At 45.4% G+C, this 61,184-nt stretch overlaps 4 protein-coding genes and 2 non-coding genes across 6 annotated transcripts; 3 read left to right on the top strand and 3 right to left on the bottom strand.

Moving 5' to 3' along the window:
* The first annotated feature begins 7,584 nt into the window (after positions 1–7,584).
* Positions 7,585–11,316, top strand: POLR1H (RNA polymerase I subunit H). The gene is made up of 5 exons (XM_020877449.2): positions 7,585–7,701; positions 7,881–8,035; positions 8,284–8,384; positions 8,793–8,902; positions 10,730–11,316. The coding sequence occupies exons 2-5, from the start codon at positions 7,900–7,902 to the stop codon at positions 10,752–10,754; spliced, it is 372 nt and encodes a 123-aa protein (XP_020733108.1). The 5' UTR covers positions 7,585–7,701; positions 7,881–7,899; the 3' UTR covers positions 10,755–11,316.
* Positions 11,317–13,292: 1,976 nt separating this feature from the next.
* On the top strand, positions 13,293–16,418 carry PPP1R11 (protein phosphatase 1 regulatory inhibitor subunit 11). The gene is made up of 3 exons (XM_020877422.2): positions 13,293–13,553; positions 14,613–14,721; positions 15,158–16,418. The coding sequence occupies exons 1-3, from the start codon at positions 13,485–13,487 to the stop codon at positions 15,358–15,360; spliced, it is 381 nt and encodes a 126-aa protein (XP_020733081.1). The 5' UTR covers positions 13,293–13,484; the 3' UTR covers positions 15,361–16,418.
* RNF39 (ring finger protein 39) lies at positions 16,348–21,900 on the bottom strand. The gene is made up of 4 exons (XM_020877421.2): positions 21,238–21,900; positions 19,536–19,558; positions 19,229–19,320; positions 16,348–17,808 (listed from the first exon to the last, which is right to left on the bottom strand). The coding sequence occupies exons 1-4, from the start codon at positions 21,601–21,603 to the stop codon at positions 17,228–17,230; spliced, it is 1,062 nt and encodes a 353-aa protein (XP_020733080.2). The 5' UTR covers positions 21,604–21,900; the 3' UTR covers positions 16,348–17,227.
* Positions 21,901–36,939: 15,039 nt separating this feature from the next.
* Positions 36,940–37,012, top strand: TRNAM-CAU (transfer RNA methionine (anticodon CAU)). The gene has a single exon. It is a non-coding gene; the product is annotated as a tRNA-Met (tRNA).
* Positions 37,013–42,247: 5,235 nt separating this feature from the next.
* Positions 42,248–42,329, bottom strand: TRNAS-GGA (transfer RNA serine (anticodon GGA)). The gene has a single exon. It is a non-coding gene; the product is annotated as a tRNA-Ser (tRNA).
* Positions 42,330–43,350: 1,021 nt separating this feature from the next.
* Positions 43,351–55,142, bottom strand: TRIM31 (tripartite motif containing 31). The gene is made up of 9 exons (XM_070456866.1): positions 54,290–55,142; positions 53,553–53,648; positions 52,527–52,757; positions 51,434–51,456; positions 50,790–50,905; positions 47,901–47,975; positions 46,687–46,752; positions 45,915–46,088; positions 43,351–44,644 (listed from the first exon to the last, which is right to left on the bottom strand). The coding sequence occupies exons 1-9, from the start codon at positions 54,704–54,706 to the stop codon at positions 44,118–44,120; spliced, it is 1,725 nt and encodes a 574-aa protein (XP_070312967.1). The 5' UTR covers positions 54,707–55,142; the 3' UTR covers positions 43,351–44,117.
* Positions 55,143–61,184: the final 6,042 nt, after the last annotated feature.

Here is a 61,184-nt window from a genome sequence, read left to right as displayed (position 1 = left end):
TTTTTAATTAAAAAAATTTTTTTGGTCATGCCACTCAACTTTTGGGATTTTAGTTCCCTGATCAGGACCTCAGCAGTGAGAGCACGGAGTCTTAACTACTGAACTGCCAGAGAATTTCTGCACATAGAATCTTATTTAGATGGAAGAGATTTGAGTACATTTACAGGTCAAAAGGATGGTCCAACAGTGAATATCTGCATGGTAAACAATTACCAACAGCTATGTATCAGGTTACTTTTCTACCCCACTCAAATGGTTTATCATTACCCAAGTGATTTGGATTTCTAAGTCTTTTGCTTCTTGCATGCTGATGATCCACATTTTTGCAAGGTATATAATCTAAAACTGTGACATGAAGATGGAAGATTAGAGAACAACAGGACAAAAAAGTCTGCATAAGGCAAATCAGGTGGGTAGGAATAAGATTTTGGTAGGTGTCCTGGTCACATTCCAAAAGGAGCAAGGGGAGGGCGAGTTCCTGAACCCAATTTAAGCAACTTCAATCACCTCATGTCCACATAGAAGTTGCCTACAGTAATTTTTTAATCTCTTTGTGGGATTAAGGAGCATCTCAAATATAAAGGAAACTAAACTGATACTAAGGTAAGTGATCTATTATACCTGCAAATATTGTTAAAGGCAAAAAACAGACTGTGGGATTGAGGTCTAACACAAGAGTTATATTTATATAGCACCATGCTGTACAACATGGTGGTCACTTGCCACATGTAGCAATTTTAAATCAATGCAAATGAAATAAAATGAAAAATTCAGTCCCTCAGTTGCACTAGCCACATTTCAAATGCTCAGTAGCCACATGTGGGAAAACACTACTGTATTGACGAGCAAAGCTATAGAAGAGTTACATCACCACAGAAAGATCTATTGACAGTGCTGATCTAGCAATATCTGCATCTTTGTAAAGGGTGTCCTGCTGATATAAAAGGGTAGGCATCAGGACGATCACAACTGAAGTATAATATTCCTTAGGCCATCCAGTTTCCATTTTTCGGCTTCTCTATTCACCAATTCTGAACCCCAAATTTACCAACTTTTGGAAGGATCTCTATTTGAGAGAAGGTGAGTTGGGTTACCTCTAAGTGAATCCAGACATTGGGAAGGTCTTGTTTAAGTGGGTGATAGAAACTGACAAAATATGGAGCTGGCAGAAATATGAGAGATTACTACAACTTTATACTCTGGCCTTCTTCCTCACTCTGCTCACCTAGGTTAGATGTCCCTCCTCTGTACACACCTAGACATACCTCTGTCATAACCCTATTTTATTATCTGTTCATAGAGTAATCTATGCCATTAGCTGTAAACCGGCCAAGAGCAAGGATTTCTCTTAATTCATCTCAGTAACTAACAATGCCTGGCACATAGAAGGTTCTCAAAATTAAGTTTCTCATACAAATAAATTACATGGTATAAGTTAGACTTTTACAGCCTGGTTTGTACTTCCCTGATAAAGATATGAATAGAAAACACAAAACTGCATGGTGACCTACAGCAATCTCAAGATAACCTTTGAGGCTGAGGGTAGGAGGAATGGAAGAGGCAGATTAGAACAATTCCTTATTCACCATCTTTGCCCAACCCAGATCTTTCCAAATGGAAAACCCAATATTTATGAAATATCTGATAACATGCTAATGTTTCACAAAAATGAAATTCTCTTATAAATGCTAGGAACTATTATTTTCCAACTTTACAGATTAGTAATGAACATCAAAAGGATAAGCAACTTGAACAAACACAAGGCAATGAAAAATAGCCAAGCTGGTTTTAAACTCCAGAACTATCTGACACTTCTGTATAAATGAGAAACGTCACTGAACCCTGTGGAACAGAACCAGCATTAAAAAAAAAAAAGTGTGGGGGGGGGGGGACTCAGACTCAGTTTTCCTGAGTCTCTCTTATGTATATAAATTATTAAACTTTTGTTTGAATTCTCCTATTTAAAAAATAAAGGTTCATTTAAGAGACATGATCTCATCATGAAAGCACTGAATCTTTTATTTTTCCTATTTGACTTCTCAAAAAGGGTGGCATAGTTAAGAATCTTCTTTGAAGTGGCTTGATCATTGTGTTGTTTTCTTCTCTATTCCGAGACTTTTCCATCAGAACATTCACTTTAATCCGACTGCTACCGCATGGCTGGAAAAGTGGGTATGCAATAACACTTTCATACTCTTTTATCTCTTTCTTTATGCTCTTTATGCTCTCACACTTCTCAGGAACAGGAGGCTGACTCTGGTCTTTTCTCAAGATTCTTTCCTTGAGTTTTTGCTCTACAAGTTCTCTCCCTCGAATCATGCGTTCCCGGTGATCTTTAATCTGTATCTGTTCTCTCTCATTTACCTGCTTTCTTCTCTGTGTGTTCTGAATGCCATGTTCTTCCGGCACAATTCTGGGAAATTTTATTTCACTAGAGTGTGGTGTTGATTTTTTAAATGTTTTACTCTTAAACTCTCTGACCTGTCCACCTCGATGTATGTGCCTTTCTATGTGTTTCATTTCTCTCTCGGGTAGCAAATAAAACCGTTTTTGTCTCTCTATGCTTTGGGTTGTTTTTCCCTCCAATCTCTTCTTGATTTCACTGCCTTTCTCTTGTTCTTTCACCATTTCCATTATTCTTTTATTATAATAAGACTCTGCTTTGGCAAGCCAGTAGTCAAGGGAAAGCCCTTGCTCCCTACAGCGTATTTCATACTCCTCTTGATATTTTTGAATTATCAGTTGTTTTGCTTCTGATGTATGTACGCCACCTAGATTCTGTCAAGGTGAGGTGCAGAATTTTGTAATATGACCATCTTCTTACTTTGAACATATTTAAACAGGAGCCTATTCTCATTATTGACACCAAGAAAGGACCATGGTGGGGGTGGAGGTGGGGGAAGAAAGGTCCATGGTCTGTCATTAACTTTGGAGTAACAGGGATTTTACTTCCATCACTCCTAGGTGAGCCTGCAAGCTCTCAAAGTTGGTGTTCTTACCACCAAAATCAAAAACTAATTGTTTTGTTTTTTTAAAATAGTATTGGGAGTTTTGAAAATAATACTTTGTTTTGCAAGTAAAGATTTAGCTGGAAAATATTTGCCAGTGTGGACACATTACCGCAAAGTGTCACTTGGGTGCCAGTAGGATTTTAAACCTAACTTTCCTTCTTCTAGTCTTTTCAAACAGTATGATGTTAGGACGATTTATTTACCAATATTTTTTTCTCCAGTGGAGACTGTTGACCTCCTGCAATCCTAGGATCTTTTGATACTTTAGCCCAGGCCAATCTGTAAGATAAAAAAGCAAAGGTAAAACAGAAGGTGGGAGATGTCAGAACAAATTTGCTCTCATATCAACTGAATCAAAAGAATCCAATTATTTTGGCCAAGGCCAAGGGTATTTCCCTCAGAAAGAAAACACCTGGGAATAGGTAGGACTACAACAGGGCCATTTTCTGATGAGAAACCATGACATTCCTATGGTAACAAATAATGAAAACTCTTTTAAAAATAAGGACATATAAATAAGAGCATACAGTCATCCCTCAGTATTTGTGGACCACTCTCCCCACCAATGTCCCTTGGTTCCAGGACCTGCTTCCTCCAGATACCAAAATCCATGTGCTAATCCCTTATATAAAATGATATCATACCTGCATATAACCTTGGCACATCCTCCCATATACCTTAAATTATCTCTCAATTACTTATAATACCTACTACAATGTAAATAGTTGTAAATACAATGTAAATACTATGTAACAGTTGTCACTAAGTGGCAAGTTCAAGTTTGGCTTTTGAGAACTTTCCATAATTTTGTTTTTCCTGAGTATTTTCCATCCACAATTGAATCTGTGGATAGGGGAACCTCCAATATAGAGGGCCAAGTGTAATCCTCTCATATAAACTTAAAAGCATACTTCTCCTGTGGACTCAACATGAACCATTCTGAATCTTGCACCAAGGACTGGGCGTGGGAAGAGATGGGCTCCTTGGTGAAGTGTTGCCCAAGCCCATTTACGACATGCTGCTCAGTCCGGCTTCCTCCTTTGTCTTCTGGGATAAGTTTAGACTTCAGTGTTATCGGTTCATTCTCTTTGTACAGTTTCTTGAGCCGGGCCCTCTCTGCCTCTATCACCACATACAGCATCTCTGCCCTATAATCTTTTGTTGTGAAATTCTATTCTTTTTTGTTCACTCTCTGCTTGCCTGCCTTATTCTGCCAGTCATTCTTCAACCTAAATCCATTGAGACTATTCCCTGTTGATTCACTAGGGATGAGAATCTAGGGTCACTCTGGGTTTATTTACAGGACAAGCTGATGGCACACAAAGACTACCAACTTTCTGTGTGTCGTCTCTGGTCTAATCTGAGTTTACTGTGAGGTCATATTTAAGCCACTAAGGATGCTTGGCATCTCATCTCTGTGCTTTTATTTATACCATTTATGGTTTACACAGCATGGACTTTGAAGCCTTATAGGGCTATGCCTGAATCCTAATTCCACCATTTCCCAGGTGTGTGACTCAGGGCAGGTAACTCAGTCTCTCTCTAAATCAGTTTCCTCATCTATAAAATGGAACTATAAGACAGAAATTTGCCTCTTGGAGTTATAAAGAACAAATGAGAATTAAAGATCCTGGCACAATGCTTTATATATGGTAAGTCTCAATAAATGGCAGTTGTCCATCCTCCTCAGGTCAAGACTTGAACATAAAATCTTCCCAGTCTTCTCTATGTAACAGTAATTTTTGCCTCCCTATAAACATAATATTTTTACTTCTACAACTCATTTGAAAATCAATCCTGGTTTCCACTGTGATATCTGTATCCATATACACTTTTAACTTTTTGATGCTGAAATTCAGACTCAGAGTAGGAGCTATAATTTTTTTATCTATAAATACAGAAATCTATCTATCATATTAGAAAGGATCTGATATCAAATATTGGATCTCATTAACTTCTTGGGCATTAACCTCTTGCCTGACTACATATACTTATTTTGAGATTTTAAAAATATGACCACCTTACTTTTATTTCTGTGTACACAGTACCCAGCACAGTACCTAACATTAGAGTCTGTAATTCCAAGTTCTCAAAGTTAATGATTTGTTGATTGGTGATTATCCTCACCACAGAATATGAGCATCTTCTTCTCTTACATTTCAATTTTTTATTGAAACATTTAATAAATAGTCCTCCTTGAAGTATACAGGCATATCTGTTGTATATGCCTTTCCTAGGCTCTGATTTTGTCCTGTAAGTGTACTTTCATTGCATTCTAATTATTCATTTGTATTCCTTAAGGTCAGAGACACAGTTTTTAGGTTGACAGCCACAACTTCAGCTCAAAGACTGGCATGTGTGCTTAATAAATACTAACGGAACAGACTGTTGAGCTTGTGTTGGGAAAGAGTCATGCCTTATAATGCTTAGTTACTTTGCTGCATTAGGACAGTATTCAACTCATTGTGGATCGTCACTGTGTTTTGTCAATGCAGCCATGAAATTAAAAGACACTTACTCCTTGGAAGGAAAGTTATGACCAACCTAGACCGCATATTAAAAAGCAGAGACATTACTTTGCCAACAAAGGTCCGTCTAGTCAAGGCTATGGTTTTTCCAGTAGTCATGTATGGATGTGAGAGTTGGACTATAAAGAAAGCTGAACGCCAAAGAATTGATGCTCTTGAACTGTGGTGTTGGAGAAGACTCTTGAGACTCCCTTTGACTGCAAGGAGATCCAACCAGACCATCCTAAAGGAGATCAGTCCTGGGTGTTCATTGGAAGGAAGGACTGATGTTGAAGCTGAGACTCCAATATTTTGGCCACCTGATGTGAAGAGCTGACTCATTTGAAAAGACCCTGATGTTGGGAAAGATTGAAGGCAGGAGAAGGGGACGACAGAGGATGAGATGGTTGGATGGCATCACTGACTCAATGGATATGAGTTTGGGTAAACTCTGGGAGTTGGTGTTGGACAGGGAGGCCTGGCGTGCTGCAGTTCATGGGGTCGCAGAGAGTCGGACACGACTGAGCAGCTGAACTGATACTGAAAGGGAAAGTTGGACTAATTTCAATTTCTATTTCAAAGGAGACAGACACACAGAGAAGAGAGAATAAAAACTTGCCAACCATCATGGGCTCAGCAGATCTCTCCTTGTAAGACAAATTATTATGGGGCTTGTCACTTTCTAGTAGATTGCTCAGTTTTAACCCTCTCACTAGTTTGTGTGTTTCCATTATTGCAGAGAGTAGCGCATCAAAACCTCTCTAGGAGAGACCACAGCTGGTTGTCTTTCAAACAGGAGAAAATAGTGATGGCTCCAGACCTTTCACACGTAAGCAGCTTAGCACAGCAATGAGGTTGAGGGGGGGTGGGTGGGCTGGGAGAGAACTAAGAAACTTATCTAGAAGCTGTCCCTTCAGGACGACAAGATTCTACACTTTAGATTTTAGGTTCCAGATGAATTAAAATAGCAAGACTTTTAAGACACTTGTCCTCATGTTTTATAAAAGATCAGGGATATGTCAACTCTCCATCTAATGGATGCAATGATGATGTAGAGCTGGCTGGATGGGAGGCAGGGGACAAGGTGGAAGGGGTCTGCAACTGAAAGCAAACCTCGACAGTCGTCGTCGCAAGGCTGCTCCCTTGACTAATGCTAACCTCCCTCATCTGACAGGCATCTACAGAGGAAGGAGTCCCAGTCTCTTCTGTTTCACTACCTCCAAAGTCTTGAGCCCCTTCCTAAGTGTCCTACTTCATCCCTGCTTCCTTTCTTTCCTAGTGACTAGGCATTCCTCCTCCGCCTTCACTCTTTCCACTTCATGCCCCATAAGAGGTCGACTCACCCCTTCCAAAGGCCCAGTTCAGTTCAGTCGCTCAGTCGTATCGGACTTTTTGCAACCCATGGACTGCAGCACGCCAGGCTTCCCTGTCCATCACCAACTCCAGCAGCTTGCTCAAACTCACGTCCATCGAGTCGGTGATGCCATCTAACCACCTCCTCCTCTGTCCTCTCCTTCTCCTCCTGCTTTTAATCTTTCCCAGCATGAGGATCTTTTCAAATGAGTCAGTTCTTCGCATCAGGTGGCCAGAGTATTGGAGTTTCAGCTTCAGCATCAGTACTTCCAGTGAATATTCAGGACTGATTTCCTTTAGGCTTACCTGGTTTGATCTCCTTGCAGTCCAAGGGACTCTCAAGTCTTCTCCAACACCACGGTTCAAAAGCCTCAATTCTTCGTCGCCAAGGGCCCAGCACTCGAGCCAGGCGGTGCTCTGCAGAGCGCTCTTGCTTGCATCGCGAGGTCCGAGGAGCGCTAGAACTGTAACTCCCACAATGTTTCACTTTGTTTTTGTTTTTTTTAAACAACAACAACAACAACTCAGGAACAGAGGAAGTTGTAGTTCCTAGAACTGAGCACTGAGGGGAAAAACAACCGGAGGCTCAGCTTCAGTCACCTGTTTTCTCATCCAGCGCCACAAAACCAGCCTGAAGGTAGCGCTACAACCTTCCTTCAGAGAGGTTCCTCTCCCTCCGGGGACCAAGATTGCGATTAATTATGACGTCACAGCCAATCGACAGGCCGGACGACGGGGCGCTCTAGCCTGCCCTGCTCTCGCTACTCCGCTGCAGCGTAGAGCCGGCGTTCTAGCTCGTGGAGTTGGCTTCTTCTTCTCGCCTGTCCTAGGTAAGCCCCCAAGTCGAAGTACCGGACCCCGGCTTGAAATTCTGGATATATGGGCTTCTTGGTCTTAGAGGCACAGGCGTACGTGGGAGAAGGACTCGAGTTCTCCATGAGTAGGTCCAAGGACAGAATAGGGGAGGGGAGGGAGCGACTCTTTTTTGTTAGCAATCTCTCCTTCCCAGCCCTCGACCACCCTCCGTCATGGACCTCGCCGGCATCTGCTCCAGCTTTCAGTCGGACTTGGATTTCTGCCCAGATTGCGGTTCGGTCCTGCCTCTGCCCGGGGCTCAGGATGCGGTCGCCTGTACCCGCTGTGGCTTCTCCATCAACGTGCGAGGTAAGGGGCTTGTGCACATCGACCCCGGCCGGGGGCCCAGCGTGAAAGGGTCAGTGGCTTGAGGACCATAATATCGCTTGGATTGAAGAGGGGGACCCTGAAGCAGAGAATCAGGCACTTTCGGCCTTGGGTCGAAACCTGAAGGGAAGAAGGGCCTTATATTTAAGGCCCCCTGTCCTAACCGAGAGGGAGTTATGGGTGTCAGCCCTCCTGACTGTCTCCACAACCAGTTCTTACTGCTTGCGCAGACTTTGAGGGAAAGATTGTGAAGACCTCAGTTGTGTTTAACAAACTGGGGACAGCCATGCCTTTGTCGATGGAGGAAGGACCTGAGTTCCAGGGACCCGTGGTGAGTGAATGACATCGAGAACTGGCCCCATCAAAGGAGGGTGGGAAAGAAATGGAGGGGCGATTGCTCAAATCTGGAGAGTTTTGTACCCAATTCCAAGAGGGAAGGGTGTGTGCTATGCTGAGTCGTGTCTGACTCTTTGCGACCTCGAGGACTGTAGCCTGCCAGGCTCCTCTGTCCATGAAATTTTCCAGGTAAGAATACTGGAGCAGATTGCCATTTCCTCCTCCAGGGGATCTTCCCGAGCCAGGGATGGAACCCGCATCTCCAGCATTGGCAAGCGGATTCTTTACCACTGCGCCTCTAAGAGGGAAGAGGGGTCTTTAAAACATCAGAGTCTAGAGGGTGTGACAGCCCGATGTCTGTGAGCGGAAAGGGGAATTATTAATCCCACCAGTTGCTTCCCAGGTTGACAGGCGCTGCTCTCGATGTGGGCACGAGGGAATGGCGTACCACACCAGGCAGATGCGATCAGCGGATGAAGGGCAGACCGTCTTCTACACCTGTACCAACTGCAAGTGCGTATCCTTTCCCTCCTATCTGCCCTTTCTCAGTCTGTTTGCGACCTAAATAAATCCAGTGATTTGCTTTTTGTACTGAATAAACAGTTGTGTTCTTTGGTCCCATCCCTCTCTTCTGTACAGTTGAAATAATAGGGAAACTTGTAGTCGTTTTTTATTTTAGAAAATTACACTTTTCTTATCCTTTTTATACTTGGTGAATTAAACCTTTTGAGATATTTAAAAGGAAAGAAGGCCAATGTTGCTTGATGATCTGGGTATTACTTACTGTTGCATCTTCCACTGTACTCAAGGTAGTTTTACTTTGGTGAGAATTAGTCATGGGTGATTTAAAGAACATGATTTTCTGAATAGTTTTGAGAACTCCCCTTTGTCTTTGGTGTTCTGTGGTTTCACTACAGTATATCTGGATGTGGCTTTCTTTTGTTTATCATGTTTAGGATTTGTTGGGCTTTCTGAAAGTAAAGATTGATTTTTTTTTTCTTTTCCATCAACCTTGGAAAATTATCTGCCATGTCTCATTGAATATTGCCTTTACCTATGTTCTCACATTTTGGAGTTCTAATTAATTAATTGCTTATTAGACTTTACCCACTACTCCATTTCTCTCACCCTTTCATAATTTTCCTTCTATTTTCTCTTTATATTGCTTCTGGGTAAATTCTTCTGGTCTTTCTTCCACTTCACTAATTCTGTCTTCAGTTCATGAGTTATTGTTACTTAAAAAAAATTTTTTTTGAGTTCTGCTTATTTTTCAAGTCTCCTCAATCATTTTTAATAATTCATGATTCTTTAATCCTAAAATTATTTTTAATTCTTACATATATTTAAATATATTAAGCATGATATTTATATTCTGTGTCTCCTAATTCTCATACCCATAGTTTTTATGGGTCTGATGCTGCCATTATTCCTACAGACTTCCTCATGGTGCTTTTATTTGTTTTGTAATTTTTTAATATAAGCTCAGATTTTTTAGAATTTGGACTGTGGAATTCTTTGAGACCTGGAGTGAAAACTATATTCTTAGCATGTGTGTTCCTCTTCAGGTGCCTTGAAGCACTACCAAGCTGGAATGGCTTTAAATAAATTCTCAGCTTCATGTGTTTGGGCTGCAAATCCAATGTAAGGTCAGCTTTTGATTAGAAATTCTAGAAGGAAATTTTTAATTTTTTCTCCCTCTACCTAGTGAGACAGTCAAATTCCTCTTCTGCAGAGTTGGATTTTTTTTTTTTCTTATTCACTTTTATACACAGGTGTAACCCTTTGGGGGTTTCAAACTTATTCAAAGTATCTCCTATCAGATATTGTAGGCTTGTCTCTGGTTCACTCACGTGGCTATCAAAACAGCAAGGGCACCAGCTTACCAGGGGCTTCAGTTTTAATGTACCTGTCTAGATTCCTGGTTTTATATAGTTTCACTCAGTGTGAAGATTGCCTTTACTTTCTTGCCTTTTCATCAATGGATTAAAAATATTTATAGTTATAAATGCCTTTGGGGAGTATTTCTCAGCCTGGCCTATTTATTTTCTTAACATTTTTTTTTAAGTGACCAGTTTTTCATTTTTATGAGGTCTAGTTTATCTGTTCTTCTTTTATGGCTAGTGCTTTTTGTTTTCCTAAGAAATCTTGACTTAATTCACAATTTACAAGATACATTTTTAATCCCAGCATTTTTAATTGTCTTGAATTTGTGGACGGTTTTTAGGGGAGCTAGTCCTCTATGGTCATAAATGAAAGTCCTTCCTTGATTATTTCTTTCATCTTACACTGCTAGTACCTCTTCCTTTGGTCAAATATAACAAGTCATTTCTTTCTCTATAGGTTCCAAGAGAAGGAAGATTCTTGATTTTTTTCCTGAGCGACTCAACAATCCTCTTCTTACTTGGAAGCTGAAGGATATTGGGTTCTTAGGTCCTTTGTCCATCTCCCAATTGCAGTGTTCTGCTCTCAGAGGAAAAGCAGATCGTCATGTGTGGATTATCATTGTCCCCAGAGTACTCCTACCCTAATTGAGTGTCCTTATTAAAGTTATATTTTTCTATAAGAGCCAGACATATGTATGTTATTTATAATCTATCTTGTTCCAAAAGAAATTTATATTAGCTTAGAGAGATATATTCATTCTCTCAACAAATGTATCAGTGACAAAAAAGGAATATAAATTAGTACAGCAGAAAGAAAAAGGGGGAAAAAAATAAAAAACTAGGATAAAAAAATGGAGCCAGGAATGAGGCTAATAACATAAAAAGGCAATTATAAGTATTCCCTCGTTAGCTAAATCTTATTTGGTTCCTGAGTTTAGGGAAACAAAAAGTGGGAGTTTGGATAGTGAGCTTCAACAGAAAGCTCTGAATCAGATTCATTTGATATGTAAGTTTGAACAATAAAATCTATACTCAAAGACACAAGTGGACATTCTGGAAATTTTTTTATTGCTCTTGAGATAATGTTATATATATATATATATATGTATACACACATTTTTTTACACTGTAACAGATTTATGTAGAGAAAAGTAGAAAGAAAAAAAAAAATCAACAGGAATCCCACTCCACAATGATTTTTTATTTTAATGGGCTTTATTCTACATGCTGAGTCGTAGCTTATTTTTTTCAGTTTGAGCCAAAAACTTTAAACGCAAACAAATATTTAGTCCAGGCACAATCAGCATATTCAAATTTCAGCCTGGGAATTAGTATTCCTGCATTCTTTGGTTTCAGTAGTGACTAGAAGATGGCACTCATGATTATCTTACAGTTGTGTGGCCCTTTCTATTTTGGGAGTTCTCATGAGTTTGAGCAAGCTCCAGGAGTTGATGGACATGGAAGCCTGGCTTGCTGCAGTCCATGGGATTGCAAAGAGTTGGACACGACTGAGTGACTGAACTGAACTGATGACCATTTCTGTGTTTAAGCTTTCTCATCTCCACTCCAGAGCATGTGTAGGCAGTATGTGACTAAATTCAGTTTCACAGATGAGTCTTAACATCTATGTTAATATTCTAATGTCTTATATTTTTGCTAATATTTTTGCCAGTCTTCCCCATTAGTTGTTGTAGACTTGGAGCTAAAATGCAGACTCTAGAGTGTTTCATGTGCCAGTGACAGGAAAGAATCCATGTTGAAGGCGCATTAAGTGCCCTGCTCCAACCTCTATGGGCACAGAAGGAGGATTAAAACTCTGAATCAAGTGTGTTTTCAGCTGCTCCCAGGTCCCAAATGCCTAATTCCCAGACAAAGGAAATGAAGTTAGGCTGTGGTAGGATCATTGCTATTGCCCCTTAGTTTTTTACACACACACAAAGGGATGGCAATGGGATGGACTCAGCTACACACACACACACACACACACACACACACAAAGGGATGGCAATGGGATGGACTCAGCTACACACACACACACACAAACACACACACAAGGGATGGCAATGGGATGCTCAGCTACACATACACACACACACACACACACACAAAGGGATGGCAATGGCAATGGGATGGACTCAGCTACACACACACACACACAAACACACACACAAGGGATGGCAATGGGATGGACTCAGCTACACACACACACACACACACACACAAAAGGATGGCAATGGCAATGGGATGGACTCAGCTACACACACACACACACAACACACACACAAGGGATGGCAATGGGATGGACTCAGCTACACACACACACACACACACACACACACACACACAAGGGATGGCAATGGGATGGACTCAGCTACACACACACACACACACACACACACACACACGGGATGGCAATGGGATGGACTCAGCTACACACACACACACACAAACACACACACAAGGGATGGCAATGGCAATGGGATGAACTCAGCTACACACACACACACACACACACACACAAAAGGATGGCAATGGCAATGGGATGGACTCAGCTACACACACACACAAACACACACACAAGGGATGGCAACGGGATGGACTCAGCTACACACCACACACACACACACACACAAAAGGATGGCAATGGCAATGGGATGGACTCAGCTACACACACACACACACACACACACACACACACAGGGATGGCAATGGGATGGACTCAGCTACGGGACGTCTGAACCGGGTGCGGTACCCAGTCTTCAGGAACAGGCCCAACTCTAACCTCCACGGCGGATTCCTGCTCAACCTCTGCGTTTGCAGGATCAGGCAGTCATTGCTCGCCCCGCCTCCGGCTCCCGCACCGAAGTGACGCCTGTTCCGCCGAAGTTGTGTCGCCTCCTTGCGGCGCCTGCGCACTGTCACATTACGGCGGAACTAATCCGGCGACCCGGAGCTTTGACGCATTTAGTGCCAGGAAGGGAAAAGGGGGACCACAGAACGCGTCACACCCGGAAGTAGGGAGCCGGAAGTGGGGTTGGACAGGTTATCCCCAGGGGTGGGGCAGCGGAGGCCCAGGAGGAGGGGGAAAAAAGAAGGTGGAGGATCCTGGCTGCTAATCTGAATCGATACCGATTCTCTTAGACCTCAGAGACACAGAAAAGACAGAAGGGTGCCCCATCCCCTTTCTTCCGCTTCTCTCCTCAGCCTTAGCCATGGCGGAGGCAGGGGCCGGGCTGAGTGAGACCGTCACTGAGACAACGGTTACCGTGACAACCGAGCCCGTGAGAAAGGCGGGGGGCGGTGCTGTTTAGGGGTCTGGGAGATACCGGGAGGGAAGGGATAGGGTTTTGGAGAGTTGTTGGATGGGCTGGGCCTGGGGATATGGGAGAAAGTGGGTTTGGGAGAATCGCAGGGTATTAGGGATTTTTTGGTGTGTCAGAGTTGGTGCAGAAGGCTGGTCGAGTGACATGCAATAGAGTTAAGATGTAGGTGATGCTGCTTGGGATGGTGGTGTGTGTAAGTACTGAAAGCCCGCGAACTTGGCGATTAATGAGCAAGGGATGTGCTGGGGGAAATGAAGGGTTGTGTAAGAACGCATGGTTGGAAACTCATTGTAGGGAAATTTAACACGAAGCATGCTTATCAATAAATATTTCTTGAAGGGATTATTGCAAACGGAAGCAGAGGGAATGAGGGAACAAGAAAAGGGAGATGATGAGAATATTTTGAAAAATCAGACATGTAGAGAAAAACAGCATTTTTGCAAAAACATTTCTTTCAAAGGGAGAAGTTCCTTTCGGACTTAATAACCCTTGGATTAAGGGAGTTTAGAGTAATAGTTACTAGAGATGCCAGGATGCTGGAGAATAGGTGGAAAACAGGTTGGGAGGGCTGGGCTTGAGGATGAGAGATGTGAGAACAGAGTTATTTCTTTAATGGGAAAAAGAATAGGAGTTCTGGGAAAAGAAAGGGAGATCAAAGTTTAGGTGTTGGTGACTGAGAAAATAATTTCCATGTATTAATACCACCAAGGATGTTTTGGGGAGGAAGATGGAGGAACAGCAAGGATTATATTTTCCTTTGAAGATTTGCTGGGACTCTCCCTAGGTTAGGAATTGTATCTTCTCTGCATACTAGTAGTTACTAACAGAATTCCTCAAGGGACTCCTTGAGGTCAAAAACCTGTTCTGTTTTATCTTCTCCCAGCATCAGCTCCTCTGTTGCTGTGTTTGTGATCCTGATTGAACTGGGGAAGGGAAGAAAGGAGGCCCCAGGGAGGAAGCGGGAAGAGTTAGTAGGAGGGGACTAGCTAGGTATGTCTGTCCTTCTTAACCTTCCAGGAAAACCGGAGCCTAACCATCAAACTTCGGAAACGGAAGCCAGAGAAAAAGGTGGAATGGACGAGTGATACTGTGGACAATGAACACATGGGCCGCCGCTCATCAAAATGTGAGTAATTGTTGCCCACAGTGACGCTGGAGTCCTGGCTCCCCTCAGCATATCTTTTGCCTTCTGGCATTCACTAGCCTTCCGGAAGCCCCCAGATGCTCACAGTCCTGTGGCTGCCTTGGTGGTTTTCTGTTATCAGGGAGAGGAGGTTAAATTAGAGGGAAAGAGGTAGGGAAGGGCTTGAATTTCTATGTGCCAAGGCCTAAAGTCAAGAGGTATTTGAGGTGGGAGAAGAGGAGCTTTGGATTCCCAGCTGGAAAGGCAAGGTGGGTGGGTGACAGAGTCCGAGGGTGTAGGCCTGGGGAAGCTGGATCTGGAAGGTAGAAGGAGAAAATGGTGGGAAGTAGGAATTTTGACTGAGATCCGGTGGGAATGGAACTGACACTACGTCTGAACTCTTCCTCCTTTTTCACTGGGCTCCTGCATCCAAATCCAGGCTGCTGTATTTATGAGAAACCTCGGGCCTTTGGCGAGAGCTCCACGGAGAGTGATGACGAGGAAGAGGAGGGCTGTGGTCATACACACTGTGTGCGGGGCCACCGCAAAGGACGGCGTCATGCAACCCCGGGACCAAGCCCCACCACCCCTCCCCAGCCTCCTGACCCCTCCCAGCCCCCTCCAGGGCCCATGCAGCACTAAATTCCTCGCTCCCCCACCATTCCTGTGTCTGTCTGGCCCTGAATGTATTCATGTGGCTACTCGGGGACTAAACCCATGATTTGATCCCTTCTCCAGCCCCCTCCTCCCTTCTCCTCTGCCTGACAGAGGGAAGAGGGAGAGGAAGGTGGACAGAGATCCTGGAATTCTGACTTGCTGCTATTCCAGAACCCAGGCTTCAGGGTTCCCCCAGCCCTCATTTCTCCTTACAATACCCAGCCTTCTCTCTCCAGGGATCCAGGCATCTTGATCCCAATCTTTTTCCTTTGTTCTCACTGCCAAACTGCCTGTCCTGGGATCCAGTTACCTTGGCCCCTTGCACTCTCTACTTGAGTTCCAAACAGTTAAATTGGGTTTCCAGCAGCCCCAGCTTTCACTGCCAGGGTCCTAGTCAGATTCCAGGCAATCTTGCTCCAGCTATGCTTGTTAATCCTGGCTTACAGCTCTTCCACTAATGTATTTATGTCATCCTAACTCTTAGTCCTTGCCTGTGGGATGTGAGGTTTTCTGTGAGACCTCAGGGCTCCTAGCCCTTTCCCTCCTCTCCTGCCCTCTTCCCTCAAGCCCTTAAGAGGAGTTAGGAGCGAGGGAGGTCTTTGCCATTCTCACCTTTAATGAGAAATGGGGGAAAAAAAATAGGCATGTCCTCTCTCCTCACTGTTCTCATGTGACTAGGGTTTCTGACAAAACTGGCTCCAAGACTAGTCACTTAGAGCCCACTATCTCCTCAGCCTTTGGTCTTCCAACTTAGGAGACAGATCCAACCCGGCTCCAGGGGCCTGGGTCCCTGGGACGGGATGGAAAAGGGAGGGAGCCAAGAGATGCAATCTTACCCCTTCCTTCCAAGGCCTTGATGTCTCTCCCAGCCCAGATGTCCAGCCCTCCCAGCCCTCCCCACTCCTTACTGGGATCTGGATATAATTTTCCAGGCCTTTTGCAGTGCACGGTTGCAGAGATCAGTCAAATCCATACCACCACTGAGATCTCATTTATTGCCACAGATGCACAAAATAAATAACCCAACATAAAAATGTGTTAAATATGGACCCATTTATACATATGGGGAAAGAAGTGAGGCTATATATACAAGGGCAAATTTGGGGTGTCTGGGTCGTTTCTAGGTTGAGAAATGGAGAGGTAGCACCATTGGTTCCATGTTACGAGTATGTGCCATACTCACAAGGAGCTGGTTGTGGGGCTGGCGGGGGAAACGGGATATTGGTTAAGAAGATTCTTAACAAGAAATGGCTGTAAACATGGAAGGTGGTCAGGGTGGAATAGAACTGTCCTGCCCCCCATTTCCCAAAAACAGCCCTAAGGCCCAGGCCACAGTTAAGCCCCATGTTTTAGGGGAGGAGGGTCTTGAAGAGAAACCTCAGAGTGGACGAGGCAGGGAAGCCCAAACCTCAGAGCTGTGGAGAGGGCACCGTGCTCTTCTTTGCTAGGAGGAGGGGCAGGGGTGGGAGGTAAATATTTGACCAGCTGGCCCTCTGTGTATTAAAATGGGCCATTTACCAGTACTGGTGGGGCAGGACCTCTTCCCCAATCAAGCCTGGGAAATACAGAAGGGGAGGGATCCCTGGGGGAAGTACTGAGATAACCGAGGGGGAGGAGCATCCCAAGATGGGGGTAAGGGGGTTCAGGAATTCAGCTTTGGGCATGGACGTGGAAATTGGAGGTCATTGGAGGTCCTATTTGGAGAAAATGGAGGGGGGTAGGTCCGGGGTGCTTATCAATACACTTGCCCCGTGGGCGCGGACAGGATCCCTGGAATGAGTAAGGATGTCCGTGCTCAAGAGGAAGCTGCCTCATTTGGGCCAGGCCAGAACGGAGGTTGTGGGCGAGCTTCTCAGCCTTCCGCGGGCACGATGCGGAGCTGGGCGCGGGAGTCGCGGGTGCACAGCAGCGGGAAGACGCGCTCCCCGAGGGGACCCGGCGCCTGGAAGGCGAAGAGCAAGTCGAGGGAGCGGCCGTCGTAGAAGGCCACGCGGCCCCGCTCCCAGTCCAAGTCCACGCGGATGCGCCGCGGCGGGGGCCTCGTGCCGCCCAGCGGGATGGGCTCCGGGGCGGTGAGCGCCCACAGCCGGCCGCCGCGGCCCTCCACGGCCCACACGGCCCCCGCGGGGCACAGCCCTACTCGGCCCTTGCGTCGCACCGACTCCCCGGCCGCGCCCAGGGCGTAGAGGCTCTCCCCGTCGTCCTCATCCTCTCCGGAAGAGTCTCCGCGGGAGGCGGCGTCCGCGGTCTCCACCTCCCAGCAGTGGCGGCCAGCCGCGAAGCCTTGGGCGCCCAGCACCGCCGGAAGCTGATCAAAGCGCGCCGGGCCGTCGGGGGGCGCCGGTGTCCCCGGTGGGGCCAGTCGGACGCTGCGGCGGTCCTCAGAGACGAGCAGGCGGCGGTGTGCCGTGCCAGGATCCAAGGTCAGGTCGGCTGGAGAGAGGAAGGCACGAGGAAGACCGTGTGAGAGGGCTTTCCCAGGCGGAGGCGGGGTCGGACGCCATAGGCTCACAACAGGGCTTTACGAAGGCGGCCTTAGGACCACCGAGGGTGAAGGCGAAGGAAGAGGAGGCCTGGGCGAGACCCCGCCTGCGCTGATGGGCCACTTCCTTCCGGAGAGTTGGGCCTGGAGAAGGACCCTGCCGGCCCAGGGCAGGATCATAGGGGAGGGGTTTCCTGGTTTGTGGACTTGGGGAGAGTGAAGCTGGACTGACTTCTTGGGAGCGGGAGGATCGATACCTCAATCTGCAGCATCTGGGGCAGGGCGTGGGAGCTGGGTCAACAGGATGGGAAAGGTGGAGCTAAAGAGGAGGACTGATACCAGAAACCAGCACCCCAAGTGGTAGAGGTGGGGAGAGGGCAGAGGGAGGAATCCGAAGTATCCTGAGAAACCAGCCCACCACCCACGGGAATAGGTGGGAGTAGACAGGCCTAGTTCTAGAGGGAGGGTGGGGCGGAGGAGAGAGAAGGCGGTGATAGCCAAGGGACCAGAAAGAAGTAGTCTTTGGCCTTGTGGGTATGGGGTGCTTTGAAGAAAGATTTCTGGACTAGGGGTACTAGAAGCCATCTGGGTCGGTGGGATGGTGGGTGTCCAAGAGGGTGGAGCACCTTCTCTAGGCAGTTTAAAGATGGGCAGAGGGCAGCCGTGGGAGTGATGGAAGCTGCAGAGAAGGCCCAGAGCCCCAGGGGCAAGGAGACACTCGAGTTCTGGGACACTTCTGGAAGGGAGTGATGAGAGGTGGCGACAGCAGAGATTCCCCTGGTGACCTCCAGGGGTCTGTTGTGTGAGTAAACAGGAAAGAGGGGAGAATGGCTGGAACATGAGGATTAAGGATTGACCTTGTTATGGGTTAAATCGTGTTCTTCCCGCCCCCAAAGATATGAAGTCCCCCAAAGACCTCAGAATTTGACTGTTTTGGAAATAGACTCTTTATAAAGGTAATCAAAATGAGGTCATTAGGGTGGACCCTAATCCAATATAACCCATGTCCTTATAAAAAAGGAAAGTTTGGACCCAAAAAGTGTGTATAGAGGGAAGTGTGTCTAGAGGGAAGACACAGGGAGAATGCCATCCACAGGCCAAGGAACACCTGAGGCTGAGGGAAGCTAAGAGAGAAGTCCTGGAACAGAGTCTCCCTTTCAGGGATCAGGAAGAACCAATGCTGTTGACACCTGACTTCTATTTGCAGAATCATGAGACACTAAATTTCTGTTAAGCCACTTAGTGTGAGATGCTTGGTTATGGCAGCCCTAGGAAATTAACAGAGACATCAAAAAGGACTGGATCATATTTGAGAAAAGGGAACAAACTGAAAAGTCTCTCATTTAGTTGCCTCTCTTCTGCCCTCCTTACCCGTCAGCCTGTGAAGCATGTTTTTTACTACTGGGTAATCTTCAGGGAGCTCGTCCTCTGAATTAGATGCCTTGGGTGTTGGGGCATCAAACCTGGAGGGATGAGGGAGAAGGGTCAAGAAATTGGTAGACACTCTCTGCCCTCTGATGCCTGCACCCCTCCCCCACTGACATCTCTGGGGCAGAAAAGGGTGCGGCCAACCCAGGAAACCTGTCTGGGAGTGGGGACAAAGATGTGGTTCCTGTAACAAGGTGATGGATGTGGCCGCTGGTAGTGGAAAGGAAGAAACAGTAAAAATGGAACTCACCTTCTCCATGTCATCTTCATATCCTGGAGTGGACAGAAAAAAACATGAATGTGAGCTCTGGGCTTCATCCTGAGGGAAGCTCCCTCGCCCTCAGGTGGCTGGGTCTGTTCTGGTGAAGGCCCTCTCCACATCTCAGAGTGATCTCACGTCTTTAGCCCCCTGTGCTCCTTATTCCTCTCACTCCCCTTCTCCTTGCATGACCTTTCTTTCCTGTCTGTCACCACTTTCTCATCCCCCGAACCCCACCCCCCACCATCCGCCTCCCTCCCCCCAGAGCCACTCAGTTCCCCTTCCCTAGTCTCATCCGGCCTTTTCCTGCCCCCAGAGTCATCGCCTTTCCCTACTTCCTCCCCACCTCCCTTCTCTGCGTCAGTGGCCCCAATCCTCATCCACCTTCCTGAGGGTGTATCCCAGATAAACATCCCGCTTTATCCATCACAGAGACCAAACACATACCTAGAGTCCTTAGGCTAAGAGTTCGTTTACATAAGTCTTATAATAAAACCGCTTCCCCTCTTGCCATAAAAGCCCAGTGGCGTTTACTGGGCCTTTTGTTCTGTGTGTCTCAACCCTGACCAAGGAGGCAGCTGGACTTGGATGTGTCCCAGAAGGCCCCGCCGACCTGCAGGGCACCCTGGGAGCCAGGAGAGGGCGCGGGGTGCTCCCTTTCCAAAGTCTAGGATTCCCTCTTTCCATTTCTCTGTCCAGTGGGGAAGACTGGGGCAGACCAGAGGGATGGTGAAGGGGAGATAGGAAAGACAACTTGTCTAGTTATGCCAATTACACCTAGACTAATTAGGTATGTGTAGACTTCAAAGGGTGGAAACAAGACTCTAGACCGGCTCGGCTGCTGGCAAGAAGCCAGTAGGGAATCCGGGGCGCCTGGGGGTCGGGCAAGGGAACGAGGATGGTTGACAGCCAAAGAGTCAGAGGCCCAGGAGGGAGAGTGGGAGGGTGGGTGATCAGGGTGGGAAGTGGAGAGGAGCCAGGGGTCCCCAGGCTGTTCTCCCGGACCTTGCCTCCACCTGTGACCGCCTCTGCCTGGGGCCCTGGGAGGAGCTGAGAACAATAACAAACAACACAGCAAGGTCTAGACCGGAGAGCGGGGACCTACCCCAGGACGCTGCAGAAAAGTTTGGACCTGCCTCTCTTCTTCCCTCCTTTTGACAGCCCCCCTCCTTCTCTCCTCCACTCCCACTTTTTCTCCGCCCTCCCTCCTGCTCCTCCTCCCTCGGGCGAGTTCCGATCTCCCTCACCAACCTTCCAGGCCCCCAGCTCGCTCCCGCCCCGGTCTGCTTCCTCCCCTTTCCTCCCCGCCAGGCCTCCTCCTCACGGGCGCCCAGTGGCGTCTTTCCCAGCTTCCCAGTTCGCGGGCTCTTCGCAGGGCCTCGGGGGTCTCCCCGCGTTCTGTCTAGTGCCCCAGCCCCTTCTCTGCCTCCCCAACCCCTTCCCTCCAGCCCCTCTAACAAGAGCCAGGCATCCGTCCAGCCCCCTTGGCTCTGGGCGCAGCGTCAACTCCCCGCCGCGCGTCCCGGCACCTCTCAGTTGACAGCCGCCGCCCCCTCGTCCTCAGCCGGTCTCCTCCCAACTCCTTCTTTTGCCTAAACTTCTAGAAGGGCCTCAGGTCGGGACTTGCCGTTCCCCCCAGCCGATCGCCCCTTCCGCGGACAGCTGCGGACTCACGAAGCGCACCCCGCCTCACCTCTCCCTGCGGGTCCAGGCAGCCCATGGTAGGGATGCGCCCGCCTCGGCGTTTCCCCGCGCGCGCCCCGGGCTCGGCCAGCTTCTCCCGCAGCCCGCGGCTGATGCGCACCTCCACCGCCAGCCTCACGTTAGACCTCAGGCTGCGGCGGGGGCACGGCAGGCCGCAGCACGGACAGGCGGTGGGGGGCGTCTCGGGGCCTGTCGCCGGCGGGGTCCCCCAGCGGCGGGCCAGACACGCGCGGCAGAAGCTGTGCTCACACGCCAGGAGCACCGGGTCCTCGAAGGGGCCCCCGCACAGCGGGCACGTCGCCAGCTGCTCCAGACGCTCCACCAGCCCCGGTCCCAGAAGCTCGGACGTCTCCATGGGGAGCCAGCGCCCGGGCGCCGTCCCCTCCGCGACCGCCTTTGGGTGCGCAGATGGCGGTGCGCCTCGGCTGCTGGCTGCGTCTCTGCCCCGCTCTCCGCCTCCCGCATTAACTTTCTGACGCTTTCCTGGCGCTCTCCTGGGATCGCCTCGGTCTTCGACCAGTCTGTCTCCGCCAATCTCCCCACCACGTCAGGCTTTATAGGGAGGGAGGAGGCCCCTGCGGGAGGTAAACATCAGGCCTTGCGTAACACCCCATCTGGTTCTCCCGCTTCCCAGTAAGGCTCGGGGGAGGAGGGTGGAAGGGACACCTAGGTCTCGAGCAGAGCAGGTGGTCGCTAGGAGGCGCTCTGGGGGCAAGGTAGCAAAGTAGCAAGGTGTGGGGTGGGTAGCCCTTATCACCGCCCCCACCCCCCGCCCCCACCTCCCTTAAGAGCCGGAATCTCGCCTTCCCCTTGGCCTCCAGTGTGCAGGTGGGCAGGGTGCCCAGGCTCGCTTTTGGCATGTGTGCCCACATCGCCGGGGCATGAATCATTCCAGGTGGCTGGCACACCTACATCTTGGGGGCTGGGGGCACTGAAGACAGATCTGGTTTGTGTGGCTTTGGCGGGCCTCTGAACGCTGGCGTGTGGCTGTCATTCCAGGAGCCTCTCTCCATCTTCCTGCCTTACCTATTAAGGGCTTAAGGACACCGAAGTTTTGGGGTAAGGGGTGGGGAGCAGGCGCCCACACTCCTGCCTCAAGGAGTCCTGGTCAGGTTCTCTCCGCTCTACCTCTGGCTGGCTCCCAGGCCTCTCTTGTTTCTTCCTATATCTCTCTTTCTAGTTGTTTCTCTCTCTTTTCCCTGTGTATGTTTTTATTTCTACTTTTCTCTCCTCTCCTTCTTTGGCATGTACCCTGAGGTTATCTATTTTCACTCTTTTGGTCAACTGAGGCCCAGACAGCTGGCATTGTGAAGGTCACACAGCCAGGCAGTGACCCGAAGTGAAGCCATACCCAGATCTTCTGATTTATGGCCTTGCTGTGACTCCACCCTGCCCCTCTTTAATTTCAGATCCCTAGAACTCCCTTCTATATTTTTTTGAATTTCATTTATTTATTTATTTTTGACTGCGCTGGGTCTTCGTTATTGCATGCAGTCCATCTCTAGCTTCAGTGAGCAGGCTTCTCATTGCAGTGTCTTCTTTTGTTGTGGGGCCCAGGCTCTGGGTGCGCAGACCTCAGTAGCTGTGGTCTCTGGGCTCTAGAGCACAGTCTCAGTAGTTGTGGCACAGGAGGCTTAGTTGTCCCCTGGCATGTGGAATTTTCCCAGACCAGGGATCGAACCTATGTCCCCTGAATTGACAGAAGAATTCTTAATCACTGGACCACCAGGAACGACTTCTCTTCTACTTTCTGATTTTTTTTTATTTATTTATTTTTTTTTTTTTTTCGGATTTTTCCTCATGCTGTGTCATTACCTCCGTCTCTGTCTCTTTCCTCCTCCGCCCTCCTCTTCTCTCCTCCTCTTCCTAGTTCCTCTGCCTTTCTCATGCTAGGCCGTTCTGTCTGGGTACTCCTGGGGGGTTGTGAATAAGTAAACATTCAGATGTCTACAACTATAATCACATACTGTTGCACAAATATGCGTGTGCATACAGCAATGTCTAAATGCCCCCAAATGCAGACCTAATAGGCAGATACACTCATATAATGCAAAACCACACATATGCCACACATACACACGGTATCACTGGGATGGACACCCAGATTTTTTAGGGACAGATAGACATACTGGAAGAAAACATGCAAAGACACTCTGTCATTAGTTTTATTGTCAACAAAAACAACAATACAACAGCAGTAAATCTTTATGGAGCAGAAGCAGGTTATTAGGCAACCCCTCCAGGCATCCTTCTCCCCCTTTACTTCAGGGAGACACTCAAACATGATAAACAAAGTATACTCATCTTGAAACAAACCTCCCAGCTCCCTGCTCACAAAACGCACAGCTACCCAAGCAAATGGCTACAGATATGACCCAAATCTATGTTGTGAAATGGACTTCCGTGTTATGATAGGAAGAATAACGATCCCCTAGAGATGCCCATGTTCTAATTCCTGTGAACATGTTATCTGTGGCATGGATCCTGTGAACATGTTGCCTTACATGGCAGAATTAAGCTTGCAGATGGAATTAAGGTTGCTAATCAGTTGAGTTTTAAGTAGGGAGATTATTCCAGATTATCCAAAGGTCTTTAAAAGTGGAGGACAGGGCCCTCCCTGGCAGTCCAGTGATGAAGAGTCCACACTTCCACTGCTGTGAATGCGGGTTGGATACCTGGTCAGGGAACTGAGAATTGGTATGCATTGTGGTGTGGCCCAAAAAGGTGGAGGACAGAAGCAGAAGAAGACAATCTTCCTCTTTGGATTAAAGAGTCACAAGAGTACTCAGCCTGCCACTGCTGGCTTTGAAGACTGAGGATGGGGAGCCATGAGCAAAGGACATAGGTGGCCACCAGAAGCTGGAGAAGGCAAGGAGATGGATTCCAGATGGAGTCCAGCACACTGACACCCTGTAAGACCCATTTTAGGCTTCTGAACTACAGAACTGTAAGATAACAAGTGTGTGTTGTTTCACATATTTCAAACAAAAGTTTGTGATAATTTGTCTTTTTAATTTAATTAAATTAATTTATTTTTTGGTTGCACTAGGTCTCTGTTGCTGCATGCTAGCTTTCTCTAGTTGTTGGTGAGCAGGGGTTACTCTCTTATTGCAGAGCACGGGCTCTAGACCACACGAGCTTCAGTGGTTCAGTAGTTTCACTGTCTCAGTTTTCAAGACTTTCTCCCTTCCTTGCCAGAATCCCCCAAAATTCTACACTTGATTCTCTAATTCTCCCTTGGGTTTATTCTATCTTCAGAGAACTGGATGGGCAGAGCTGATTTTTGATGTGTTGGCTTGGCTTGGCTTGTTCTAGTTGATCATGACTGCATCCTGCCTCTCAAATAGCACCACATCTTCTTAATACAGGTGTCTCCAACATAACTGTTCCCACCCCTTTCCAACTCCATTCAGGATATCTGCTTGTGATGCTGTGGAATGTTGTAGTCAGACATCCGTGGGTGGCAATGGAGATGCTAGAGGTGGGAAGGCCTTGCATAATTCCCTCATTTCTTTTCCATCTCTTCCTTTTTTTCTTCTTTTATTTTTCAGTCTATCTCTTCCCCATATCTGTAATATCCCAATCTTTTTTTTCTTTTTTTAAGAATAGCTTTATTGCTTTGCCAGGCAAAGGGAGACACACCAGGCTTCTGCCTTGAAAAACTATGTGTCTCCAACATCCCCGTGTTTTTAAAGAGCCTACAAGTCTTTAGGAAGCTTGGAGGGGGAAAGGCAGGTAAGAAAAGGTGTTTGGGAGACTGATGACAAGCCAGCCATGGCCCCTGCCCTTAGGAAGTATGATAAGACAGGTAAAGTATATCCATCATCATCCAAAATCTGCCATTACTGAATCAGGGAGTGTGATGAAACAAATAAGGTATCTCCATCATCGACCAAGATCTGTCATTACCAAATTGTAAAGGTGTGCTAAAGAGAGAAGAGTGAGTGGAGGGTTTTGTTTACTGGTCAGAGAATGAGTGGAAACTATTTCAGGAAGGCTTCCTGGAGGAGGTGGCTTGTAAATGAAGGATGGGTTGGGTTGAGTTGGAGAGAAATGAAAAAGCCTGAACACAGCTTGTGAAGCATCTTGAGGGAAAAAAACGGAAAGTGGAAGAGGCCCAGGGGTAAGGAGCATTGATGAAGGAAACCATTATTCTTTCTCAATTCCCACTCACTATACTACTTCCCAAAGAATATCTTCAACCTCGATTGCTTCCAGAAATACTTTTTTTTTTTTTTTTTTTAAGACTGCTGTTTACAGTGTGCTTTAACATGACGGATCCTAAAAGAGCATGGTGGCTTTCCTATTCAGTGGCTCCAAGAACTCTGGACAAAACATCTTCTGAGGCTCAGGACAGCCTCAAGAAGTATGAATTTAAGACTGACATAGAGGACAAAGATTAGGTCAGATTAAATGAGAAATCTTGATGCTCAAAAATGTGACCAGGGTTGTAAAGGACTGTCATCCATATTGCCTGATCTCTTGTTTAGCCATTTATCAGCTGTAGGGTTGAGATCCAGATATTTTACAGTGACAACTTGGATTCCATCGTGGTAAGAGATTTGCCTGGGCTCAAACAGTGGGTTAGAGGCAGAAATGGGACTGAAATTCAGATTTCCCACTTCTGAATTCTAAGCTCTTCCCCTTAAGCATTACTTCCTCTCTTGTGAGTCTTTGTTTTCCCTCCTGGAAACCTCCTTTGTCCCTCTCCCTTTAAATCCAAGCTTAAGGCCAACAGTTTCTCCCAGATGTTGCCTCTCCTTCAAGTTCATTTGGGATGCCCTTTTATTCTCTTTCCTTCTGATAACCCTCCTGACATTTATTTATCCATCCTTTAAATTCCCCCTTAGACATTCACTAATCATTTTTCTCATAGCGTCCCCTAGGCCTTAAGAGCTGCTTTTATTAAGCAGCTGAACTTTAAGAGCTGAGCACTCATTTATCCATTGATTTAATCATTCAGCAACTATTTACGAAGCAGTCGGGAAGACCCCCTGGAGAAGGGAATGGCTACCCACTCCAGTGTCTTTGCCTAGAGAATCGCATGGACAGAGGAGCCTGGTGGGCTACAGTCCATGGGGTAGCAAACAATCGTACATGACTGAGTGACTAACACAACATTCTATATGTCAAACACTGTTCTAGGAGTGTATCCTCACTCCTCACTCCTCACTCCTACTCCTCACTCCTCACTCCTAGTGAGGATACACTGGTGAACAAGCCAGCCATGGTCCCTTATCCTCTGGCAATTTAGATCTTATTGGGAAAGACCAACAATAAGCAAGTAAACAAATAAATTAACAAGATAATTATAGATGTCATAAGTTCTTTGGAGAATATAAAGTGGGTAATATAAGAGGAATTAACTGGAGGAGATGTGCACTGCTTTTAATAGGCTGTTAGAAAAAGCTTCTCTGAGGAGGTGACATTTAAGCTGAGCTCTGACTGATGAGAGGGAGCCAGAATAAAAAGTTGGGGGAGAGCTTTCTAGGCAGCGGGCACAGTAGGTGCAAAGGCCCTGCAGAAGGAAAGATCTTGATGAAGATGACATGCTATGAGGTGTGACAAGAATGGTATAAAGAGACACTGGAGAAATACTAAGAACCAAGCTGTGCAGGGCCTTAGGGACCAGATTAGAAGTTGGATTTGGTTCTACAAAGTGCAGTGCCACTGAAGGGCTTTAAGTGGGGGGGTTTATAGTGTCCAATTTATGTATTTAGACATTCCCTTTGGCCTTGTCATCTTTTCTTTTCATTTCCTTTTTTAACTCTTGTCCTCCTTCAACGTATTCAACATAAGCATCCTGGAACTTCCCTGGGTGTCCAGTGGTTAGGATTCCGTGCTTTCACTGCAGTGGGCGTGGGTTTGATCCCTGGTAGGGGAAGCAAGATGCCACCTGTTGCCTGGCACAACCAAAAAAAAATTGAGCATCTCATTGAAGAATGAGTGTTCCAAACTAACAATGTATTAATCTGTGCAGTGCACCAAATGTAGCTAACTCGATTCTGATTGCTTCCTCTACTACAGAGATCTGTAGAACCTTAGGGTAGAAAGGGGCCTATCTTCAGGCAGCTTAGAGTCTGTGGGTGAGAGGAATACTGACCAATCACACAATGTACACAAACTGTGATATGAAGGGAAAGAACAGGGTGATGGGAACTGTACCAGGAAGGCCTCCATTCAGGCAGAAGAAACCTCTCTGGGTATTTTAAGCAAGGGATTTAATTCAGGGAACCAGTTGACAAGAAAATCATTGAAAAACCTGGAGAATTAAGAGTCAAGAGGTCCTAACTGGGCAGTTGACTTCAAGGTCAATCACCAGAGATCAGAAATGCTACAGTCACTCCCCCAACTGTCCTACTGCCACGAACCTCTCTTGTTTATTGGAGCTTCTCCACCTGACCATCTGTTATGGGAAAATGGCTCCCCCCTCACTTCTGCCTTTCAAATATCATACAAATACATCTAATTGGCCAACCTTAATTCTGGTTCAGAACCCAGCTGCAAAAATTTCTGAGAAATAGTTTTTTACTTCCCAACCAAACAGAATGGAAATAAAGTCAACCCACATATCTAGAGTTGCCAGGTAAAATACAAGCAAATTTGAATTTCAGGTAAATGATGAATTTTTTTAAAGTATTTAAGTATCTTCCAAATATGTTTGGGGGCATACTTATACTAAAAAAATTGATTCATTATTTATCTGAAATTCAGATTTCAAGTAGGTGTCTTGTGTTTGTACTTGCTAAATCTGGCAACTCTTTAAGGATCCAGCACAGAGACTGATATCAGGGGGCTATAGTTTAGATGAGGGGCTGAGGAAGCAGTCTCTGAGGAGGTGACATTTAAAAGGGTAACTGAGAGATGAATAAGAGTTCATTAAGCACAGAATAGAGGGAAGGGTTTTCCAGGCAGAGGGAACAATTTTGCAAAGACTCTAAGGCAAGAGCAATTGAGGCTAATTTAAACAAAGCTGACCAGTGGTTAGAGCTCAGCACTTTTACTGTCTAGGATGTGGGTTTGATCGCTGGTCCAGGAGTTGAGATCCGGCAAGCTGCACAGCTCAGCCAAAAAATAAATAAAAATTAAAAAAAATCCTAAACAAACAAACAGAAACAAACAAAACAAACCTGGTGCCTGGGGTGCAGAGGAGTGAAGATGTTACAGGGTAGATAAAAACTTAGGCAAAGAGCAACTGTGCAGAGTCTTAAATTGTGAGCAGTGTTTTAAGGCAAGAGTGGAATGGGAAAGACCCAAGGCCACTACACACTAGTGACATCCCCTGGAGCTATGCGAGATGGTCAGTTGAAGACAGAAAACTAATCCAGTACTTTAGGTGAGAGGTGATGATGCCTTCAGTTAGATGGTAACCAGTGGATTGGGAGATGAGCAGGCCAATTTGAAGTATATTTTGTAGACAGAACTGAAGAAAGTGTTAGAGTGGTCATTGGAGGGTAAGCGAGAGGAAAATCAGGGGTGAACTCCTAGTTCCTGCAATGGGCAACTGGGTTGATGCAAGAACTCTTTAGGGAAATGGGAAAAGCTCTTCAGGAGCTGTGGGAGTTGCGATGGGATCACAGGGGAGGAAGGAATGACCAAGTGACGCAATACCTTGTTTCAGTGGGACAACAGTTCACAACCACTGCCTCTCTCTGCAGAGTGTTTGCTAACATCCACTTACCTGCCTACTCCATCTCCTTCAGTCCCTGCCTTCGCCTTCATCATTTTCTCTTTCTTTCTCTCTCTCTCTTTTTTTCTTTGTAGTCATCGTATTTCCTGGACAGAATCAGAGACTCAACCAGTGAGATGTGTGGAGTGTAGGAAGCAAGAAATGAAATGGTTTCTCATGACTCTGTGGGCCACAGTTTCCCAGTGGACCTGGCAAACCATTTAGCCTCACTTCCCTGGACCCAGGAAGGGGTGAGGCTGGGAAGAGGGAGAAGAACTTGGACTGAAGCAGCTAAGGAGGCGTCATTCTCTAGAAGATGGAAAACTAACTGGTCTAAACCTCTCATTTTGTACATTTTTGAGGGGGAGGGGAACCGTGCTGTGTGGCATATGGGAACTTAGTTCCCCAACCAGGGATCAAACTTGTGTCCCCTGCTTGGAAGATGGATTCTTAACCACTAGACTGCCAGGGAAGTCTTAAATCCCTCATTTTGAACTAAGAAATCTGAGACCTCTGCTCCTTCTGACTAAACTAGGTAAGAACCTGCAGAGACTGAAGGAATACACACACTCCATTTGGAAACAGTGGGGTATTTAAGATTGGATTCAAGTCTTGTCCTTTTTGTGACTATAAAGCACGAACAACCATACTTATCTCAAAAATTCTTTTAAGGATCCAAGGAAATAATTTATATTCATGTATTCAACAAAAGGCTATTAAGCACCTACTATGTGCCAGGTACTGGTGGGAGGTGGGGACTCAGCAGAGAATAAAGCAGACAGGAATCTGCCCCTATGGAAATTACATTTTAATGAGGAAAACAGATACATAACAAATAAATAAGTGAAAAATATAATTAGTGAAGTCACTTGGTCGTGTCTGACTCTTTGCGACCCCATGGACTGTAACCCACAAGGCTCCTCCATCCATGGGATTTTTCCAGGCAATAGTACTGGAACGGGTTGCCATTTCCTTCTCCAGGGGATCTTCCTGACCCAGCGATCGAACCCGGGTCTCCCGCATTGTAGATAGGTATTATAAAACAACATAAAGCTTGGAAGGAAGATAGAGGTGTTAGATAGAGTGAGCAGGGTTATAACTGTAATAAACAATACTGAAGCAAGGATTTGAAATGGGTGAAAGAATGAGTCAATTGCTTATCTGGAGGGAACGTGGTCCAGACTGAGGGAGAGTCAGGTGCAAAAGCCTATGATATGTGAGACATAGCATGAAGGCCATGTGGCTGGGGCAGGCAGAGCAGTGGGGAGAGTGGTAGGTAGGTAGAGAGGTGATGGGCTGACTGTATGTGGTCTTGAGGCCACTGTGAGGACTTTCTTTTGTACTGAGTGAGGTAAGCCTGGTAGGGAATGAAGGTGATGAGAAGGGGCTGACTTCTGGCTATAAGCTGATGGAGAGCTGATAAGGTTGCAGCTTAGTTGCATTTGAGGTATAAGAGCAAAACAGGAGTCAGGAATCTCTAAGAGATTTGGCTCAAGCACCTTGGGAGGATGGAACTGCCCGAGACAGAGGTAGGGAAGACCGTGAGGGGCCAGTTTGGGTGCAAAGTCAGGAGTTAAATGGTGGGCATGTGAAGCTGAGCTGCCTGTCAGATATTCAGTTGCTTCAGAGGTTTTTTTGTTTTGTTTTAATTTTTTATTTATGGCTGCACTGGGTCTTCATTGCTGCGTGGACTTTCTCTAGTTGTAGTAAGCGGTGGGAGGGGGGTGTGGGGAGGGGGCTACTCTTCGTTGTTGTGCACGGGCTTCTCATTGTGGTGGCTTCTCTCATTGCAGAGCACAAGCTCTAGGCGAGCAGGCTTCAGTAGTTGGGTCACATGGGCCCAGCTGCCCCGTGGCATGTGGAATCTTCCCAAAACAGAGATCGAACCCATGACCCCTGCATTGGCAGGTGAACTCTCAACCACTTGACCACCAGGGAAGTCCCCAATTGCTTTGTGAACTGTGCAATGTCCATAGAAATAATCAATAATCAATCTATCATAAAAATAAAAGAGAGTTTTTATTTGAGCCAGATTGAGGACTACAGCGTGGGAAACACAGACTCAAAAGCGTGGATGACAAATGGCAGAGGCTTATAAAGGCAAAACCTCCAAGGTCACATAAGATATTCATCAAGAATTAGGATTGAAGCTGGCAAGAAGGATTGGTTGGGGTCCAAAATGGTTGCATAGTTGCAAGGGGAGACCTTCAGACCACAAGGTTATACCCAACTGAGCTGCTAGCAGATACTATTTTGAAAATGGCTGGCGTCCTTGACTTTGATACAGTTCAGAAAATTCAAGTTCTCAATAATGCAGGAACCTGTTTGAAACAACAGCCATATCGGCCACCTGGTTCCATTTTGAATGCTTGAACCACAATTACTCCATTTTGTTTTTTAGATACATTCCTTTCTTTAATGGTTAAAGCAGATGCATGCTCCATAGGCTGTAAGACAGGGTGTCCTAGTTAACATGAGCTCAAGCAAATCATACATTAAGTCAGAATGACTTCCCCATCCCTCAACAAGGCCCAGGTAAGCGTATGACATTATGAGCCATGAGAGCACCAAAAAGAATAGTTCACGGTTATATACAAATTTGTAATCTTCAAAGCTTCATATTATTTTTATTTTTAAAATTTCACTAACCACCCCAGGGGAGTTCGTAACATTCAGCCACAGGGAAGAAACCAAGGCCCAAGCCTGCTTGCCCAAGGTCAAAGGCTGCAGAAGGCAGAGTCAGGGAGGGCTGGGGTTCAAGTGCCTCTTCTCTCAACCTGACTCCTGACTCCCAGGGGTAGAGACACTTGGAGACACAATGAGAGTCAGAGACATGGACAGTGAGTCAGAAAGACCAAGTCAAAAACATGAAAGCAAGCGTGAGGCAGAGCAGGGGCACCCTTGAGGGAGACAGTAATACAGAGAATGACCTAGAAAAGCCTAATGAGCTGGAGAGCAGTTGAGAGGAGCCCCACGTGCCTATCAGGTCTTGGCCCACATGACAGACTCTCCCTCCCTCCCTTCCTTCCCCTTCCCAGGTGATGTGTCGCCAAAACATCACTGGCATGTTGTTGGCATCCGGCCTGCCAATTAGCTCAGGAGCCTCTCCCTTTGACTTCCTCCAGAGCTTCAGATGTGCGCCTACTTCCTCCCCTACCCCCAACACTCCCCTCCTGCCCAGTCCTGCCCCGCCCTTCATCTTTGGGAGGCAAACTGGCTTCGAGGGACCTGCGGTCTCTGCGGCTCCCGCCAGGGGTCAAGCCCCTCCCGGCGCAGAGCGTGGCCTCGCGCATCCTTTTATCTGCCACCTCTGTGCTCCTTTGCCAGCGTCTCGAAACCAGTGCTTGCTGGAGGCATCAACCGGCCACGCCCGGCGCCCCCGCCCCCAGGGGTGGTGAGTGTGGCCTGGAGGACAGGGAGGGGCTTCAAGGAAGTGGAGGAAAGGCCCCCCACCAAGGCTCCTGGGGTGGCTCCGCGGAAGCTGTGAAGATTCTTCCACACAGAAGAGGAGAAAGGCAAAGGCTGCAGAGACGTCACAGGAGGAATTGGTGGAGAACAGGGCCCACCAGATAAGATGAAGGGGACGGGAGGAGGAAACCAGAGGACCAGGGATGAACGGGGAGCAGAGATGGAGAGGAGAGAGGCTGTTTCACAGAAGTGACTGGATTTAGGGACATTTGTCAAAACTAAGGTGCAAATGAGTTTGGAGAAGGGGCGGTAATGACAATTGTTGCTTTCTAGAGCTCTTATACATATTTTAATTTATTTCATCCTCGTGAGGTAGGTCAAGGCTCAGAGAGGTCAAGTGACTTGCCCCAAATCACACAGCTAGTAAGAATCTAAACCCTCTCCTTTATCCTTTATATTACAAGTGCAGCTGCTTCTGTATATGTCATATTATATAGAAAAGGGAGATGAGACTTTTAGGTACTTGGAGGTTTTCATCCAGCAAACATTTATGGGGCCACTGTTATGTGTCAGGCAATGTGCTAGGCCCTGAAGAGGCTAAGGCAATCTGTCTTCAGGAGGCTGAGCTAATTGAGGAGTGATGTGAACACTACATACGGGACAGCATGGCAGCCCAGATGACTGGGGCTCTTCTCTGGGGGAGGGCAGCTTTCAGGGGGAAGTGACACAGTCTGATCTTGGAAGAAGGGAAGTATTTCCCTAGTGGATGGTGGGGGTGGTGGTGGGAGAAGGCCTTTGAGGCATAAGCAAGCAAACATAGTCTGGGAGAGCTCCCAAGAGTTGAGTGAGTTCAAAGAGAATAAACAAGGGATGTGAAGGGAACTAGATGGAGATCAGTGACATTTAATTCATGATGGATTTAAAACCATTGCCTACCTCTAGTCAGGGTTGTGGAGGGATCTTACAACTATGCTGTTAAAGGATAGTGAGAGTGCTTCTCCATTATGTTGGAGTAATAGGAAATTAAATAAAGTAAAGAAACATTTGTTGACAATTTCTAGGTGCCAAAGAGCAGTCAAAGCACTTTCACATACATTATCTCATTTAATTCATGGAGCCATTAGGAAGGATGAGGACGACTTCTTTGGATTGATTTGTGAAGACCTCTAATACTCACGGTTTAAAAGTGCAAGATATTTTGCCCTATGAATTGTGATCCATATTAAAGACACACAGGGAAGGTTTGGTCAGAGGGAACAGGGAGTACAGAGCCAGGGAAGCCCAGGAGAACAAGGTGTGTCTGGAGAATGGCAGGTGGTTGACCTTGGTGAAGATGACGTGTTTGGTAAGGATGCTCGTGCCTGGGGCTGGAGCTGAGAGGGATGTGGGGCTTGTCATGCAAAAGGCTTAATATTAACCCTGTTCTCCTAGGTGAGTCTCAGAGACTTTTTCCTTTACTTTTAAGATGGTAAAGAGTCCACCTGCCATGTGGGAGATCTGGGTTCCATCCCTGGATTGGGAAGATCCCCTGGAGGAGGGCATGGCAAGCCTCCAGTATTCTTGCCTGGAGAATCCCATGGACAGAGGAGCCTGGCAGGCTAAAGTCTATAGGGTTTCAAAGAGTTGATAGGACCGAGGCAACCTGGCGCAGCATACAGCACATAGTTATTATAAAATATTGGCTATATTCCCTGTACAATATATCCTTGTAGCTTATTTTATACATAATAGTTTGTACCTCTTAACTCCCTACCCCTATATTGTCTCCCCACTAGTAACCACTAGTTTGTTCTCAGAGAGTTTTGTTTTGATTTTTGGCTGTGCTTGGTCCTCCTTTCGATGTGCAGGCTTCTCTAGTTGGCCTCTCTACTTATAGCACACAGTTTTAGTTGCCCTTTGGCATGTAGGGTCTTGGTTCCCCTATCAGGGTCCGAACCATTGCCCCCTGATTTGGAAGATGGATTCTTAACCACTGGACCATCAGGGAAGTCCCCTGAGAGAGTTTTTAAGTGGGGAGAAACACACTCTGATGAAGCATGTTGCATCAGACACACTTGATGAGGCAGGGTTCTGGCTGCAGGTGGAGAATGGACTAGAGGGCTGCACAGGCTGGACCGTGGGAATGGAGAGGAGGAGGAGGAAGGAAGTATGTGAAACTGGTCTGAGGGCATGAGTGGGCAGCAGATCTCTACATTGCTGATGAGGGATAAAAAGAAACACAAAGCACAGATTATTTTGGGGAGTGTGACCGGAGTTATAACTGCACATGAAAAGGCAAATAATGAGTTAATGAGAAAAACCAGCAGCCCCACCCATCTCCACCACTTTCAACTCTTTTAGCTGATTTACTTTTTGGTATTTGTCTCCATATCTGTAAACACGATTATATTATTACTGCATGCTTTTTCATTTTAGGTATTATCTATTGATTTGCTTTCACAAAAGAAACAGCTTTAAAAAAAACACCACCAACCTACTTGGTCCACAAACAGATAGCTTCATCATCCCCACTATCTTCACTTTATAGATGTTTTTAAACTATGTACACACAATTCACATATATATTTCCATGTGTACATAAATATGTATATAAATGCACAGAAAAATGTCCTGAAGGACCACATCAAACTAGGATCCAGGGGGACACTGACTAAAGGGGACTTTCATTCTACCTGTCTGGTTTAATTTTTTTTTTTTTTTGATAGATAAGAAGTGACTTATTAGTATAGGATGCTTGTGAGGCTTACAAGCAGGCAGGCAAGAAATGCCATGCTGAGCGCTTACTGGACTAGGGTTTCATAAACAAAAGAAAAGTGGGGAGGGGGAGAAGACCTTCTTTGTCTTTCTTGAGTAGATGTCATACTTCCGTCATCAGCTCCTACTCCAGGTTAGGCAGAGGAGTTTTCTTGTCCCTTCATGGTCCAGCTGTTCCACAAATTATTGTTTTTTATGTGTGCAGAAAGCATGTCCTAGGAATCAGTAACTTCCTGAGCTCACTGGGCAGGATGTGGGGCTCATGTTGTTGTTTAGTTGCTCAGTCGTGTCCTACTTTTTGCGACCCATGAACTGCAACCCATCAGCCTCCTTTCTCCAAGGGATTCTCCAAGCAAGAATACTGGGTTGCCATTTCCTCCTCCAGGGGATCCTCCCAACCCACGGATCGATCCACATTTCCAGCAGCTCCTGCATTAGCAGGTGGATTCTTTACCACTGAGTCACCTGGGGAGCCATACATTAATTATTATGTGTGTAGTAAAAAAAAAAAACTAATCCACACAGCAATAGTAAAAGGTAATTATCATTATCCACAGTTTACAGATGCAAAAACTGAAGCCCAGAGACTTAATTAATTTGTTCAAAGTCTTACAGCAAGCAAGTGGAACTGGTAAAAACCAGATTTGTGCCTGAAGGAAGAGAAGGGACCAGTGCTGGGGCAGGACAGGACGTCAAGTTGATAGCCAGGAACTCTAACAGGGGAGGTGCCATCTTTGGCAGAAAAGGATCATGAAGGCGGGAGGCAGGAGGCAGTCACGCGAGAGCTGTGGTTTGGGAGAAGACGTTCAGGGCTCTATGGGAGAAGGGGACTCACTAGATCGTTAGACAGACACCCTGGACTGAAGGAGGCAAGGTCATGGCCTCTCTCCTGCCTCTCCTTAGAGAGCATCCCTGGAGAACTCAGGAGCCAGGCATCTGCAGTGAGTCACTGGAATCCAGAAACTGATGGCAAGAGTGAGATCATCAAAAGGCAGGGAGCAGAGACAACAAGGCCCTTGGGGTCCAGGGAGCTCAACCAGTCTGGTTAGAGGCCACAGTCATAAAACCAACAAAGAATTCATATCTAATAGGTTCTCCTCAGGGCTCACATGAGTAGGTAAGAGAGTCACTGCGAGGCTGTGATACCAGGCAGGAGGACAAACAAAAACAGCCAGACCAAGGAGTCAAGCTGCAGCCTCTGTCCTGTGAGAATGCGGGATGTCTGGGGAGCAGGAGTCCGGGAGAGGTCGCAGCCAAGGCCACCGAAGACAGCCGGCCTCTCCCTCCTCATGATTCAGCTTCACCAGTGCCCGGGTCACCAGTCCCCTCCCACGGCCATGCAGGTGACAACCAAGAGGGTGAATGTGTCTGCCCGGTGACCTGGAATTACATGGCTGAGTTGGGGGTTGGACAGTGGAGATAAACTCAAGACTTACTCTGTTTGAAAGTTTCTGGCATTGAACTGGATTCTACACAGGTAAACACATGTGCCCCAACCCCACTAATTCATGCTTCAGCCAGTTCCCCACCTAAACACGGAGAAGCCTCTGACAAAACAGCGGGCTCTAACTTTCAGAAGCGGGCTTGACGCTCACAGGCAAACCACGTTATTCTCCTATTAGGCATAAACTATGTGACAAAACAATGACCTCAGATGAGTTCACTCTGAAATCACATGAGACAAAGCAAGGCCAGCTCATAATTCTGAGCACAAACAAAAAAACAGTCACTGTGCCACCCACAAAATATCAAACACTCCTTCCCATGCCCCCCCCCCCCCAAATGCTATTATTTCTTTACCCTCATTCTAATCTCCTCTCTCGGTAGAGAGGATTTTTTTTTTAATATATTTATTGGACTTCCCTGGTGGTCCAGGGGCTAAGACTCTGCACTCATAATGCAGAGGGCCCCGGTTCAAGCCCTGGTCAGGGAAATAGATCCCACATGCTACAACTAAAAAATCCTGTATGCTGCAATGAAGACTGAAGATCCCACATGCTACAATTAAGACCTGGTGCAGCCAAATAAATAAATAAATAATTTTTTTAAATTTATTTATTTATGGCTGTATGGGGTCTTAGGTGCAGTATGTGAACCTACATCCCCTGAATTGGAAGGCAGATTCTTAACCACTGGACCACCAGGGAAAGAACTGTAGAAAGAACTGATTGAGATAGTTATAAAATTTATCCTGCTTTCTGACAGCATTCTATCTAGAGAAAAATCCCTACTTTCTTTGTGTGTGCATCCGTGTGTGCTCAGTCATGTCCGATTCTTTGCGACCTCATGGACTATAACCCGCCAGGCTCCTCTGTCCATGGGATTTCCCAGGCAGGAATACTGGAGTGGGTTGTCATTTCCTCCTCCATGGGATCTTCCCAACCCAGGGATTGAACGCACGTCTTCTGCACTGGCAGGCTGATTCCACTGAGCCACCTGGGAAAACCCTATTTTTTTAGACCTGCCCCCAAATCGCCTAACCAAAGCCCACATACTGTCACAGGTTTTTGTTCTAACACTTTCTTTCTGAGATGTCCACAGTTCCCTACTCTTTTGATGCAAAGAGTAATAAGCCCAACGTGTTCAACTATAGGTGTATTTCTGGGGGTTGATGATTGGAGGACATTGATAACATTCAGTGTTTCTTTTCTTCATTCTTAGCCTCTGAGCTCTACCTTAGGGATCTGGAGCCAGGCTGTATGGGAGAAGATGGTACAAAGGCAGGAGGTGCTGTCAGAAGGGACAAAACAAGACATGTATTCACTCGACAAATATTGACTGGGCACCCACACAGGCCACACAGAGATCTAGGTGTGAAGGACAATAGACAAATAAAGCAGGATCCATGATTTTTCAGGAAGCTCTCATCTGGGGGCTTGAGAGGTGGGAAAGACAGGCTTCCCAGCTGGCTCAGTGGTAGAGAATCTGCCTGCTAATGCGGGAGCCACAGGAGACACAGGTTCAATCTCTGGGTTCGGAAGATCTCCCTAAAAGGAAATGGTAACCCACTCCAGTATTCTTGCCAGGATAATCTCATGGACAGAGGAGCCTGGCGGGCTACAGTCCACGGGGCTGAAAAGAGTTGGACTCAACTGAGCAACTGAGCACACACATAAGGTGGGAAAGACACATAAACAGATCATTATGATCTATAGAGCTAAGTGCGGTAATCGAGGGAAGAATGCCCTGGGGGCTGCTGCTGGCTCAAGAAGAGGTGCATCGACCCTCATGTGGTGAGGCAGGTGGGTACCAAGAAAGGCTTTCTGGGGAAGGGGATCCTTGAGGCCCTGGAGGGTGAGGACCATCTCGTGAGAAGGGACAAGAAGAGCAGGTCAGGGAGGTGACAAATAGCTTGATGAGTGGGGAATTTTACTTGCAATTGGTCTCACTAGAATGGAAAGTAAGAAGCAGTGTCTGGGAGGGATTAGGCTGGAGGCACTTAAAAACGGGTTTGGGCTTTATGCTTGCCCCAAAGAGGGCATCATGGAATGTCCATTGAATGTTCAGCAAGTCCTGACATGATGAGATTATGTTTTGCAACATCATTTGAAAGTCTGCAATTTACTTGATTTTGTCTGGTTTTGTGGGGTTTTTGTTTGTTTTGGTTTGGTTTTTTTCTGACCGAGCGGCATGTGGGATCTTATTTCCTCAACCAGGGATCGAACCTGCAGCTCCTAAGCAATTTACTTAAAAAGGCATAAAATTATAAGATGGACTGATGGATGGATAAAGGGGAGGATAGATGGGAAAAGGACTTGATAAAGCAATTGTAGTAAAGTGCTAATGATAGAATCTAAGTGGTAGATTATATAAATCTTAGATTTATATAGATTATATAAAATATTCTAACTCTTCTGTTTGAAAATGTTTGTAATAAACTTTGGATAGGGGGTTATGTTGGCCTCTGTCATGAAGGATGGATTGAGCAGGGTGAAGTCTAGAGGCAGGGAGACTTGACTGATGCATCTATAAGCCAAGGAAGGACAAAGGACAAATATTACCAGCAAACACAGGAATTTGAAGGGGCAAGGAAGGTTCTTCCCTAGATACTTCTGAGAAAGTATGGTCCTGTTGACACCTTGATTTCAGACATTCAGCTTCCGTAACAGTGACAGAATAGTTTCTCTTGTTTTAATCCACCCAGTTTGAGGCAATTTGTTAGAGCAGACTTAGGAAATTAATACAGGAGTTGAGGATGTCAAGGTAGAAGGCACTACCATGGAAAGATTATTATTTGTTATACCATACTGTCACATATTTTTTATCATATTTTACCTTTTCAATATGGCTTTTGTGTTTGCTTTCAGTTAAAAGACCTGAGTTTGAGCATCAATGCCAATACCTAATTCAAGAGGCTGTGAGGAACAAATGGAATACCGTGTATAAAACCATTTGATAAACTGTTAAACTCTCTAAAGAAGGTGTTAGTACTGTTATCAGCATGTGGAGGAGTCGAAAACACCTTGAACTAGAGAAGGGAAATCTAGGCCTTGGCCTCAGTGACTGCTTCACTTTCCAAACATAGCACTGTGTGAGTGTCTAGGACCCTCTTCAAGTTTTCAGCTTCTGAAAGATTCAAAAGTGCTTCTCTCTGTACGGGACAGAAGAGGGACAGGTTACAGGTCGTCCCCCCCCCCCCACCCTCCCCCCCCCCACAGGCAAGGAAGGAAGACCTTCCCAGATTTAAACCATGTCACAATATGTCCCTTCATTCACTAAGAACTGTGCGAGAAGGGTGGGAGAGGGAAGCCAAGATGAGTAAGAGGCAGCTTCTGCCCGCAAGGACTTCACAGTCTACTGAGGTGAGTGCAATGGCTTGGGAGTGTGGACCTTCCTACAGAAAGAGCCAGGAACCCCGACTGGGGAAGTCGTCCTGGACCAGGTGAGCTGAAGCTGCTCCACAACAGTTGAGTGGGGTTGCCAAGATACCAGTCCTTCCTGAGAAAGAGGAATTAGGAGATGGTTTCCACTAGTGAATGTTAGCAACCAACCACCTCATTCCAGGATCTGTGCTAAGCGTCAGGGGAGGGAGAAAGTATGAAATCTGCAGTCCGGGAGGCTCTCCTGTTCTTGTAAGGAGGCTAAATCTGCATACAAGAAAAGGAAACTATGAGATAAAGAGAGTGACGTCAACCACTCGGACTTTTAATACCGGATATAGTGGCTGTGAACTCTGCCCCGGGAAGATTTCTGAAAGAATGCAGGGGGCGAGGGGAGGGCGGGGGCGGGGATGTGGGTCCTCGTCACCTCGTCCCCCGTCGTCGCCTAACAGGCAGGTGAAGGCTGCTTCTGTAATCGACGGTGCCTAGAGGGCGACGCGGGAAACTTGACGGGGGAGCCCGGCCGGGGCTGACTGCGCGCTCCTGGAATCTGCGCTGGAGGAGTCGCCTCTGCCGGGCCGGACACCTGGATGCGCCCTGCCCCTGCGGAGACGCGCGCGCGGCCACACGGAGATCCGCGGGCGGCTCCCCACGCCTTTGTAATCCAGCTGTTTCCCAACTGGAACCGGATGGCTGTAAATGCCCGGGAAGCCCGCCCCATCCGCCTACCCCGCTCTCCACCCGGTTGAAGGGAATCGAAGAGGAAGAAACCTGTAATAGTCTGGAACTCTGGCGCAAATCCTGAGTCTTGCTCTCCGTCATCTTGTCATCCTCTTGGCTTAGGTTTCCTAGCCTCTCACCTCTTATTTTTACGGGATCATCCTGGAAACAGGGGCAGTCCTTCTTTGAGTTTAACTTTGCTGCCCACGATGCTGGTGGTGATGGTGGTGGTGTGGGGAGGTGGGTAGTTAGGAGGATGCACCTGGTCCTGAGATTAATTTTGAGGAAATCAAGGAAGAAAAAAAGGCAGACGATTTGCCTTTGAAAGTGAAACGACATCCTCTCATACTCCAGGTTAAACCAGTCTTTCTAAAAATTAAAATCTTTTCACACCTATGAAAGGATTTTTGGGTTCTGAGTTAGATCCACTCCCAAATACTGACCATGGGAGGCCACACTTACAGGATGTCTTAAATTTTTTGTGTGTCAACTTTTTCATTATGGAAAAATTAAAACACACATGAAGTGGAGAAATTAATATGATGAGCTCTTGTGCAACTATCACCGCCTTGGACAATGATCACCTCATGACCAATTTTGTTTCATCAATTGCCTCCCACTCATCCTCCCCCTTTCCCCAGTGTGTCATTTTTAAGCAAATTCCAGGCATATTTTATTAATAAAACTTCAATATACCAAAACCTCACTTTAAAGAGTACAATTATCACACCTTAAAAGTGCACAATTCCTTAATATAAATGTACTGTCTGTTAAATTTTCTCTCCTGTTTTAAAATTAGATTACAAAAAAGAAAAATAAAATTAGATTACAATTAATTCGTTCAAACCAGGATGCAAACAAGTCCACCACAGCGTTTGCTTGATATCTCTTTCAATCGTTAAGTTCCCTTTCTCTTATCTCCCCCACCTGCACCCCAAACCCTTTTCTTCAGGAAATTATCTGATGAAGATAACCGATTCTCTGTCCTGTGAATTTTCCCAAACTGGGATTTGCCGACTGCATTTCTGTTAGCATTGTTAAAATGATTCTGATAGATGGGTTTTAGGTTCAATATTTTTTGCAAGTATGCATCAAGTCATTACTTCCTATTGTATTACATTGAACGGCACATAATGTTGAATTGTCTTTCTTTTTATGATGCTAGCATTGATCAGTGGGTTCAAGTGTTGTCAGAATGATTCATCATTGTAAGATTCCCTGTAAGCTTTTCACATATGTTTCTAGCAGCTGTTGATAATTATTGCATCAGTCCTTTATTTCATTAGATGTTAAAAAGAATGATAGTCTTCCACCTTGTCTTCATTTCTTAGCTGGAGTTAAGAACTGTCCCTCAACCATTTGGTGATCTTAGATATGTTTCTACAAGAATGGTGGCATAAAAACTGTGTCTTTATTTACCAGTGTTCAGGAAGAAGTAAAGGTTTCTGAAAGAAAAGTGAAAGTTGCATAGTGATGTCTGACTCTAGGTAACCCCAGGCCAGACTACTGGAGTGGGTAAGCCTTTCCCTTCTCCAGAGGATCTTCCCAGCCCAGGGATTGAACCCAGGTCTTCCGCATAGCAAGTGGATTCTTTACCAACTGAGCCACAAGGGAAGCCCAAATAAGAATGCTGTGAGCAGGATTTGAACCTGCCCGGGCAAACCCCACTGGATTTCCAGTCCAGTGCCTTAACCATTCCACCATCACAGCTCAGTTTCTAGCATCTTCCAAAAGTGACCAGTGAGTTTTTAGTTGTCATGATGAACTGGTGGAAATTTTTTGTCTTTTGCATAGTTGACATATATTAATTAATTGTAGTTATTATTATCCTTATTCATGCTTAAAAGTGTCCCATCTTTAACCAGATATGGCTCCAGTAGCTTTCTCACAATCTGATGTGACAAAATGCTCCACGGTCATCTAGTGTATTTCTTCTCCCAGACCTGGAATTAGCCAGTTCTTCAAGGAGCCGTTTTGGCAGGAAATAATAAGATTTTCATCTGAGTGTAAGCAGGGCTTGCTCAGTGTATCCAGTGAGACTATTATTATTAATAATAGGGCTTCTTTGTGAAGGAAGCTAAGAAATACATTTTATTATTTTTTAAGGAAAATGCATCATGAGTTTATCACATTATGATTTTCCAATGCAAATTTGGGATCACCATGCTTTTATTTCTCTTCTTTTATGTCATAATCATAAGAGAAAACTAATCTTTCAGGTTGAAAATCTTGGTTCCTGGTAATGTTAACATAATTGCTTATTTTCTTTATCTTATTATATATGTGTATATATGTACATGTACATAATATATGGGCTACCCAGGTGGTTCAGCAGTAAAGAATCTGCCTGCTAATGCAGGAAACAGGTTGACTCCCTGGATCAGGAATATCTTCTGGAGAAGGAAATGGCAACCCACTCCAGTATTCTTGCCTGGAAAATCCCATGGACAGAGAAGCCATAGAGTCACAAAAGAGTCAGATATGACTTAGGGACTAAACAACATAATACATAATAAATTCAGAATAACAACAAAAATATTATTATCAAGAAGATAACTGAAAATTTTAAGTTTTATTTTCAGTTCTTTTTGTCATTAGGCTATATTCCACTAAGGAGATACAGCTAAATTACTGTGTTTTAAAGTCACCTAAAATAACTCCTAAGAAGTTACCAACTACAGAGAATTTAAGCTACCAACTACATACAGAGATAGGTTCCTCTTGTTTTAATTTTGTTTTATAATGATGTAAAATATTTACATAATTCCAAAGCCTAATTTCTATGTCTTCCACTTGGTTTTCCCTCCTCCCAAAGGTAAGTGTTTTTGTTAGGTTTTGGTTTATCCTTCCACTTAAAAAATAAATATAAGCTAAAAAAATGTATATTTACATTTCCCCTTTTCTTAGGTAATGTGTAACATGCTGTGTGCACTATTTTCCATCTTGGCTTTTTTTCACCTAATATATCCTGGAGGTCATCCTAAAATAATAGACAGATAGTCCTCACTTGCAAAAGGTCTAGACCTGACTGAGTCTCTGGGGAGACAACCACCAGCGATCCAGCGTCATGTTTTTCAGGTCCCTCAAAAGCAAGAGGTCTAGATGGGCCAAGCCTGCACACACTCTCAAGGGCATCGAGGATAAAAGCCACAGCCTCAAATCAGTGTGTGGTCCCCTGAAATCTGCATCTCAACCAACATTCTCATTGCAGAATCTTCATTGTTACCTATTGATTTATAATGCGACAATAAATAGCCTTGTGTATTTGAAGCTTCCTTTTCAACCTAGGTATACTGGGGAGAAAGGTAAAAGTAAACGGTGGGGTGGGGGCCGTGGGGGGAATTTCAGAGATATCAGGCCTCCATCAAGAAGCCAAAAGAGTGTAACTTTCCTAAAGTGTTCCTGGAAGTCTAGCTTCAACCCTACAGCACATATCCCACACAACCCAAAGCGAGAGGGTAACGGGGAGGAGACACAGAGGAAAGCAAAGGAACAGCTCTAGGGACTCAGGGTGATCTGGGTGCCGGGAAACAGGAGCCGGAAAAAGGGGAAGATCTGCCCTGGAAACGAGGCGTGGAAGGTGTAGAGGTGGTTGCTCGTGGTGGCGTCGCAGAACACGATCTCGCCGCACTCGTGATTCACGCGGACGCCCACTTTCCTGGGACAGACCGAGAGATCCTCGCGGGTGCCGGCCGCGGTGAGCGCCTGGCACTCGGAGCCCGCGATGCGCAGCGCCCAAAAGCCACTCAAGGGCTCTATCTGCAACATGCCCTTCCTAGGTACTGGCTCCGAGGCCACGCCCACCACGCAGCCCCCGCCCCCGGGCCCTTGGAGCTCCGCCTCCCAGGTCTGGCAGCCGGAGCAGAGGCCTGGCAAGCCCAGGACACAGCGGAACGGATAGAAGCGCTCGGGGTCGGTGGGCTCAGCGCAGACGCTCTGAAGAACCGGCGTCAGCGTCACTGTCTTCAGATCCTGGGAAATGATGAGATCTGGGTGAGCCGAGGCCGCATCCAGGGTCAGTGTGTCTGCGGAAAGATGAGGAGAAAGAGGGGCAACCCCAGGTCAAGCCATCCGGCCCCCTTTAGGATGGCTTTCCCTACATAGTCACAGTCACCTTTGCCCCCAGAGACGTCCTAGCCCCCCGCCCCCTCCTTGGCGTTAATCCCTAAATTTCACCATATGCAGCTCTGAGGGTGGTCTCCATTGGTGGTGGGGAGGTGTCATTTCAACACTCAGAACTGAGACTATCTCCTCTTCCTTCCCCGTTTCCTGTGGTCCTCATATCTAGAACAAGATTTGAGGCTTCTATAAGAGATGTCGAGGTTCAGATGGTCTGAGCTCGAGTAATTTTCTAAAGTACAACCCCTCAAAAACAGGGTTCAGTGGAGGGGTGGAGTACAGAAGGAGGAACTGTCAGCCCCCTTCTCACCACATATGCACACTTTGGGGGGCGGGGCGGGGCGGTGGGTGCGCAGCATGCAGTATCTTGGTTCCCCCACCAGGGTTGGAACCCACTGTCCCTGAAGTGGAAGCATGGGGTCTTAACCACTGGGGAAGTCTGCCCCACACACACTTTTAATTGGATTTGGATATTAAGTTATAGCTTGTTAAAGGTAGAAGGCCCCCACCCTTGGGGAGCTGTGGTTCCAGTCCTTGCCAAAGACTTAGGAATGGGAGCCTCATCCTCTTACTCCTGTCTGTGTCTTAGTTGCTCAGTCATGTCCGACTCTTTGCAGCCCCACAGACTGTAGCCCGACAGGCTCCTCTGTCTATGGGATTCTCCAGGCAAGAATACTGGAGTGGCTTGCCATTACTATCTCCAGAGGATATTCCCAACCCAGGGATCGAACCCCGGTCTCCTGCGTTGCAGGCAGATTCTTTACTGTTTGAGCTACAGGGAAGTCCTTGTCTTACTCTAGTATGATTTAATGTTTACTTACTGGATGGGGCGTGTAGGAGAAATGGAGGATGTGGGAATGTGGGGAAAAGGAAGAAGAGTGGTCAGAATCATGGGATGAGTTAGGTGGATTGGGGCCCAGGTAGTTCTTACTGGTCTCTAGATTCCACCCTAGCTAAAATGATGCCTTGGTAGTTGAAAAAAAATAGTGGGCCAGAGCAGCCAACTATAGCGACTTCCTTTATCCACCAGGGGGCACCACAGCCAAAGCAGTAAACAGAAGCCTAGTGCTGGGTCATCCTCCTTTTGCTTAAGAACACCTGCTCCCTTCTCCAAGTTCTCACCTCCATCCCCATCTCCACTCCCTCAGGGACCTTTCACTATTCTCAGCCACTCACCTATCACCGTCTTGAGCTCTTCAATATTCGTAGCTCCAGGGCTCCCCAGGTTGTCAGAGCTGTCCAGGTTTGATGAATAAGAAACAAAAGAGGCCGTGTTTCGGCTCCGGAAGAGTGGGCTGAGTGAAATTGAGAGTTTGGGATTTGGCAGCACTGATTTAGTTGTTCTGTCAACTTTGAGGGAGAAGGAGAGGAGAGAAGAGAGGTCAGTGGGGGCAAAGCAGCAATGCCAGAAAGTGCTACCAAGCTCTAGACACAGCAGGAGGAATCAGGGGTAGACTCAGGAAAGTGAAACTGCCCACATGGTTCCAGTAGCTGGGGACCAACAGAAATTCTTGGGCTTGCCTTACTGAATGATAGATAAGGGAACAGTTTATTAAAACCCCTCTAATTGTAAGCTGTCTCCACTGGTTAAGCTTACTTTAGTTATTTTTTTCCCTCTAATTGTAATTTTTCCTTTTAATTGTATGTGTGTGCACTAGTCACTCAGTCATATCAGACTCTTTGTGACTCCGTGGACTGTAGCCCACCAGGCTCGTCTGTCCATGGAATTCTCCATGCAAGAATACTGGAGTGGGTAGCCATTCCCTTCTCCAGGGGATCTTCTCGACCCAGGGATAGAGCCAATCTTCCACATTGCAGGTGACTTCTTGACCATTAACTGCATACCCTCCAGGTGCTTGGGTGGGGACAGCATTTCACCCCCTGTGGACTTGGAGGTTCCTTGACTTCACCATTAGAAGCCACCAGCATTCAGGGGCAGGACTCTTACCTGGAGGGGTCAGCTCAGGCTCCGAGGTTTTGTTCACTTTAGGATAGTTTTTCTCTGACAGGTGCCCTAGGAATTGGTGAGAGAAAACCAGTGTTGATCTCGATAACTGGAAGCTGCGAACTAAAAACCAAACAGCCTGCCACCATCAATAAGTACAAGAATTGGTGATTCTCAGTAAGGGCTGCCCCCAGGTCATGAGGAAGTATAGAAGCCTTTCAGGTTGTCCCAATGCCTGCAAAGAGGGGGTACTCTACTGGCCTAGAATGTTTCCTGAGGCCTGGGATGTGATTCAGCAGACCGCAAGGCATAGAGCACAGTGGAGGCTTGCCATGCGCAAACACCGATAGCTCCTCTGGTGGAGAAACATTGGCGGAACAGAATCTTAAGTTCTGCTCTCGGCTTTGGAAGGCATTGTGTAGTTTCTGGCTTTGGCAAAATGATTTCTAATGCTGTCTTTTCCACTTAATAGTCATGTGACTTGGGTAATTGACTTCACCTCTCTGAAGTTGCAGGGGCCTTATTGATCGCAAATTGCCAATAATAACACCTGTCTAGGAGGATGGTAGTGAGATTTTGAACTTCTAGATGTGGACTGCTTAGCACATGGTGGCTCTTGAAGAAATGGTACTTCTGGTGTTAACATCTCAGATAGCAGGGCCATCTCTGATGGCTTGGGCATAGGCTGCGGTTACAGGGGGTCTCCCTCCCCTGGGCTGTCATGACCTGACTTACAACCAGAAACCCAGCCCATGGCTGATGGCAGCTACTACTGCAGAGACTGAGCTGCTTTTGTCTTCTCCTTGTCTTATCTTTTCCTCCCTTACTCTGAGGAATGGAGGAATAAATTTGCAACTTTCTGTTACTTTTTTGTGGGGGCAGGGGGGGGGAGGCATGTCATACAACATGTGGGATCTTAGTTCCCCAACTAGGGATCAAACCCATGCCCCCTGAATTAGAAGTGTGGAGTCTTACCCACTGGACAATCAGGGAAGTCCCAGAATTTTCTGTTACTTTTAAATATTTCAAAATTTTGGGATTAGTCTCTGTTTTGTGAGTTACCTGAGTTTAAAATAATAAAATATATCCATATGCCTGTGCTTCTGCCTTGATGAGGAATGGGGATTCACCTATATTTGGCCTCCGTGTAACCAGAGAGAATTCTTCCCCTTTGCTTTTTTCACTTTCCCCAAATGGCAGGAGCAGTCATCACTTACAGCTCTTTCTGTCTTCCTCAGTCATGCCTCTGAGGAATTTGCTTTTATCTTTCTTGCTGTCAGCCTGGAGATTGTCTGTGGAGAGAGAAAAGAATGAGATGGAGTAAATTCAGAGAGTTTGAACCAGGAACCCATGATCACACAGCGGGCACCAAATTTCAAATGCCTTGAACTTGACTCTCATATTCCTAGTGGACCAAGGTGTAAAACTCTGAGAGATGCTCTTTCTGTTATCCTGGAGTGGCTCTCTGGCCCAGCACTGTCCAGTAGAAATACCCTCAAGTCACAAATAACATATTAAATTTTCTAGTAGTCACCAGGGAAGGGCTTCCCTTGTAGCTCAGTCAGTAAAAAATTTGCCTGCAGTACAGGAGACCTGGGTTCAATCCCTGGGTCTGGAAGATCCCCTGGAAAAGGAAATGGCACCCCACTCCAGTATCCTTGCCTGGAAAATCTCATGGACACAGGAGCCTGGTGGGCTGCAGTCCACAGGGTCGCAAAGAGTTGGGTACGACTGAGTGACTAACATTTACTTACTTTCTTAGTAGTCACATTACAAAAAGTAAAGTGAAAAGAAGCTGATAAAATTAATTTTTAATTATATCTTCTATTTAAACCATTATTTAACATGTAAATCCATGGCTGATTCATGTCAATGTATGGCAAAAACCACTACAATACTGTAATTAGCCTCCAACTAATAAAAATAAATGAAAAAATTTTAAAAGTAAATAAATAAGTAAACCATTATTTTAAAAATATTGCCTTTCAACCTATAAAAAATTATTACTATATTTTACATTCTATTTTCACACTAAGTCTTGTGAAATCTGACATGTTTCCTTCACTAGCAGCACACCTGACTTTGGACGAGCCACATTTCAAATGCCCAAGTGCATGTGTGGCTAGTAGCCAACATATTGGGCAGCACAAATCTAGGCCCTTCCTAGTGAGGAGAACTGAGGAGAAAGGGCTGAGGGACAAAAGGTGCTGTTTGGCCTCACGCTTTGGCTTCAGAAGAAGGTCTGCTGTGGTGCCAGCCACTCAGGCACAGGCTGTGGTAAAGGATGGTCCCACCTACTTAAAGCCTGGGTGGCAATCCCTCTCCTCCCGATAAGAGAAGACTCAAGAGAGGAAAGGCAAGGGAGCTCCAGACCAAGGCGCCCAGTGCCCTTCTGTCCTGGTTCTCCCCAAGGAGGGAGTTCTGTGCCCCCATCTCCCAGACATGGAGGGCTGTCAACGTCTGTGTACCCTCATGGAAATAGGGGCAGAGGACAAAAGACTATGTGTGGTTGGAGAATGAGCCCATAACTCAGGGACGATGGCCTGTGTCCAGCCTGCACTTGCTGTAGGGGTGCTGGACTAAGGGAAGAGCTATAGAGTGGGACTCCTAGATGAGGGGCTGCCTCTGGGCCTCTGTACCCTTCTAGTCCAGGACAGGAGACAGCCAGCCCTGGGTATAGGTGGAGGGAGACACAGGGGATCTCCTCTGAGGGCCACCAGCCCAGCCATAGGGAATGTTCAGCGACCCTCTTATGAGGGATCCACACACCTGGAGCCAGAGCAAACACTGGCCAGGAATGCTATGCTTCCAGGGCCTTCAGGGTCCAGCCACCAACCCCCTCCACCTCTGGTTTCCCAGACCCAGTCATTCCCCAACAGGAGGCAACCATCCTCAGACTAGGCAGCTATGGAGATTAGACCAGTGTTGTAAGTAGGCCCCCAGCACCCCCTCCATCCAGTGGACTTTAAGAGGGCCAGGTGGGAGTTAGGGGACTGCGTGTGGGGGTAGGGGGGAGAAAATACAGCAGACCACGTTCATCTGTGCCAAAAGGTAAAGAGTGTATTTGTAGCCCCCTTCTCCATGCCCAATCCCAGCCTGTGCCAAAGTGAAAAGGTAATAAATCCCTTTATTGAAATTCTAAACTGAAGCAAAACTATTTAATTTTATTTTTTAGATTGTAGTTCTTCTATGTGAGATTGAACCCAGGCCATGGCAGTGAAAGGCCAGCATCCTAACCACTAGGCCACCAGGGAACTTCAGAACCAAATTGGAATGACTATGAAAACCTGAAATGACTATGAAATTGTTGGATTACATGAGATTACATCACGTGGGATGGGAGAACTGGACAAAGCAAAGCAGTTACTAGGGAAAAGAAAAGTTCAAAACAACAAAATTAAGAACAAAACTCTGTGTCTGGGGAGTGGAGATTCTTAGCTGAACGAGTGGTATTCTTGGGGGCATTATCCTGGTCCTCTTTTTCCAGAGGCATATGGGAGGGATCTGGGGTTGGGAGACTCTTGTGATATTTCCTGGGAGAAAACTCCATCCAGCTCTCTCTACTCCTGGTTTAGACAAGCACAACCTTTGCTGTGAAGGGAGTCCTTATAATACATAGCTGTCTTCCTAGTTGTAATCCCAGACATGTTTTTGAAAAATATCTGACCAAATATCTAAAGCCCAAATCATCTATTTCTGTCTGACTTCTGTTTCCCTGAAAGGCTGCAAGAAGGATTTCCCTAAAATGTCATTGACTTTGAATCTATTTTCTTGTGTTCTGTAGTCAGAAATAGATTGAACCCCAGTTCTGGCCCACCAGACAACTGGTCTACCACCTCCCTGCCAGTCACTGTGCCAGGCATGAGAACCTCTCGCAGCTTTCACAAGAAGAGTCAGGGAGGCAAACAGGTGAAACATGAAGACAGAGTGCAAGAAATGCCTGAAAAGACAGATGCCTGGAAAGTGCCCGGCAGAGAGCCTGGCATTGGAAATGTCCTCTATAATTACTATTGGCATGGATGAGCTACAGTTCCATTTCTTCGGGATGATGGAGGAAGAATCCCCCAAAGGGAGGTGAACTGAGTTAGTGACAACCTCTTCCTTACCTTTGAATCTCTTCAGGCTCTCTGTGAGGGAATCATGCCGTGATTTGATGTCACTGAGTTTTTTCTCCAGGCCCATTGAAACAGGGGTTGGGTTGAGAAAGCTAAATCCTTCACTCCTAGGAAGATATGGCTGAACTGGATGGTGAGGTCAAGGGATGGGGTGCAGGGGAGGAAGAGCTGTGACAAAGAGGTGGGGATGAGGTGATGGAGCCTTGGGGGTAGGGAAGGAAATCAGAGGATAGTGAGCTGAGAGTCAGGAGGCCAGGGCTAGGGATATGGGGCCAGGGTGAGGTGGGGCGTAGTGTGATATGGAAATGCAGATGGGAGATAAGCCAGAAAGAAGCAGAGAGGAAGGGGGCAGAGAGATGGGGTAGGAGACCCAGGAGCCATCTAGTTGAGCAAGGGGTCATGCAGGAAGTGCAAGCAAATAGGAGAATCTGTGATGAAGAAATAGGAAAGTAAAGAGAAACAGCTCTTCTCTTTAGTAACCAACTCAGCTTAAGCTGCAGCCTAAGTACCTGACTGCAGTTAGACAGAGTAGACAGGAACTTGGGAGGGAAGAATGTTGAGTATTTGAATGTATGTTGAGCATTGTAAGATGAATGAATCAGTGGGCAAAATGCACTTGGGGTGGCCCATCATACCTGCACAAGGCAATTTTGATGTCCTAGAAGAGAAAGAAAAACAGCACAGTCTTAGCACTTGGCTGATTCATGGGAGCCAAGGAGGAAGTACCGACCATGCAGGGCATGGGGTAGAGCAGGTGGAATGAGAACATCTCTCTTCCCATACGAACATCTCCATAAAGGTTCCTCCAGGAAGTGTCCCATATGTCAGTAGGCAGGAAAATGATCAGACCTCAAGAGGAACTAACTGACTTGTTTGAAAATAAGTTTTGTCTCCGAGACTAAACCGGAGAAGGGAGAAGACAGACAGGAAAAGGGCTGGAATGGCTTTGTGTGGTCTTTCTTTAAAAAAAAAGAAATGGATTTCTGAACTAGTGGGAGTGGGAGACAGATTCAGGAGGGAGCTCAGCTTATCTTGTGCACCACCTAGACCCGCACTGTCCAGTATGACAGCCACCAGTCACACGTGGCTATTGAACACTTTGAAACATGGCTAGTATGACCAGGAACCAAATTTTTAAATTTTATTAGAGTCACCAATCCAAATTTAAATTAAAAAAAAAACTGAAATAGTGTAAAATACTTTTTCCATTGACCACAACTATATTGATTTGGTCAGAGTCATTTAATTCAACCATTCAAAATATAATGTCTGAACTGAGATCTGCCAAACATATACCAGATTTTACAGACTCAATTTTTTTAAAGGAAGAAGTTCATAAAATATTTCATTAATACTTTAAAAATATTGGTTAATGATTGAAATTATAATACTTTGGATATATTGGGTAAAATAAAATATTTCACTTAATTTTACCTGTGTTTTTTTTATCTTTTTAATGTGGCTACAAGTAAAAAGTTTAAGTCATATTTGTGGCTTGCAAAAGAATTCTAAATTACACATATAGCTCACATTGTATTTCTAAATTATATACATAGTGTGAAATATATTTGTAAATTATGGCTCACACAGTGTTTCTATTGGACAGCAGTGAGCTGGGGTAAGGAAGATGGAGGCAACTCTGGTATCCTGCCACGTGACCAGTGCTCTGATCTGTAACTGGGGAGGGGTCCCTATGTTTTTACAACTTGGTCCCCAAGGGACACACACCTGGAGCAGCTGGCCTGGCGGCAGACACTGCCTGGACTTCAGGGAATCCTTAAGCTTCCTGAGATTGTCCAGCTGCATCTTGGTGGAAACGACATAGAATTTCTCCCCCTTGGAGATCTCCTGACCCAGCCAGTTGATCCGGGACAAGAGGAAGCTCTTCTCCTCCATTAGCACCTGATGCAGCTGGTTGAAGGCTGTGATGACCTTCTGCTTCTCTAATTCCACCTGGGTCTGGGGGCAAGAAAGTGGACATTCAGAAGATGAGGCGATGGCCTCAAAGTTCCTTCTATCTCATTTTATTCAAAGTTATCATTTTATTAAGTTTATTCTGAGCAACGTGCAGTGGCAGACATGGAGGAAAGGAAATGGGAGGAGAACAAACTTTTGAAAGCCCTTACTATGTGCCTTGTTTTCATTTTAGGTTATTTATTTACATATTTTGCCTTCAAGGACAGGTAGCTAATACTTAATACCTAAGTATTAAGTACTCATATTTCCAGAAGTCTTTTCAGTTTATAATCTGCTTTCACATAGATTTTTTTTTCCTTTTTACACACACCCACACACAAAACAGGTACAGATATTTGAGTGGGTTCATAGTGTCTTCATTTTCTAACTTGAGAAGTCAGTTTCCAGGTAAGTAAGAGACTGTGAGGGGCAGAGACGGGTCTTGAAACTGGTATTTCCAATTCTGAGACCAGCACCAGCTTTCCTTACACTACCTGTCCCCAGGTGGAGGAGACCAAAGCAGCCAACCTACTCCAACAACACGAGGCTGGACGTGGAAGGTGCTAGCACTGGCAAACCAAGTGCTGTAGAAGAGGAGAAGGCTGGAACACACCCTTACCCCTGATGCCACAATTCTTTCTGTCCCTCCTACACTCCATCCCATTCTGTATCTGTTTCTTTGTCAATGAGGTCTTTTTGAGTGGTCAGTGTAATAAGGAATTCTAGGAGTTTTGCAGAGATACTGTTTCTGCTTTTGAGCTCATGGACAGAGAGACCCACACCTGAGTTTTTTCTTACCATGAAGACATTGATCCTGTGTTCACCTTGTGACTTCATCTGAATTATCTCCCTCTCCTTTTGCTGCAAGACCTCAATTTGTGATTGGATCCGCTCCTGTTGGGAGAGAGTTGTCTTGGCAAGTTGTGCCTGGAGCCCTCCTGACCTCGTGATGCCCTCCTGATCTCTTGGGATGGTGGGCGAGTCCTTGTGTCATTATTAATAGATCCCCCTTTCCTGTTAAAGCTGGGGGCTGGGGTGTGATGGGGGAGGAAGAACTCTGGAGCCTAAGTGACCTACAAGAAAGGAATGTGGTAATAAGTTACAGCTAATAAATTATGACTAACATTTGGATGTGCTTTGGGGGTTATCAAAGGACTTCCACAAACCTTCTCTCATTTGTCATACCTACGACTCTTAAGAAGTACAATTTGTGTGCCCCATTTAAAGAGGAGGCACCTGGAGCTCAGAGAGGTAAAGTGACTCCTTGAAGGATCTATAGAAAGTTCAGGAGTCTGAACCTGAACTTACACCTCTGACTCGAAATTCCGTGTTCTTTCCATTCTCCATTATACCTTGGTCACAACAAGCATCAGTTCTCCAGTCTTAGACTTTTGAAACTACTGGGCATGACGGCAAATTTTCTACTCAGATGGGGGCAATGGGTACAAACCCAGAGGGAGGAGATGACAGTTTCCAGGTCCTCACTGAACTCCTGGACTGATGGGGGAACATAAAAGGGACCCCCAAATATCTACCTGATAACTCTGGGCAGCTTCTTCTATCAGAGTTGCGTTGTGGGTTTTGTGGTCCTTGGATTGACAACACACCACGCAGAGGAACTTGCCATCCACCTCACAGAAGTAATGACATTTCTCTCCGTGCCTTAGACATCTCAGCTCTTCCTTTTCTGGCTGCATCTCCGAGGGATCCATAGCTTGGATTTTCTCCACCAGATTTACCAAGAGCCAGTTGGGCGTGATCGTGCCCCTCCTCACAATTTTGTTGCAGAGGGGACATTTAAGGATGCTGTCTGCTGCTCCCCTGGTCTGAGTGATGCAACTGAGGCAGAAGTTGTGCCCGCAGTCGATGGTAGCAGGGTACTGCAGAATATCCATGCAAATGGGGCAAATCACTTCTTCTTGAAGCTTACCGGAAAACTGTTGATGGGCCATGATGGGGCCAAGGGCTTCTTCAAGTCTGTTGGAAGTCTAGAAGTCAGCTGTGGACATTGGTTCTAGGAAAAGAGAAAATAACAGAGACGATGGAGGTCAGAGTCTATTAATTAGAGAATCAGAGAGAGAGGAAAAGGAGAGAGGAAAAAAACAATAGTAGCAGAGAGTCAAAATTAGAAGGTAGGAAATATTATAAAGAGGGAAACAGATGGGCAATGCTATCTCACTGCCTCTTGAGAATGAATGGATTCAGCAAATGAATATACAGTGCTTATAAAATGGGGTAAGTATTCCTGAACCTTGGACTAATTAAAGGTATTTATGAGGCAGTTAACTGAGATTAGAAGGGCACCAAAGTCCATCCCCAGAGGTTCAGGGAAGGAGTGGAGGGACAGGAAAATGCTTCCCGAAAGGTCACAGCCAGTTCACCAGTAATGATTTGAGCATCTCATGCAGAGCCCAAACCTTGGGAGAACATATGAAAAGGAAGCGGATAATTCTCTACCTCTTATAATTTGGTTCCACACTTTTAAGTATTTTGTGCAAATATAGAAAATATAATCACCCGCTCAGGGAGTTTCCAGTTAAAAGGAGAGGCAACCATTCCTCCCCTGGGGAGATGCCTAGTACAGTGGGACCAGCAAAGAACTTCCTTGCTGAAAGGTCATTCTCTGTTCTCCATCCTAGTTGACTTTTTTACTTCCCTGCAGCACCTGGATCAGTCTGTCCTCTTCTGGATTTTTTTTTTTTTTCCAGACATCTTAAATACTCTGGTGTGTCCATGCTCATTCTTCGTTGTTTCTGTTTCTTCCTACTTCTTGGTGCTTACTTGATCTCTGGATTGTCTTCCCCCAACCACCATCACCTACACTCCCTTCTGTAGCTCAACCCATTTACATTGCAACCTTTGCTACTTCCCTCTTGTATAAGGGAAGGGTCCTTTCTCTCTTCCCATTTCATCTGGATCCCAGCTGCCACCCTTACCTCCTCTCTCTCCAGCATCTGCCATCTGTCTCCCTCGAGAAACACATCTTTCATTTTTATCTGATCTTAATATTTAAGTCAGACAGTTGTTGTGGGTAATTTTATTACTATAATCAGAGTGATTGTATATTTTGGTTTACCTTGGGAGAGTGCTGGGTTTCACCTTTGACCTGCTGTAATGAATAGAACATCCTTCCATTCTCAGAAGTATCCAGGTTGGATGATGAGTTTTATGGTTACCTTAATTATAGAAACTGTTGGAAGCCAAGGTTTTCAGAAGTGTTATGCCTTCATTTCAGAAATGTTATGAAAAGGCCTTCCTCTGTTTGCTTTAAGGTGAAATTAAAGCATCTTAACATTTGTATAATATTTTATAGTTTATTCTCATCCTAAACTGCTGGCTCCTGGAGGCAGAATTTAACTTATAGGTAGGTTTCATTTGATATAGTGATTTTAGACATAATAATTTGTATGACTTTAGAGAGGATGGATGTTTTATTTTTCCTACCACTTCCTACTGTCTCTTGTCTGCCTAGCTCCTGAAGACATCTCACCTTCCCCCACCCCCAGCTTTATTGATATAATTGACATGCAGCATTGTGAAGGCTTAATGTGATGTGATGTGATGATTTGGCACAGGTACATATTGTGAGATGTTTACCACAATAAGGTTAGTTAACACATCCTTCTCCTCACATAAATAACTTTTTTGTTGTTGTCATTGTTATGGTGAGAGCATTAAAGATCTATTCTTGTAGCAACTTTTGAGTATATACTAAACTATAGTCACACACTGTACATGACATCCCTGAAACTTATTAACTGAAATTTTGTATTATACCCCTTGATCCACACCTTCAAATTTTTCTCACCCCTCAGACCCTGGCAACCAGCATTCTATCTGTGTCTATGAGTGCGGTGCTTTTAGTTTCCATATACAAGTGAAATCCTACAGTATTTGTCTTTCTCTTGTCTGCCATTTGTCTGACATATCAGGCTTCCTTGGTAGCTCAGTTGGTAAAGAATTCCCCTGCAATTCAGGAGACCCCGGTTAAGTTCCTGAGTTGGGAAGATTCCCTGGTGAAGGGATAGGCTACCCACTCCAGTATTCTTGGGCTTCCCTTATGGTTCAGCTGGTAAAGAATCTGCCCACAATGCGGGAGACCTGGGTTCAATCCCTGGGTTGGGAAGATCCCCTGGAGAAGGGAAAGGTTACCCACTCCAGTATTCTGGCCTGGAGAATTCCATGGACTGTAGCAAAGAGTCAGACATGACTTTCACTGTCTGACATTTTACTTAGCCCAATGCCCCCATGTCCATTCTTACTGTCACAAATGTCAGGATTTCCCATCTTTTTATGGCTGACTTTAAATACATTTGAGAGACTTTGCTGGTGATCCAGTAGTTAAGAATCCACTGGGGAGCTAAATCCCACATGCCACAGAGGAAATAAGCCCACGTGCCACAGCTAAGAAAGCGTGCGCACTCGGGAACCTGTGCAACAAGAAAAGATTCCATGCGACACAATGAAGATTCTTCATGCCACGACTAAGACCTGGCTATATACAGTATTTACTTTATCCACAACTAAGACCTGATTATATACAGTATTTGCTTTATCCACAACTAAGACCTGATGCAGCCAAATAAATGAATATTTTAAATAAATAAAATACACACAATACAATAGTATTTGCTTTCTCCATTCATCTGTTGATGAATACTTAAGGTTGTCTCCAAGTCATGACTTTTGGGAACAAAGTGCAGTTATCATGGGAATGCAGATATCTCTTTGAATTCTGGATTTTATTTCCTTCAGACATATAGTGGGATTGCTGGATCCTATGGTAGTTCTAGTTTTAATTTTTTTGAGGATCTTCCATACTGTTTTCCATAGTAGCTGCACCAATTTACATTTACCAGTAGTACACCAAGGTTCCCTTTTCTCCACATTCTCAGCAGCATTTGTTGTCTTTTCGATGATAGCCATTCTGACAGGTGTGAGGTGATATGTCATTGTGATTTTGATTTGCATTTCCCTGATGACTTAGTGATGTTGAGCACCTTTTCATGTACCTTTTGGCCATATGTATGTCTCCTTTGGAAAAATGTCTATTCAGTCTCTTATAGTGTTAGTGATTCAGTTGTGTTTGACTCTCTGCGATCCCATGGACTGCAGCTTGCTGGGATCCTCTGTCCATGGGATTCTCCAGGCAAGAATGGGGGTGGGTTGCCGTTCCATTCTCCACTGGAGTGGGTTGCCATATCCTTCTCCAGGGATCTTCCCGACCCAGGGATCAAACCTGGGTCACCAGCGTTGCAGGTGGATACTTTACTGCCTGAGCCGCCATGGAAGCCCCAGTCTCTTCAATAGACTAATTGTATTATTTGTGGGATTTTACTATTGAGCTGTAGGAGTTTCTTAAACACGTTGGATATTAACCTCTTATTTGATATATGACTTGCAAATATTTTCTCTCGTCCCATAGGTTGTTTTTCCATTTTGTTCATTGTTTCTTTTGCTATGCAGAAGCTTTTTAGCTTTATATAGTCCCACTTGTTGCCATAATTGACTATCTAGAAGGAAACAAAGTTAGACTTGCACTGTATACCATAAACAAAAATTCTAGGTAATTTAAAGATCAAATATGAAAATATTAAAATTTAGAATAATATTTATTCATAATGTGAGACAGCTATTTGGAATGACTAAAAAAAAAAAAAAGAAGACATAAAATTAAAATATTGACAGATTACCAAAAACAAAACAAAAATTTCAACATGGAAAATAATGCCATAAAAAATCAAAGGGCAAATAATAGCTAAAGAGGATTTACTAGCATTAATATGACATGTCAAGGGTTAATAGCAGTAATATAGAAAAATGATTTGGCGTCAAGATGAGGATGTAAATTCACACGGCCACCACTACTCCCTCCTCTTTCAATGACATACTAATAATAGACAAAATATTTTTTAAAGGTAAAAAACTACAACCAGTCAATGAGAGAATTCATGAATGTAAGATAGTGCTGGGTTGGCACCCTCTGAGAAGTTTACTAACACACAGCACAGAGACTCACTAAGCGGCAGAAACCAAGTAAGGTCAGAGATATGGAGGGTAAATCAAAACACTCCAACGTGTGTCCAGTCAGAAGTTCAGAAGAAGAGAAGAGAGGAAATGGAGGAGCAAAATATGAAGAGAAAAAGGCTTTAGGTTTTTTTGTTTTTTCAGATTTTACAGGTCCCCTGAAAATGCACCAAATATCAAGCACAACATGTGAAAAATAAACAATTTCACACTAAAAACACTTTGTAATGCAACTGAAGAGAATGAAAGAGAAAACTGCAAAAGCTGCCAGAATGAAATAGCAGCGTACCTATCAAAGAACAAGTAAATCTTTGAAATTTATTTTTAATTGGAGGATAATTGCTTTACAATATTGTGTTGGTTTCTGCCATACATCAACATGCAAGTAAATCTTTAAAACTGATACTAATATTTCTAAGAAGTGGGGGGAAATTACCAAACCAAGGTGTTTATATTCATTTAATCTATTATTCATAAAGGAAGGCAAAATAAAGATGTTTTTGGACATTAAAAAAACTAATTTTCCACCAGGGGATCCTTGAAATCTTTTCTTTTTTCCTCTTTGAAGTCTGTTTTTCCCTTTGTGGGATCTTAGTTCCTCCACCAGGTATCAAACATGCCCAGGGCATACAAAATGCCCTGTATTCAGAGTGTGGAGTCTTACCTACTGGATTGCCAAGGAAGTCATGGGAGATCCTTGGAATCTTGCTGAAAAATCTCCTGAAATTTATCTTTTAAGGAGAGAGAGAGAGAAAAAGGCTCCACAATGGGAGTGTGATGCACAAAGCAAACAAAACATAATTCAACAGTATTGGTAAATATTGTATACCACTGACTGTAAAAAAACATTAGAAACAAAAGTTTTGTCTTCAAAAAAGTAGAGCTAAAATTTTAGACAACTATAATACAGGAATTAGCAGCAGGGGGGAGTTTGGAGGATAGCTAAAAACCTACCTAAGGGAGCTAATATTTTAGGAGTCTAAAGATACTTAAATTTTTAGACTTTGTTACAAAAATATGAAGTTAATGACATAAGATAAAATTTCAAGGATAAGTACTAAAGGAATAGAAATTATAACTTTCAAAGCAGCAAAGGGAAAAATATTAATAAAGAAAATTTAGCCAATAAAATAGGAGGAAAGGGACTTCCCTGGTGGTCCAGTGGTTAAGAGTCTGTGCTCCCAGGGCAGCCGGCCCGGGTTTATCCCGGGTCAGGGAGCTAGATCTCGCATGCCACAACTAAGACCCAGTGCAGCCAAATTAAAATAAATAATTTTCAAAAGTTAAAAACAAAACAGGAGGCAAGAGAGCTGGAAGGGGCTGTAAATAAGAAGTGTGGGGACTTTCCTGGTGGTTCAATGGCTAAGACTTTGTGCTCTCAAGGCAGGTGGCCTTGGGTTTGATCCCTGGTCAGGGAACTACATCCCACATGCTACAACTAAAGATCTCACATGCAGCAACAAAGATCAAAAATCCCCTGTGTGGCAACCAAGTCCCTGCACAGCCAATCAAATAAATAAATATTAAAAAAAAAATAAAGGTCACAAGGATAAATGAGTACGAGCAGCTATGAAAAAGAGGAATTACGGAAAAGAATGTAAAAAAAAGTACATGTGGGGGAAAATGACCTCATTATATTATTGATTCATATTACAGAGACTCAGTAGTATGGCATGAACACAAGATCAGGAATAGTGCAGAGTAGAAAGTTCAGAAATAGCCAAAATACATACAGGCGTTTAGTACTTAATAAAGATCCCATCTCCAATTGTAACTGAATAAATGATAATTGGATCAAGAAGAAAGCGATTTAGAAAAAAATCAATGCATTGAATGCACTCCCTCTACCTTAAACTGGGCTAAATTCCGAACAGACATAGCTTAAAGTTAAAAAAAAAATGGAAATATAAAAGCACTAGAAGAAACCACAGGAAAATTATTTTATAGTTTCAGAGTGGGAAGGTCTTTATAAATCGGTCACAAAACAGAAAATATTGATAAATTTAAATGATAAATTTTAAAAATAAAAATGTTTAATAAAGAAAAATGTTTTTACATGATGAAATTTATAAAAATAAATTCAAATGACAAATGAAAACTAGGAGAACTATTAGTAATTTGATTCATAAATTAATCAAAGAGTAAGAATCAATTTCTTTGAGATATAAAAAAGCTGCTACAGGGACTTCCCTGGTGGTGAAGTGGATAAGATTCTGCCTGTCAATGAAGGAAACATGGGTTCGATCCCTGGTCTGGGAAGATATCACATGCTGCAGAGCAACCCAGCCTGTATGCCGCAGCTACTAAAACCTGAGCGCCGAGAGCCTGTGCTCCACGAGAGAAGCCACTGCACTGAGAAGACTGCACACTGCAGTGAAGAGTATCCCCACCAGCCACAACTAG

This window comes from Odocoileus virginianus, chromosome 27, assembly GCF_023699985.2.
Source record: "Odocoileus virginianus isolate 20LAN1187 ecotype Illinois chromosome 27, Ovbor_1.2, whole genome shotgun sequence".
In the NCBI taxonomy this organism is placed as follows: domain Eukaryota; kingdom Metazoa; phylum Chordata; class Mammalia; order Artiodactyla; family Cervidae; genus Odocoileus; species Odocoileus virginianus.
Note: the sequence above shows the minus strand (reverse complement) of the source record. Positions and strands in the feature narration are given on the sequence as shown.

Coding starts and splice junctions, on each gene's coding strand:
- POLR1H (XM_020877449.2), top strand. CDS start 7,900: ATGGACCTCGCCGGCATCTGCTCCAGCTTTCAGTCGGACTTGGATTTC. Junction 8,036..8,283: donor CTTCTCCATCAACGTGCGAG/GTAAGGGGCTTG, acceptor CTGCTTGCGCAG/ACTTTGAGGGAAAGATTGTG. Junction 8,385..8,792: donor CTGAGTTCCAGGGACCCGTG/GTGAGTGAATGA, acceptor GTTGCTTCCCAG/GTTGACAGGCGCTGCTCTCG.
- PPP1R11 (XM_020877422.2), top strand. CDS start 13,485: ATGGCGGAGGCAGGGGCCGGGCTGAGTGAGACCGTCACTGAGACAACG. Junction 13,554..14,612: donor TTACCGTGACAACCGAGCCC/GTGAGAAAGGCG, acceptor TTAACCTTCCAG/GAAAACCGGAGCCTAACCAT. Junction 14,722..15,157: donor GGGCCGCCGCTCATCAAAAT/GTGAGTAATTGT, acceptor ATCCAAATCCAG/GCTGCTGTATTTATGAGAAA.
- RNF39 (XM_020877421.2), bottom strand. CDS start 21,603: ATGGAGACGTCCGAGCTTCTGGGACCGGGGCTGGTGGAGCGTCTGGAG. Junction 19,559..21,237: donor GCCTGGACCCGCAGGGAGAG/GTGAGGCGGGGT, acceptor TGTCCACTCCAG/GATATGAAGATGACATGGAG. Junction 17,809..19,228: donor CATGCTTCACAGGCTGACGG/GTAAGGAGGGCA, acceptor TCCTCTCTCCAG/CCGACCTGACCTTGGATCCT.
- TRIM31 (XM_070456866.1), bottom strand. CDS start 54,706: ATGGCCCATCAACAGTTTTCCGGTAAGCTTCAAGAAGAAGTGATTTGC. Junction 53,649..54,289: donor AAGCTGCCCAGAGTTATCAG/GTAGATATTTGG, acceptor CTCTCCCAACAG/GAGCGGATCCAATCACAAAT. Junction 46,753..47,900: donor TGAGGAAGACAGAAAGAGCT/GTAAGTGATGAC, acceptor ACCAATTCCTAG/GGCACCTGTCAGAGAAAAAC.